At 39.9% G+C, this 72,089-nt stretch overlaps 5 protein-coding genes across 7 annotated transcripts in view; 2 read left to right on the forward strand and 3 right to left on the reverse strand.

The window, feature by feature from the left end:
• Window positions 1-3,074, forward strand: part of dock5 (dedicator of cytokinesis 5) — a 29,824-nt gene extending 26,750 nt beyond the window's left edge. The window contains exons 47-51 of one of the 3 annotated variants that reach the window (XM_035640410.2): window positions 209-381; window positions 574-712; window positions 914-1,073; window positions 1,251-1,369; window positions 1,497-3,074. In XM_035640410.2, coding sequence (XP_035496303.1) covers window positions 209-381; window positions 574-712; window positions 914-1,073; window positions 1,251-1,369; window positions 1,497-1,598 — 693 coding nt within the window. In that variant the 3' untranslated portion in view covers window positions 1,599-3,074. The remainder of the gene's footprint in view (window positions 1-208; window positions 382-573; window positions 713-913; window positions 1,074-1,250; window positions 1,370-1,496) is intronic. The other 2 variants (XM_035640411.2, XM_035640412.2) reach the window with 2 other exon arrangements.
• A 2,128-nt stretch (window positions 3,075-5,202) lies between these two features.
• On the reverse strand, window positions 5,203-7,011 carry LOC118314020 (taste receptor type 2 member 136). Its single transcript, XM_035640091.2, has 2 exons — window positions 6,868-7,011; window positions 5,203-6,740 (listed from the first exon to the last, which is right to left on the reverse strand). The coding sequence occupies exon 2, from the start codon at window positions 6,538-6,540 to the stop codon at window positions 5,563-5,565; it is 978 nt and encodes a 325-aa protein (XP_035495984.2). The 5' UTR covers window positions 6,541-6,740; window positions 6,868-7,011; the 3' UTR covers window positions 5,203-5,562.
• A 2,714-nt stretch (window positions 7,012-9,725) lies between these two features.
• Window positions 9,726-15,231, reverse strand: vsig8b (V-set and immunoglobulin domain containing 8b). Its single transcript, XM_035640997.2, has 8 exons — window positions 15,112-15,231; window positions 14,665-14,744; window positions 12,842-13,011; window positions 12,467-12,668; window positions 12,048-12,200; window positions 11,814-11,936; window positions 11,527-11,665; window positions 9,726-11,437 (listed from the first exon to the last, which is right to left on the reverse strand). The coding sequence occupies exons 2-8, from the start codon at window positions 14,735-14,737 to the stop codon at window positions 11,194-11,196; spliced, it is 1,104 nt and encodes a 367-aa protein (XP_035496890.2). The 5' UTR covers window positions 14,738-14,744; window positions 15,112-15,231; the 3' UTR covers window positions 9,726-11,193.
• Window positions 15,232-29,615: 14,384 nt separating this feature from the next.
• lrrtm4l2 (leucine rich repeat transmembrane neuronal 4 like 2) lies at window positions 29,616-33,346 on the reverse strand. Its single transcript, XM_035641120.2, has 2 exons — window positions 33,032-33,346; window positions 29,616-32,578 (listed from the first exon to the last, which is right to left on the reverse strand). The coding sequence occupies exons 1-2, from the start codon at window positions 33,084-33,086 to the stop codon at window positions 30,957-30,959; spliced, it is 1,677 nt and encodes a 558-aa protein (XP_035497013.1). The 5' UTR covers window positions 33,087-33,346; the 3' UTR covers window positions 29,616-30,956.
• A 7,538-nt stretch (window positions 33,347-40,884) lies between these two features.
• Window positions 40,885-43,570, forward strand: LOC118314563 (leucine-rich repeat transmembrane neuronal protein 4). The gene is made up of 2 exons (XM_035641101.2): window positions 40,885-41,419; window positions 41,862-43,570. The coding sequence occupies exons 1-2, from the start codon at window positions 41,368-41,370 to the stop codon at window positions 43,406-43,408; spliced, it is 1,599 nt and encodes a 532-aa protein (XP_035496994.1). The 5' UTR covers window positions 40,885-41,367; the 3' UTR covers window positions 43,409-43,570.
• Window positions 43,571-72,089: the final 28,519 nt, after the last annotated feature.

The following is a 72,089-nucleotide window of genomic DNA, read 5'->3' on the forward strand; positions in this document are numbered from 1 at the left end:
ATTTAATGTAAAAGGGTGCCAACTTAAGATATTGGCCCTCTTGCCTTCCGATCAAATGCTTCTCATTCAAAGCAGAGTGTACATTATATTAGCCCATGACTATAAATCTTCCTCAAGCCTTCCCAATGCAACCTGTGTTTGGCCTGTCATTGTTCTCCTCCTCTGCCAAGATTCTCAGATGATGCTTAATCCCATTTGTGTGTCCCAGCCCTGCTCTCTCACTGAGAAGAAGAAGAGCCGCGTGGGCTCAGTGGTGATGCCCTACATCCTCTCCTCCACCCTGCGCCGCATGTCCACTGTCTCAACCCATTCCACTGCTTCCTCAGGCCTCTCCAGCGGCTCCGCATCCTCAGATGGACCATCCTGCATTTCCTCCCAAGAGTCAGTGCCTGCATCCTCTTCTTCCTTCTTTTGTCTACCTTTCCCCCTGTCTGGTTTTTCAACTTGTGTTCCTGTGTTGCTTTCACTATGAGACAGCTTACTTCAAACGCTTATTTTTGTCTGCTCAAATCAGAAGCGCCGTCTGTCTTTCTGACCATGCATCTCTTATGTCCACCTCTCGTTATTCACAAGCAGTTCCTTGTTGTCCCGTCCCAGCGATCGCAGGGCGTCTGTTATGGAGGAGGACAACAGGATTGCTAGGAAGAACAGGAAAGAGTGGAGTGTGAGCAAATCCCAGGTTTTATTGGAGAGACAGACAGACACTGAAGAGGTATAAACTTATGTGCACAAGCTATTTTTATATAAATGTTACGCTATTTTCATCACTATCTAAAATATACTATGCTTTCACTAAGGTGAATGTATAAGCTGTCTGCAAATCTAGATTTCATCCTTATATCACGTTTCTGTTATTCAGTTGTGAATCGGGATCAGCATGGATGTATATATTTGCTTTCCACTTTAATTCCAGACGCCTCCAGAGAAGCAGCAGAGGCCCAAGAGTTTACAATTAGGAGACAGACGTCTTACACTCTCGCTGTTCCAGGGTGGCTTGTCCCAGCTCAGCCTCTCCAACCCTCTGAGCCCACTACCAGCCTCTCCACACACACCGCACACACTACGCAGCTCCAGTACGTAACAATAAACAACACTCTGCATGTCATCATTTCATTTTCTTCAAAAATATGCCTCACACACAGAAAAAAATGACATCTAAATACACACACACACGCACACACACACACACACTCACAAATTCACAGGTGCATGCAGTCTGAAAAGCTTTTGTTTCCTCTCTGCTGTGGTAGGTTATTCATCGCTTCTCAGTGACAATGATGCCAATATCATTGACACCCCAGGGACCCCCCCACCCATGCCTCCGAAGAAACACCCACATGAGATTGACAACCCTAGGTTCTCTTCAGAGGTACATCTGCTTGCCGAAAATAGCACCCCCACACTAATGCATATTTAATGGCGGATGAACGTGAAAATATTCAGTTTTTTATTTTCACTTGAAGTCCTAACTTGAACTCTCTTCTCTCCTTTCCCAGTTCACTCCTCCCCTGCCAGTGAAGATCGAGAGCAAGCCTCCTCCGCCACCTCCGAAAACGCGGAAGTCAATGTTCCCGTCGTATGAGCACACCCCCCAGTAAAAGCAACACCGACGCCTTAAAGCGTAAAAGTTTCCACAATCCTGTGATTTGGCTATGGTGAAGGTGGAGTTTCACTTGTGGCACTGTGGAAATGCCACAGTAGTGCACAGAGGCAGGACCATCTACATGGCATGCAGGATTTTCATCAGAATAAAAGTTATTTCTGATGCAAGTCGGTAATTCAGAGCGGCCATTTGTCCTCGTGGTTTAGCATTTTAGTTTTTAAGCTGAACGAAGGATATGTATGGACTCCAGCCTGGGATCCAGTCTGCTTTTTAAGAGATAATGAATCAGAGATTATATGCTTTTATTCTTGAAGAAAAGTTGCCATGGTGTTTTCATCACTCGTAGGGAAAAGGAGAAACCAAGCAATGTAATACTTAGTTTTTATGTGTTGGAGTGACACTGGATGACTTTATGAGCCCCCCCCCCTTGCTGTTCATTGGCATTCCATATTTGAACAGGATAATGCTGCATTAGACACGTCAAACTTGATCAAGAGCAGGGAAATACAATGCACAGAACATAACTAATATTTGCAAATGTAGTTGTTTTGTGTTTAATGATGGTGTTGAGTCATATTATGATCAAAACACAAGGTTTCAGAAACACTGGATGGAATTATTGAATGTGGTACAGATTATGTTTTGATGTTTATGTTGACCTGAATACTGTAACTGGTGCTTCCCAACTGCATCACATTGATGTTGATGTTCAGTGGAAGTGCATTTCTCCTTAAAGGTATTGTTCGCCATTTTGGGAAATACCTTTATTTGCTTTCTTGCCCGTAGTTAGCAGCAGGCTAGCTTAGCACAGCATAGGAAATGAGGGGAAACAGATAACCTGGTTAGCTAGTTTGTTAGGTGATAGACAAATTTTCCTACCTGTGGACAGAGAGGGGCTACTTCCCTGTTTCCATTTTTTTTGCTAAGCTACGTTTACAGGCTATCACCTTTAGCTGCGTAGTCTCTTCACAAACATTAAACGGATCGATCTACACACAAAACTCTGGACAAGGAACTAGAGAAGTTCATTTCTCAAAATTTTGAATGGGTCCTCTAAGCGCGAACATTAAACGCTGTAAGAATAAGTGTCCTTGAAGTTCACTGTAGTTCTATATTTCAGGAGTTGGTAAAAAAATTTTCAGCAGTTAATTTTTTTAATTATTGTTATTCATTGAAATTTAATGATTCCATTGTTTCGCACACTTGGTGTGTACAGAGATGTTTTTTTTGTATGCTGAGTGATTTGGGTCTAATTTCAGCAAACTGCTCTCATGTGCACTGTTAAAACTTTTTCAAAAGCTTATGTGCCAAATCTATGCATGTTTTGAAAATGATCGCATTGAATTCATAATAAAGTTGTCAATATTATAGCTTTATTTTTAGATTTTTAATTGTCATACAAGTGATTAACAGTTTTTGTACCTGAACAAACTGTTGTTGACTGAACAAAAATAAAGACGTGTTGAAAGACCTGTGTCTCCTGTGTTTTCTTTAATTTTTTGGTGTCATGGATTATTTTAGAAGTATGATCCTGTCAACATAGTGTAAACAGGGAGACTCTACTCTGTGTGCCCTTACTGGAAACTCGCCGCTCAGATAGCCAGTTGTTTGGATGCTGCTGATGACACGAAAAATGACACTTTCAAACTCAAAACATCTAACAACCTGCCATGAAACTGCTGATTTATGTTTTTCACATACAATTAGATGGATGAAAAGAGGCCTCTCCAGCTGACGCTGATGCACAAGCTAAAGCCTCATTATCTGTGTTGGCTGTCTGCTGGGAGGAGTTTATGAGATGTTTATAGGAGTTGTTTGATGGGTGCTGGTCCTGCTAATCTGGATTGTTAATGGCCTGTTCCTTCCTGTCAGATGGGATATCGCTCTCCCTGCACGTCTCAGGAGCAATGACTATTTGAATGTGATGCTCAACCGTGCATTGAGAGCAGCATTGCAACTGCCAGTTTCAGCTGGATGCTTTAGGAACATCTCCATGGAAACAATCTCCATACTGTAGACATGTTTACAACTTCATGTTTTACACAATCTGAGGCCCTCAATCACAACAGCTTCCTTCCTTTCATTCACATTTCCAGCCTCCTCTTAACCAACATTAAGCCAATGACACATCTACTTTATGTGTAAATTGTCACCTCACACAGTTTGCATCACCACTCAATGGAAAGCAGTTTTTTTCCCCAACAGATGGATGCTAACTTTCATATAATTAAGTGCAGTTTTTATATACCTATGCTACCCCACTAAAATTCTGTTGGAAATACTATACTTTTTCCTCCACTACATTTATCTGACAGCTACTTTTCAGATAAAGCTTCGACATAAAACATGAATTATGATACGACGGCACACTGTTTAAGATTAAACCAGTGGTTCAAAAGCTTTTAGGCTTGTCAATCCTTATGAAAACGTACCGTTGACTTGGTGCTCGTTATTACATCACAGATGTCTTTGAATTATTTCATCAAGATATTTTCTCCGAGCTTTGCAGATGGTTTCATTTAAACCGCTTTTTAAAAAAACCAAAGGGGTCAAATTAACCAATATTTTACTGAGAAAAATGAAAATGAGCAAATAAATAAAATAGACAAAAATTGAAAACAACACAAATTTGTTTTAATAAAATATTGTTCTTTATCCTTTCTCACTTTCTCAGCCTGACCCCTATGTTGCAAACCTCTAGACTGAACTCCCTAACTCATCTCAACCAGCTCTAACTACAGGTAAAAGGCTGCTCATACTTGAATGCAGCAGCATTAACAATGTAAAAACATAGATCTGCAAATAATTATTTGCAGCAGTGATTTGAATGCAGGATTTTACTTGAATTTTTACATTGTAAATAATATGAATTCTTATCCAGCCACTCTCATCTGTGAAACAAAAAGTGTAAAGAAAGAAAATAATATTCCATCATGAGTGTCACATCCATATTAGCCAGTATTTTGTCATATTGACCTGTCCCCCTCTCACAGAAGGAAATGAAGCCAAGGCCTTGGCATAACTCAACTCCCCTGCATCAAAGGAAAATATGCCATTTCTTACTCTGTCCATTTAGCTGTTGTAGGGATCCTGAGCCTCGGAGTGGAGTCGGATTAGCGGCGCTATTGTGTCTCTGCTTTGAACCTCACTAGGTGGTGCCAGAGGGTGTGAACTAATGGAGCATTGCAAAGAGGTCTGCTGCACTTTTTTAAACCTCTATTTACTCTGGGTAGGGTTGCTGGGCATGGTTGCACTTTCTAGGAACACCCAGCTTCACACACCCACACACACAAACAAAGTTACAGTTAACACACAGTAACACCTGGGAGCTGTCAAGTGCAGGTGCAGACACTTCTGTGGAGGACCAAGGAACAAATACACAAGACAGGGGGTTATATATCCGCCCGCCCCCCCCAATTAAGTTTATTTAGTTCCCTGCCGACTGTTGCAGTGGTTTGGTCCGGCAGCCCACCAATTACGAACACACCCCCACTGTCCACGTTGTGCATCTTAAACCATCTGCAACCTGACTGAAGAAAAATTCTTAAAGCCTCCTTGATGCAAAAAATGTATTCATGTATTCAAATGTTCTTGTTTTATTAATATCCTCTGTACTCGCACCACAGTCACATTTTTTTTTTACATTTTTGGATGGGTATGGAGTTACATCATCAACCATGCTTGGGGAGCTATTCTAAAGGTCTGACTGATATTTGTTCTAGTAAAAAATAGATATTAAAAAGGCACAGTCTAATGAGCATGTGATTTGGATTCTAAGGTAGTTACCCAGCTAAAATACCTTGTTGGTCTAAGAACATTTTAATAAATGGTGATAAGGCAGAGCATGGCAGTGTGAAAGTACTAGCACAAAAGATTGAAGAAGATGCTTCTTTAAAGTTTTTCAGTTCAGACCAGTTGATTTGAGCACAAAGATGTCCTGTGCAAAGCTAATTGGCTTTTCACTTTTGTGCTTTTGCAGGAGTGCTGGGTTTAGCTCTTTGTTCAGGCACCTTCAGACAAGACAAACATGGGAATTCATCCAGGCAGACATTGATGTCATGTATCAGGGTTTTCCAGAGAGTATTTTTCCCATAGATCAGCACCATTGCGGTGACAGTCGTGTAGATGGACGTGAAAAAGAAAGTGAGCACAATGGCGTTCTCGTGATTCACAGTTATCTGGTAGTTCACATACAGGTCAACCACCAAGAAGAGAGTGAAGACGGCCACCAGAGACAAAGCCATCTGGATCACCCTCATCTGAGAGCCCAGCTTCGGGCGGTGGGCTCCATTGGTGCTGGCTTTCATGTTGCGGAGATGGATGGCCAGGTGGAGGGAGATGGAGATGCAGCATTTCGCCATGAGCACCCCTGGGAGTACATCGGCAAGGAACAGAGAAATTACTTCGTAAATCAAGCCAGAGCGGGTGTTGGGCACCAACACCCCACAATCTTTGTTCGTCATGGTGTAGTTGTCAGCGTGAAACAGCACCAGCATCGGCATGGAGGTGCCCAGGCCGCACAGCGGGATGAGAAAAACCGCCACGGTCACGTGCTTGAGGATGGCGGTCTTGATGTGTGTGTAGCAGAGATTGGGTGTGTTCACCAGCTTGCTACTGTAATAGAACGTGAGGAAGCTAGTGTCCCACATGATGGTGAACTTGAGGCTTAAGATAATGAAGAGAAGGACAGTGTAGGGCATCTCGGCTATGCGACACTTACTATCGATCTCATCCATGGTCATCCAGTAGTAACAGACCAGCTGGTGAACCACGTTGGCCACCGACAGAGCCAGGATAATGGTTTCACTGGGACTCCACTGCTTTTTCTGCCTATATTTCAATAGACTCATCAAGAAGATATAAGCATTAAAGAAGACAGTTGAGACAGCAAATAGAACCGTCATTACCCAGAGGAGCAATTTGTTTGTCCCCAACATAATGATAATCTTCACTCTATACCCACCTGAAGCCTAACTTTTATGACAACAATTTGATCTCAAGTGTACAGCTCAGTGGTCTGTGTTTTAGTTTTTGCCGTATTCCGAGGGACGACAGGAATTATGCATACACACTCCAAACCAGACGATTCTTCATTTCTACCACAGAACAGAATCAGTCCAACTTTGTCACATGAGGCCTGGGGGAAAAGATTCACACATTTAGCTTTTACAATGAATACAACAAAACTAAATAGGCTAAATACTCTAATTGCCCCAAAGTTAGGGCAATTAAAGTAAGAAACATATCTTACTTTTTTTTTTTACCTCAACAAAGCTCCCTTGGGTCGGATGTGTAGATTTATCTCGTTGAATCCTCCTGGAGGTTTCTCCTTATGTTCTCTTTGCCTGCTGGTCGTCACAATATGTAATCCGACTCAATATCTTTGGCTTCAGCTGAAGAATCCTTTTTTTCTCTTCGTTTATCCAAGCATTAAGTCTAGCCTGCTAGTCTATAGGATGCATACAGAACGAAGAAGTCCTTGGATTTCAGCGTTCCTTGACTGGGATTTATACATAAGAATCAGGCATGATTTGCATCAGTTAAAACAGCAGGTAGTGGTTGAGGTGTATTTGCATTGACATGAGTTGGGTAGGATATGCATACATTATGGATATCCGGTGACTTTACTGTATGTTGATCTGTGCAGCATAACGCATGCAAATGGTTATTCCTGCAGCTTGGTCACATATTTACAAACACCAAACCACGCACACACACACACACACACACACACACCTGATAAGAAAAGCAAATCACCTTTGAATCACCTTCAGGAGCTTCACTAATGCAACACCTTATCACTGCAGTTTGTGCCGTGGAGGACTCAGCTAGACGTTTAACATGGTGGCAACTTATATTTCAGAGTTATTTATATTTCTTCATGATTTACATTCACAAATATCTTTTGCGGGATTTTTATGGATCCCGCCTTCTGTTCGGATCTGGCCACAAGACCTCGTCAACATCACAGGCGATGTCCTCGCGGGCTAGGCATCAGGGAAAATATCGCCTTGTGTGCCGAACCCACCCTTGGATTGATCCCACCTCAATGTCTCCGCATGCCTCTTCCATTGCTTGCAGAAGAGGCATGCGGCCGTGTGGTTGCCGATCCTATACTTTCCACCGCCATGCTGAAAAGAATCCCTCGATTGCATATAGAAAGGGGCTGTAAGGGGGCAGGTATAAAACGCTGCCCAGGGACATTTACAACGGCCCTTTGTCCAACTACGTTACGGCCCCGACGCCTGGTTTTGGCCAGATTGAAGCCTGCCTCATCCAAGTAAATTAACTCATGTGGCAGTTCGGCGGTATCAAAATCCAGAACTCTCTATAACAGAAAATATTGAATAGGGTTACTGAAAACACATAGAGTAACTACAATGTCTATATTTTCACACAAGTAGGGGCTGGGTAGGTCAGTATAGACAAAAACTACAAGCTACAGGCAGGGCAGGTGGCAGCATAAACCCTCATTCCCACATCACAATATATAGTATGTAAAGTAAAGTGATACATACCTGCACATAATCATGGCGCAGATCCTTGACCCTGACACTGTTCCTCTCAAATGGCACCCTGTACAGCTGCTTCATTCTGAAGTTATGTTTCTGTAAGATGCGACTTAGTGTAGAAATGCTGACCTTGTTGATATTGTTGAATACATTTCTATTTGCAATTATGCGTTGTTGCAACTCACGAAGTTGGATTGGATTATTTTCTCGCACCATTTCAATGATGGCAAGCTCTTGTTGTTGAGTGAAAAGCCGTTCCCCTCCACCTCCAAGAGGTCGTCCAACCAGTCTGTAGAAAATTCCACCACAAGATGTCTTTGGTTAGGTTATTTTTCACATACTGTACTTTCAAACTGTACACAGTACTGTAACATCACAATGGTATTCCTTTACAAATACTTCACAGCACTACCCATTTTTGTATAGTACAGTTAGTACAGTAATACTGTAATATGATACAGAATCATGTGACACATACAGTAGGTACAGTCTGGAGTAGAAACTTGAAGATATACCTTTTCTCCAGTCGGAATGTCCTTATTATCGATGCTACTGTGTAGTTACTGAGGTTAGGGTGGACTCTTTGCCCAGCCTCCCTCATGGACAGGCCATGATTTATCACATGGTCCACCAGAGTAGCCCTGATGTCATCTGATACACGTACTCCTCTCTCTCTTTGTCCTCCTCTTACTCTGACTGTCATTGCCTCCATGCTTGCAAAGTTCTCAAAATGGTTTACCTGAGGCCTATTTGCAGTGCTAAGGCTCAGACCGATTGGTTTTCTGTTTTCTGTGCAAGTGTTTTCAGGTGTGTATGTAAGTGCCTACAATTGCCAGATGAGTTTTGCATTTTGAACAGAGTGTTTTCCCAATTATAACAGGAGATTTCGTTTTTGAACAAAGTGTATAATGTAAGAAAACGTGTGTAGTGTTTCGCAATAAGTGTGTTACAGAATTGCAAACAAAGTGCAAAGATGACAATGTGTTTAAGCTATGGTTACACTGTGTTTAATTTATGCTACAAGAAGCTTAGGTATTGAGGCTTTGGTCTAAGCATTCCTTTTTAGTGTGTAAGCAATGGGCAAAAACTGTATACAACATTTCTTTCCAAGGTCCTTGTCCGACTCTTCTTCAAAGCACCTTAACTTAGTTACATGTGTTATTGTAATGTGCACAGCCAAATTTCAAGGCCACTGTAAGCCTTTTTCGCACAATAGCATTAAAAAGCATTTTTTTTATGTAGGGCTTTCTGAATCTAGATGTGAAAGCTCCCTCTATCTTCAGTGTGAGCCTTTGGTCACTCTGCGGTGTATATGTTTCTAGACCCAGTTCTTTGGGAACAAAAGCCTTCTTCATGCGCAAGTCAGTCCTTTACTCCAGCTATGAACTGTGGAATAGATAATACAATAATTAATTACAAATACATGTCTGGCAACCGTGTTGTAATAATACTTTTCTTAGAAGACAGAACTTTCAGCAGACTGAAAAAGTATCCTCACAATTCAACAAACTATAATTTGGGCTGTTTTTCCAACGCCAAGAGTGTTTTTGGTTAAAATATATTAAAATTGTAAAAGTAATGTGTTTGTTTTACAATGATAAGTGTTTGTCCCAGATATACAATGTTCTGTTTATTACACTGTTACAAAACACTTTACATTCCAAAGAAAAACACCTGCTGTAAAAGAAAGAAAAGATAAAATTCAAAATATTTTTTCACATTCTAATTGAGAATAAAAACACAGGCGAAAAACATGACTTGGGCTTTCATAATTCATGCATGAAAATGTTAAAAAAAATTGAATTGAGCAAACAGAATGATACAGTTGCAGATACAGTATGTGCATGCAAAAGGTGACAGACAAGTCAAACAGACAAACACAGAAGAGAATCCCTGGGGGGGGGGGGGGGGGATTCTAAACAAATGCCGAGCCAGAGTCCTGCCCTTAGGGGCCCAGGGCAGAAATTTATTAGAGGGGGCCCCACCAACCTTAACCACTTGTAGCAGCTCTTATTAATTCAACATTCAGTTTGAAGATGTGCTCAGGCCAAGGCAGGCTCTTTTGAAGAGATATGGCCGCAGGCAGAATGCTGACTGCTGATGGGGGCAGCTGCAGGTTAGTGACTCAACTGAACACTATTACTCCAATAACTAGTTTACTGGCTACTTTGCAAAAACTGGACAAACACACAACACATTCATAGGAATTTTGCAGTGTTTTGTTCTGTAAAAGAGAATTCCAGAAGGCAAATTTACACAAGAATGAAAACTGACTTCACTGTCTGACTCATGAGCAACTCTGTGTGAATTTATATTGATCCAGTTACATCCCTGACAATATCAAGTTATGAAAACACAGATAGTCTGAATATGTGACCATAAGAACATAATTCATCACCTAGTTTTGCACCTCGTTCGTTTTTAATGATCCCTCAAAACTCTTCAACACCTCTGATTGAGTTGTATTTGAACCCCTGATCATATAGATCAATTGATCACTTTCTCATATGTAATTTTGCGTGTCGAAACAAAGTGTGTGACTTTTTTATGATGACAAAAAATACAACTTACTCAATTAAGCTTGACATTTTTTCCCCAGAAAAACAAAATTCTTCACATCCTCCATCTTGTGCTTCAAATGTTTTTCTACTATGTTTTGTCATTTAACTTAAATTTCTTTTTTTCAAAGTAATAAACTCATTGAGTTACAAATGCATTATATATAAAAGTAAAAAAAAAAATGTATGTACATTAACAGTTTTAGCTAAAGCAGTGTAATAATGACTTTGATTAAGAAAAAAAAAACTTGCTTACAACAGCTGTGATGTATTACAGATCAGCATGAAAGACAGTCATTTGCAAATTTGTGTTTGTCCAAAGGGCTGAGGTAAAAAAAAATTATGAGTCACCAGTAGTTGTATACCAGCACTCCCATTGTTCTCCGGTTAAATATATTATACTGCACAAACATACTGTACATTCTTCACAAGAGTTGTAAAGAATCTTTACAAGTCATTTCTTCAGAGGGTGTAGTTTAATACCAAAAGCAGAACGTCTTTTTTTGCATTTGGATTGCAGCTACACAGGGTATCCAAATTCATGGTCGTATTGGAGGGGAGCAGGTTTTTCCCCTGCAGTGGTTTGCGGTGACATCCTGTTATTCCCGCCTGTGAAGATGACACTGCGGCCAGATTCTCTGATATTAGGCAGGTGGCTCCTCACCGAGCTGTACAGCACTCCCGGGTGCGTGCGGTACCCCAACACTGAGCGGAGGCTGGAGTTTCTGCTCGTGGGTCGGCTGTCAGGGGCTGGGACATCTTCCCTGCGGAGACAAGACAATTACATCGATGATCCTCTGATTGTGTATTATTTCATGAATGTTAGGCTTTGTTTCCAGCCCTGATACAGCACCTTATTTCATTCGCGACCTCCTTCTCATAGCGACGCTTATGGCAGCAGCAGATCAGGAGCCAGATGAGAAGCAGCAGGAGAAGCAGCAGAAGGAGAGCACCTATCACTGCCCCAACTATCACACCCGCCTTATTGGTTGCTGCAAGAGAGGACATGGTGCAACAAGAGTCTTACATGTGATTTTGGGACATGCAGCAGACACTCTGTAGCATGTAGTAGACAAATAACACATGTTCCTTCAGGATATAAACTTGAGAGTAAAATTAGATATTTTTTTTTAGACTTACGGTTGTATGCATGCAGTTCATATTTGCACTGTGCTTTGCCAACGGCATTTTTCGCCTCACACACATAACTTCCAGCATTGTTTTCTGTATGGTTACTTATCAAAAGCTCCCCAGGCTGGTGGCCTAAATGAAAGCAGAAAGTATTCAGTATGAATTTATTATACTAATACAGCATCATGAATGTGTAAGTCTTCTTATAGAAATGCCTTTCTGTCTGGTAAGTTCTTTCCTTACTTTGGGTTGCAGTTGATGGCATTGCAGCACCCTGTTCTCTCTTCCATGTGTAACTGAGAGGAGTGGATCCCTGAGAGGATTCACAGCGGAGGGAGACTGGGCCACCTTTCTCCTCGCCACCTTCAACCCAACACTTTGGCACTGACGGGGGAACTAGTAGAGAAAAAAGATAAACACGGCACAAAAGCTTTATTTAGGAGTAACGTGTGAGTGCTTTGGCTCATCAGCGGAGAATTAAAGGTGTGGAAGAGTAGAACCAGTCTGGTATGGCACCAGAGCCAAAGGTGTGATCACCGACTGAGAAGGGGAGTGAAACTAGAAAGAGCAGTAACATTCCATGCAGATTAGAACAACATCCAAAAGAAGAAAGAGAGCACTGAGAAAAATAACAGGTCAAACCGGAAAAATATCCTCCTCACCCATCACCACCAGAGTGACTTTTCGCGTGTCAACACCCGGTGCCTTCTTTACTTTACACTGGTAGGTGGCCGTGTCTGAGAGCCTCACATCTGAGATGGAGATGGAAGCGTCCCCCTGCTTGGGGTCCCCTATGAAGCGGAGCTTTTTGGAGAGGCTGGTGTCACCGTAGTAGTGCGTCTGGCTCCCTGTATATGATAAGATCTGAGATGCAAAGACTGCATTGATTAGTTTTCAGAGCAGGTTTCCACTACATAGAGCCCAAAGGTTAAAAAATAATCCCCACTTTTGCTTGTTTATAGGAAGCTTAAGTCAACTGTCCAACCTCCCAGATAGGTCTTTTTACAACATCCCTCTGTCTTTAAACCTACACCTACCAGTTGGTCTTTCAGTGTCATGTCTGGGCTGAGGTTGGACCACTCAATGTCCAGCTCGCCTGTGTCTTGGGGGCCAGGGGTGTAGGTGCATCCCAGGTTGACTGTCACCCCCAGGGGCTTTTGAATGGTTTGTGGCCCAGACGATGTTATTTCCATCGCCTCTGTCACATCTGATGGAATGAAAAAAATCTTAGTCAGATTTATTTCATAACATACAGTTCTTCCTCCCGGTGGTTTTCATAATCATCTACCCAGGCCAAAACACAAACAACAAGCTAATTTCTCTCTCAAATGCATTAATATTTTTCCCACTTAATTGCCATTCACGCTCTAGGCCTGTGCTCCTAAACAGTCGTGGAGTAGAGTAGAAGTTCTGATCTGAGTCTAATCGGCCTCCTGACTGAGGATTTAAAGTTTAGAGTTGGAATAAGAGAAGTAATATTTTTTGTGAAAATTAGTTACATATTAATTTAAAACTCTGGAGGCTCATTCATCTTCAGAAATATATGATGATATATGATGATGAAAACTGAATCGATGAGCAAAGAATAAAAAAATATACTTGACAAGTGGCATTTAAAAGCTGCCTAGGACTTGACACACCCTGCAGACTCACTCTGTATGGCCATGGATTTTAATTATTCCTGATAGCTTGACAATTGTAGAAAGAAATGTGCTGATCATTACAATGCGGCAACACATTTTAATAGATCCGTGTTATTTATCTTGGTAATATTTCCATTTAATGTCTCAGAAAATGTCTTCTCTTTCCCATTTAGCTGATGTAAGTTCATTAAATATGACAAAGCAGATGGGCCTTTCTTTGACACTGTTCATCGTTAAATCCACTGTGACTCTGAAAGCACTTTCAGAGTCACACGCTGCCACAAAACAAAGTATGTGAGAGGTATTTATGAAATCCTGTAAGTGGCAGATGTGAGGAAGGTAGCCCCGAAAAAAGCTGAAATTAGTCAGTCAAATGTTCACACCATGAAAGCCCCCTTGGGCAAAAAACTGGGATCTAAGGAAAAAGGTGTTTCATTTGTGGAGAAGCAGCTAAGCTAACTAGGCAGTGAGTGCAGTCACTAAGCTTTATTTAAAGGGCTGAAAATATTCAAATCCCATGCAACTACATCCTCATTGGCCCAGACGACAGGCTTGGATAACACTGCAACTGATGGAATATATCAAAACTCGTAACAGGGAACAGTAAACTGCTGATCTAATGAGGTGGTGCAAAATGAAGATTGAGAAACTTTTTGTTGAACATGATAAGAGTTTTGCATTTATTCTCTACGTACAGTGTTTATTTTCTCTCTGCGGTATGCATTTGATTTAATTTGACTTCTGTTTTTATGTTGTACGTATCGTATATTAAACTCAGCAGCTTGGATGGAGGCCCAAGAATAATTTCCCCACTGGGAAGTGTAAAGTCTCCTAAGGTCCTGCTTAACAAATGCACACAGCAGCTTGACCCTGAGCAGCAGCAAAAAAAGAGGTATGAATGCTAAGAAGGGTAACTTCCAGCCACACACATTATTCATGGTTCATGGAGTGCTGCGATGCAATTCACTCGGTAACATTACTGTCAGATAAGAGCATATCAGACTCTCCCTTCCGCCATGTAAATCACTGATCATGTCAGAAAAAAAACTTGTTTTGTCAGTGATCAAACATTCTCCACTCTCCATGTTCAGAATAGTCAAGTCTTTCTGGTAAAGGAGCAGTCGGCAGGCAGAACAGGGCAAATCAGAGACATGTCGGATATGATGTTTGCTTTGGCCTCACTGATCAGCACAGCCGAGAAATTATATCAGACTCACCTGTCCTTAGCTGAATCGTTACCACGAACAGCACAGCTACCTTTAGCCTCACGCTTCTGAATACAGGCTCCATTATGACCCTGAGAGCATAATACAACACAAAGTAAAGAAATTATTCAGAGAACGTCCTTTCAGTGACTGTCTGCTGTCTTGGAATGCTCGTATGTTATCTGTAATTTGATTTCACACAAAGGAAAAGATTGATAGTTTTCATCCACTTCTGCAATTAAGTTGTTTACCTTAAATCTAACATGCACATTGGGACAGAAAAATAACTGCTCTTACTTTTTTAATTTCACACAAAGTGAAAGACTAGCATGAATATAAATGGAAAAACAAGTAGCAGCAACATTCTTTCTCAAGTACAGTACAAGCTACCAAGAAAATCAAATGAACTTCCGAGGAGTTATGCAGGCATAAAGGGAAAATATAACAGCTCTGACATACCTTAAAATGAAGAAACAGTCCAAAATAAAAGTAGATCCTTCGAGGCCTGCAAGTGTTTCTCTACTGGTGAAGCTTGCTGATATAGTTCTCAGGTGAAACTTAGCAGCAGTTACTATGGCCACACCCTCTCTGTCCATAGTGCGTGTGTTGGCCGCTCCTCAAGTTGGAAACATGTCAAACCTCCAACAAATTCCAGATAAAAGTTGTTTTTTTTTAAAGATAAAATGGTTTTTATATATTATTATTATAAAAGAGTTTTGAGTTAGTCTTACTGTGGGTATATGTTTTCCAGTCACACACGTGTGTACAGTAGCTGACAGCGATTAATGATTACCTTCCTGTGCTGAGTAGTTCAGCAACAGCAAAAAAATTCTGGTCAACATATTTAATTGTTAACATAATAGTTTTCCATCATAATGGATATCATAACTTATTGTGTGCAGTTGTGCCTCAACACGACAGTGATTCTGTTTGCTGTAATGTAGTTTGGATGTAATGGAATTGATTTTTTTATAATATTTTATATTTATTTTGCCTAATCAAATAATTTTCATGTTAGTTCTGTGTTTGGGACAATGAACTGTAGTGCAACCTTTGTGTGAATGGGCCTACAAATTGTTGCTTCTTTCCTCCCCAGCCCTTCCCCCCTCCACACCCTCCTCACACACCCTTGAAAACATACACAGGCCTGCTGCCATTTCTCGCAGACAGAGAGTGGGCAGTGTGTGCCGATTTATATTTTAAGTGCCATCGGTGCTGCAAAGCGCAGTGCAACTTCTGCAACTGTTGCAGTGTTGAGGATGTAAATAAAGTATTATATTGGACGATTAGGCTTATCACACGAATCACAAATTATAATGTGAACAAGCTCACAGTTACCAATGATTTACGAACATGAACAGAGTTTTGATTTGCAGATACAGCTCCAGATGAGCAATCATTGTGGTTTATATCATCCATACTAATGTATTAAAATCCTACTGTGGCTGCTGATCCAAAGATGAAAAGAAAGACAGAAGTTAGAGGGGCTGGTGAAATTATTCAGTATTGACTGTGTGAGAGAGTACAGTATGTGATGTGAGCATGGGGCATGACGTTAGCCATTAGGAAACTTAAGTGCTGGGTTAATGCGATCCTGCTAATAATGTTCATTAAGGATATGAACAAATTAGTAACGCTGAGGGTGAAACATGATCAGCAAGCAAATCTGAAATCCCCCCCAACACCCCTCTTTTGTTTCACTTTTTGTGTTTGCAACTTGTATGTACATGTATACATGGGCTTCATGCAGTATGCATGAGTAACAACATGTCTGTGTATGAGGTTGTACGTGAGGGATCCTGCAAATGTTCGGGTGTGTGTTGGGCTATGTGGAAGGGCTGCTATAGCAGCAGGTGATTAACTGCCCCACTCTATCCCTCTGGTGTAAAAGGAGGTTCTGGCACGAGAGTCTTGTGCTGAACAGACTGTGTGACAGGACAAGGCAGGACCAAACAGACAGTGCTGGGACACTGACCAGCATTACAACTGGGACAGAGAGAGTGCGTATGAACATGACGACTATGTTTGTGATCACTGACCTGAATCTGCTGAACTTGTTGCATCCCTGTCACAGCATCCTTTTTGTTACCCAGCACTTTCTTAATTATCATCCTAAAGTTTGGGATGATGAGAAGAAGCCAATCTGCGGCTTTGACTTGCGGCCAAGACTTATTGCGATAACCCCATCTACCTTCAGACTTGGCAAAGGAAGCCTAATCACGCCATGGGGTAACAAACAGGCCACCTTGACAGATGCCCAAATTACAAGTAAACAACCTGGCACAGGAGACAAACTGACCAAAGCAAGGGAGGAGAGACGCTACGGCAAGGCTGGGCTTGTCAACATCCATACTGAAATAGCACGGCAGCGTGAGTCATCGTGTGTCAATGTCAGGGAGCCAGTTAGGCCCATATATTCGTCTTTTTAAGGTGGAACGCCACTGGGACTAGGATGGCGCTTCTGGCAGAGGGAGGCAGTCACTCAGCCCTTCAAAAAGCTACGTGAGTGGAATACAGCCAGCACGCTGTGGGCCACACACTGTATTCACGACCCCCTGAATCTCAGCAATTAAATGTCCAGTCTGCCAGTGAAATTGATTTTTTGTCTCCTTCACAACAATCAGTTGTTATTCACAGATGTCCTGCCCATCATAAACATATACTCTGCAGTCTGGTTGGTGTTATTTAAACCAATGCAATAATGAGCACAGAAGTAGTGTCTTTTTAAGTTTTGCCAGACATCATGCAATTCTCACTGTTGTCATCTTATACTGTGAAACTGGTAGGATTTCTTCCTCTTTCCAAGCAAAGTGCGTTTTTAGTTGCTGCAGAATAAATAGTAAAGTGGCAAATGCAGGGATTCCTCGCAGCCTCTGTGATTCTTCATCTCAGTAAGTAACCCACTAAGAAAAGGGCACATCTAGCATCAAAGCATGCATGAATGATGCTGGACACAGCAGGACAAAAATTCCATCGGTTGCTTACTATGCTGCAATTCTTCAGTATTAAATATATTGAAACGAGTGCAGCTCGAGACAGTAAATTATCATGATTGTATTTCTACATTCACAGCATTGAAAGAGGATATAAGAAAAAAATGAGGGGAAAAGAAAAGGAGAGAGAGATTAACAGTTCAGTTTAAAAATACAGCATCCTAGACTACCTGGGCTGAAATCTGTAAAGAGGTGAACTGGGTTGATTCACCAAATAGCCACCAAGGACACAAATATAGTGTTTTTTGTGCCAGTTAATCACTTCCACTGTGAATCTCTGACTGCAAGTGGACAATTATGGAGAGTTATATCATCAGCAGAGAGTCCATCTCACCAAGAGAGTGTGCCAAAACCTTATCCTGTCCGTGCAGACTAAACACGTCCTGGGGATTGAAATTAAACAGGTGCAGTTAATTCCACGTGAAACAAGGAAAGGCTTGGCGCTCCTCCTTCGTTAACTATACGCTGCTCCTCAGGCCTGCTTAAACTTTTAACCTCTGAACATAAAAAAGCCTGGGAAAACGTACCCACACAAGCACACGCCCCCACACAAACACACACACCCACACACACGCACACACACACACACACACACACACACACACACACACACACACACACACACACACACGTAGTCTGCAGCAACATGAGCATAGATGCTGGACCCCCTAATCCAATAAATTGTGCTTCTTGAGCTAAACCCAGTGAAGTCTGGCACATGGAGAGAGTCCGTGGAGAGTACTGTCCCCCAAGCCTCGCTTGCAGGAGGTGGTTACTGTACTATCTCATAAAGAACTTCAGATCTCTATCCCCCTCTCTGCTCCTACGATACCTCGTATTCCCCACACACATTGGGGAATTCTGATAAAATGTAATTTAATGCTGACTTCTCATCAAAATAAATATTTCTGAATAAAACTGCCAGACCCACCAATGGGGCAGATGTAGCTCAGGAGGTAGAGCAGGTCATCCACTTATCGAAGGGTTAGTGGTCTGATATGCGGCTCCTCCACTCTGCATGGCCAATTGTCCTTGGGCTGAACCCCAAATTGCCCCTGATGATTAACAATCAGTGTGTGAGAGTGTGTGTGTAGAACAAGTGCTTTGTTAATGTGTGTGTGTGTGTGTGAACGTGACCTGTGGTGTAAAGCAATGTGAGCAGTCGTTAGCTATGTAAATGCAGTCCATTTACCATTTATGGCAAAAGACTCATGAAGAAAATGAGCATTATGCTATGCTTTATTATTTCTGTCAATAAGAAAAAAAGCAAGTCATTCATTTGGAAAGGAAATGATTTTGGCAGAGCTGAAACTCAGTTGAATGGCTTCTCACACATGCTAAACCATGCTTGAAAACAACATAATAATTTATAGAATAATGGCAATTTTCATCAAAACACCAACGATAGTTAGCAGAGTATTTGTTCTCCTTTAATGCTTTGTCCTTGTTATCTGATTAATGACTTAGACTTTGTTATAGTCAGGCACCTTTTTTTTTGTAATTCAAGTTTTTTATTGCTTTTTCCTTTGGTGCATGACAGTTCAGCGTATCACATACATAGATATTTCTTGTTAGAGTACGAATAAAGTCTTAACCATGAACAAAAATCTATAAAATCAGTAACGTCAGTGAGATCAGCAGCTTTAGGGGCATATCAATATTGAAATAACTAGGAGGGTTATCTATGCAGCAGATTGTAACATCTATACAAATCAGCCTTGCTCATGTTACAGGTTTATCACTTAGTGTGATATATGCCCAAAAACTATCCCATGCTGGTGCTTTATCATTGTTAACAGTATTCATCCTGTTGAGCATAGGCTCATTTGAAGCTGTTTTTATCATGGCGTTAGCCCACTCTATTAATCCTGGCGTTTTAGTTAGTTTAAGTATCGTCCTGGCAGCCACTGTAATGCCAACCATGATTACAGAAAACTCTTTACGTGATATGTTGTGTAATTGTCTTCTGTCACCTAATAGACAAAATCTTGGGGATTTGTTAAAATTCTTCTAGCCCAATTCCCCAAATATTCCAAAATGATTCTCCAGAAGGGCTGGATAGTCGGGCATTCCCAAATACAGTTTTAAAAAGTCCCCGCTTCTTTCTGACATTTCCAACACAAATTCTTATTCATTACTCCAATTTTATAGAATCTTAGTGGTGTATTATTTTATATTGGGTGAATTTCCCTTTTGCTTCCCTTATGTATCCATATTTCCATTTTCAGATATCATTTTCAACCATTCCCTGTCCTCTATTATACATCCTAAGTCTTTCTCCCATATTGCTTTCAGGTTTATTTGTTCTGTAAAATACAGAGGCTCGATGGCACTCCTTGGGTAGTGTGAAGATGTCCATGATGTAGTTTCCATCTCTGTACTGAATCTTGGAGGTAATACAGCTCCTGATTTGTAGCTACTTCCAGAAATGGTCTTTTCCATTGAGCTTGTATTTTCTTAATAAGTCAGAGCATGACACAAACACACGCCCTTCAAATAAGTCAGCAATGTTACATATACCATGTATGCCATTTCTTTCAAAATACTGATGTCTTTCTGATTTTACGTAATAATATAGTTATGCCATAAGGAGGAATATGATTGTTTACAATGTGACAATTTAAACATCTTGTGTATTTTAGTCAAAATTTCTTTGGTGTGTGACATGATAGGATTGTGTAAGTAAGATGAACACTCTGATAGTCTATCTATTGGCGAAAAAGGAAATGCCAAATTATTTTCAATAGCAACCCAGTCTAATTTAATATCTTCAGTCCAGTGTTTGGCTATTTTGGCCATTTCAAAGGAAATGCATTATAATCTTGGGTCTGGCAGTCCCAGTCCTCCTTTATTTCTCGGTGAACTCATTTTTCTAAGCTTAATTCAGTTTTTTCCCCCCTCCCATAGAAAGTCTTTAATTATTGTATCATATTGTTTAGAAATCTGAGATGTATTAACTGGTACCATCATAAGTATATAATTACATTTTTATAACATTGACCTTTCCCCCTAATTTTTCCCCATTTATCTACGATATTTTTAATTTTTTGTAGTACTGGTTTAAAGTTTAATGGCGACATTTCTTCCACATCCTGGCTTAGTTCTATTCCAAATTATTTTATCCCTTTTGGTACCCATTTAAACCCAGAGTTTTGTAGTCAGGCACTTATGGTCAGTGCTGGGTAGTAATGGAAGCATGATACTCTTGAAAACACAAGAAAAGTCAACAATGTCATTTACAAACAGCTGCTCTTATCTTAAATTCATTGTTAGAATGTATTCACTGAAAACAGCTGCCAGTTGTGGCTGATAACAGGTTGAAAAGTGTCAGCAAAGTAAAGTCGTGGGCCATAAAGTAAAAACAAAGAGCTGAAAGGTCCTAAAATGTTTCGCAATGCTGCTGAGAAGTGTAAAGTTGGATGTTAATTCTCTGTGTGGGTGGTAATTATTAACATTACAGTAACATCGAACGCAGTCATATGGTCTGTTGTTAATATAAAAAATATGGTTCAGAACAGTTTAACATATTATTAATCCCATAATGACATTCATTTTAAATCAAACTGCAAATTATAAATGATCCTGTTGGGAAGCGAGACAGGGCCAGAGGACATTACAGAATGACCTCACATAATACTCTGAAGGTTCTCTCTCTCTCTTAGTCACACACAGACGTGCACACCCACACCATCTATCATGATGAATGAGTGGTGTAGTTGGGCTGCCTGCTCTGAACTGAGCTGTTAAAAACTCTGAACTAGAGATATGACACTAGTCTGATGTTATAAAGAGAAATGAACAGTATGGAAATACTTGATTTGTGTTTTTACTGAACTGTAGCTCCAGCCAGTGCTGCCCAGGCCTAAATCCACTTTGGACAAACCGGTGTTTAATATCACACAGTCGCAGGGGATTAGGGATAAAGTGGGCCGTCCAATCTGTGTTTTTACTCCACTGTTCAAATGAACAGTTAGAAATCATAGTGCAGAGAAACAAACTTGTTCAACATGCAAGTTTGGTTTTTAGAAGAAAAAATCCCCATTTAAAATAAATCAACTGTTGTGTTCTTAACAACTAAATATATATCATATATTGATATATTCATTATATACATATTTAGACAGTCTACGCTCCATAGATGTTTGTTTTTTTAAACCTTTTTTCATGAGTCTAAACAGACCAGGATCTGAGAAGAACACAGGGTCTCATTTATTATGTTGCTGTTGAGTTCAATATCCAGAGTGTGCATGCTGTGTGCTTGGGCACTTCCACGGGTCAATCCTCATCAGGATGTTTAATGAGTGTTTTAATGACACACTGCAGAAATTAGCTGTGAGGCTTTTATAAGGTTATGGACCTAGAGAGAGGTACACTTAATTGAATCTGCAGCATTACTCTTCTTATATCTCTTTTAGTATATGAAGTTTTATAACTTGGTTCTGGAGCAACACATCTCATTTCCTCTCAGAAAGTACATAAGATCATCTGTTCCGTTGAACAGATGATCCCCCCCCCCCCCCTTTTCTATCTTTTCCACTTTCTCTCTCTCTTAGGTCACCACAGTAACCACTGGGGGCATATCCAGACACACATGGGTGATCGAAGAGACATCCCCCCCACTCAGAGTCTCACACTCGCCTGGTTCCCTTCAGTCTCCTCGCCAACCATCGTTATCATTCATTCACAACCTCGATCCTTCCATCCCTCATGCCCTACCCTTCTACCTTCGTCTGTCATGCAGTTTGACCTCTCATCACTTTATCCCTTACCCTTCATCCCTCAACCCTCAACCCTCATCCTTTACAACCCTTCATCCCACAACCCTCATTCCCCATCCTTCTACCCTCACCATTATCCTCATCATCGCAATTTGCATTATATGCAATGAACTTTAATATTCAGAACTTTGAAGGTGTAGCCCTTGTTAGTATTCCTGTATTTAATGTTTTTATCAATATAGATTTGACATTTTCATGTTGCATGAAATATTTATCCAGGTGAGAGCCTACATATTGTGCATCGACTGCAACTCTGGTGTTAGTCTGTCTTGTACCTCTCCATATTGAAATCAAATCTTTAGATGAATGAATTAATTTGATGGCTTTACTTGTAAATGTATTGGAGGGAGGCGTGCTTTTTAATTAGCCTAAATGTAAGGTTTAAAAATGAAGTCTGGTAAAATTCTATATTTGTCTTAATATAAACCTGTGAGAACCAAAACCAACACACATCCCTGTATATTGTCTGTGTAGCCAAAGCCTGATAAAGCTTTTTCTGCTGTTTTTGTCATATTAATGATGCACATTGTTGTGCTGGGTGACCATGTTTTTTTTGACATACATCTTCCTGGTGCTATAAATACTCAATAGATCTCAAAATCCGCTGCAAGAAATGGCTCCCAGTAAATGCACTCTTTACTCATGTAACATGTTTAATAAAAATTACAGAGCCCAGCTGTTATAGTTGATTATTTAGCCATTGTAGACATTACATTACATTAATTTAGCAGACACTTTTGTCCAAAGCGACTAACAATAAGTGCATTCAAACATGGGGATATTACTCAAAGTGCAAAAGACATGCTAGCAAAATGGCAGTAGAGTGGAAATTTCAGTTTGTTGGAAACTGGATGAATTGTAATGACTGACTTTTCCTCTTGCAGTACCATGACATTACTGTCATCATCTGGATGAATTGAAATACTGTAATTTTATTGAAATACAAACTTGTTTATCTAGCGCCATCATCGCATCAAGTAATACAGAAGGTAGCCACTAGTTTACATTCCCATCAGCCTCAGCTGGACTGTTTTTTTTGTAAATCAGCATGCTAACAGTAAACTAAGATGATGAACATGGTAAACAGACTGCACTGGCATTCCTATTTAGCTCAAAGCAATGCTTTGCCTAAGTACAGCCTCACAGAGCTGTTAGGTTGGCTGTAAACTTTTAGTCTTCTTAAAAATTCAATGTATATGTTTAGTAATGAATAAATCTTCTGTCGGGAAAAATGGGCCTGGGGCTGACAGCCACAGAAATGCTGGAGAAGTCAGAGATTTACTTGCAAATAAAAAAAATAATAGAATAGCATCATTTGTGTCTTTAAATTAATCATATTCTAGTTGTAGCTATGCAGATCGGTGCAGAGAGGAACTGGGAATTTGACATGAGCGCGTTTTATTTATTTGTATCCTGATTTTGCAATTGAAACCCACATTCTAGATACCGTGTGCAGACAACAACATGTAAGAAAAGTTTTGGTAATATTTCCTACAACTCCCAGCAACATCCAGGCTCCATAGTTGTCCTATACAGGTCAGTGACACAGACATGTCAAACACACATTTCAACAAAGACCAAATAAAACCCCCACTGCCTCTTGGTAATGTTTGCTTACACAATGTTCCTGTACCCATACATGCATTTTTCCATGAAAGCATGGATTCAGATAATCTGTTCAAAATGTTAAAATATCTTTCTAGAGTAACCAGGCAAAGCAATTTACTGCACTCGCTACACATCACTATACAAATTATGATAATATTATCAAGATGAATGGATGAATATTACAGCAATGTTTTAATAAAAATATTTACATATTGTATGAGACATTAAAATGGAAATCATGCTAATTATATCCAAATAAAATAATTAAACAGATTCCCAACAGGGAAAGTGCAATTAGGGCACCAAAGTCACCAAAAAGAAATTCTTATAAGCGAGCCGCAAATTAATTAATTCTCTTTTTGTCACCACATTAATTACTACACTCGTGATGAACTGCAGGAGCTATCTTCCGTCTTGCTATTTTATTATAAAAAAACATTCATAAATATCATGATTAATACCAAAGAAGGTGGAAATATAGAGCTAATATTATGTAGATCATTATCAATCAGTGATGATTTCTCACTTTAGGTTTTAAAACATACAGAAAGTATTATCATATCAGCTCTCTCTAGAAAAATCTTATTGCAGATCAATATTTGATGCAGGTTCCGCTTTTACAACCAAAAACCTGAAAAAACAATGACTGGCAATTTTAATCAGCAGCCAAGAGACGTGTTTGTGATGCCATGTCACACCTTGGACCTGAATCATAAATAAGATTGCACTGTTTGTCAACTGAAACCCATTTGTCAACAAGTGAGAGTTTTAATGTCCCGTTGGACAAAATAAGCAAAACATGCAAAGGATTCATGGAGGATGTGAAGCTGAAACTAAAGAGATTTGATTCTCAAGCCAAAAAGATGTCAAATGACAAAACAGAATTATTATGACACTACTTTCCATTATAATATTCATGCACTTCTGCTGATGGATCTTTGCTCTAATAATAAAAACGAGCTCTGCTGAAAATGTGGTTTTATTATTTATGCCGTGGTGTCAACTGTGCCAGACCAACGCTGATGTTGTCACAGCTCTTTGGTTGCCAAAAGAGGTCAGCGGATGGCACGGATTACTCAACGCCACTTTCTAAACAACCGAAGATGAATCTGCAGCAGAGGGATCAGAGAGGGCCCTGTGGGGGGGATCCCAGCTGCCATCAGGTGCAAGTTGTTAAAGGCACTCAAATCTCACTGATCGGACAGCAACCCACCACCCATTCATTCCTGTGTAAGTGGTTTCTTTTTTGCTCTTTAACAATCTTCAATGTGGGGTCTCTGTGGTAATAAAGAAGGCCATGGTACTTTTTATCTTTATTAGGGTGTTTCAGAGTGCCATGGCACCGTATGCCTCGGCTGCACTAATGCTGCCATCATTCAGGCAGTAGCAGAGAGGCCCACAGCATTGAGCATGAGGGACTTCTGACAAAACAAGGCTCTAAGCTGGAAAAACGTAATAAGAGCAATATTTTACAGCCGTTTATAATCGTTTGGGGCTGTGCTTTTACATGCAGTATGTCGGAATCACAACACTTTGAGGTAAAACCATTAGAGGACTACATATTGCCACAATTTGAATGCGTTGTTGCAGGAATCAAGGCTAATATCTGATCTGTTTCAAAATGGTCGGTCATGCTGTTTTTTTATTTCAGCTCCACTTGTATAAATAATAACAACATTAATAGAAAGAATCTGAACAGGATGTGTACATTTCACTTTTTTTCTCCATTTATTATTGTTATTCATTTGTTTTGGTTTTGTCTTTTCATGTCAGCTGTCTGTCAAATCACAAAACTTCCTTTGAAAGGGGTTTGTGTGTGTGTGTGTGTGTGTGTGTGTGTGTGTGTGTGTGTGTGTGTGTGTGTGTGTGTGTGTGTGATAAGAATTAGTGTATGAAGCTGCCAGAGACTTCTTTCCCAGTAAGTGAAGGACTTTCTACTTTTTTCCTCCACAGTGGAATCTCCATGGACACTGTCACAGGGTCTTTATTGTAGGTATGATAGTGTGGCTTTATTACTCAGGAAACCACAACATGGCTTGGTGTGCTCCTTATAAATCTTATACATTTAATTGTTGTTGGCTTTTGGTTGATTTCCCTGGTGTAAGAGGCAGAGTTGTTGAAGCATCTGAGGAAGTAAATCAAAAAAACAATGAAACAATGAGGTAACGTGTCAAAAAATGTCATCATTGATCATCATCAATCATACACTGTGCATGTACAGGGTGTGTTACAAGATAATTTAACCTAAGCTCTAAATCTGTGGCTCCAAGTAATATGAACATTAGTTTAGACTCTAACTGTAGCAGACATTTTGTCAAAAGTGCAGCTGTAAAGGTCTAACTGTTAACTGGGTTTATGCTTCAAATGATTTCCTGATGCTATGTAGACCTAAACCAAAGCTGCACCGTGAACACTTATCATGGAGGAGAAAGAAACTTTAATAAAATGCAATATATCATACCATATTTTTGGAACAACCTATCCACTTGATACAATATTGCTGAAAAGATTTTACTGTAATAGAACGTTACTTGAAAAAACCCTGTGATTAAGGGAATTATTACATGATCACAAATCACAAATAAGAGACACATGCTGATCAGACAAGATGACACAATTAATATATTTGCTGACAAATGTGAGTTTTTACCTCCTGCTGCTGTAAGACAAAATGCAGATCAATCTAAATATCTTTCTTTCTCATTAAATTCCCTCTTAATGTCTAAGTGTCAAGTGAGTAATGAATTTGAAAGATGAAAAGAGAGAGAATATATTATGTGACAAAATCATTTTCATGGAAATAATTTCAAAATTCTTTGCGGCGACAATCTTACGGCTACTGTCATCTTATTGGAACAATGAAGTCACTCAGAAAACAGTTGCAATAGCTTTTTACATGAAAAAAAGGCTAATTCTTGTACTCCTCTGAGAGCATTAACAAAAGATTAGTATTCAAATGAATTTCACAGGTGACATACAGCACACAAAAGGAAGCAGTGAAATACTGTTTTGAAGTAAAGGAGACAGGACAACTTTTTACCCACCAAACTGTGACAGTCGTCGTTGAATGCCTTCATACTTCACTGACTCTATTTTGAGCTGACGTTAGTCATCTGAGTTTAACAGCGTGGAACTCATTATTTTGACTAGCTAGCTTTAAGGTACTGTTGAATCCTAAATTCACATGAGAGTAGATGTGGTGCCATTGGGTGTAAAGAAAGAAAGACAAAGAATTTCTTCTGTGTGGTGAGCTCATTTTATCCAATTTAAGACCTCTCTGCATCTGTCATCCTTGAAGAAATCCCTTCCAGTGTATAGCACTGTACAAAAGCTATGAGGAGTGCAGAAATTAAAAAAATGTTAAAAGCATTTAGGGAACTTTGCAAACATGAGCATAACTGATTTGCTAGTAGTTATTGAAAAATACATTTTTGCTTGAAGTAAATGTTCAACATTTAGGGGAAAAAATTTGCTTCTTTTGCAGAGAGTTAGAAACCACTCCCATCTGCTCAACATGGCGCGAAAGACATCAGCTAGCTAAACTTAGCATAAAGACAGGGAAGAAGGAGAAAAGCCTTGCTCTGTCCGTTGCTGACAAAATCGACTCACAAGCCCCTCTTTCCCTCACTGATTGTCAGAGATGTACACACCAGGTATAATGAATCTGTAGAAAACTATTTGTGAAAGAAAGACTTGGTTACTGTTCAGATGTATCTGGTGTGAACATCTGTCACAGGTGATCCAACCAAGTGGACAACTCTAATTTTGTGGTGTGAACGCACCCAAGATGCTTTGAGGACGCATTTGAGATCTGATGATGCAGACCACTCACACCACTGACCCGCAACAGTTTCATAATGAACCAAATCATTTTTTTCAGTTCTCATGTTGTTGTCTCAGTTTCCCATACATTCATTATTTGTACCCACATCCTATATCTATAATCGCCAAATATTGATTCCCCCATTTTTCTTTTTTACTATTTTAAGAGTAAGATCTAATTTCATCGTACAGCTGCACACAGTGCATTGGTTTGTTGACAATGTCCTTGCCGTGCTCTCTCTTAAGAGTGGTTTGCTGTTTCCTGCTCGCCAGAGAGACAGTGGAGTGGTTTCAATTTTCTTATATCTAACTCTAGGCAAATGTTACAATATTGCTTCAAATTACTTACCTAATAAATGCAAATCTGGCCAGCAGATAAAAAGAGACTATGTATTTGAGGTATTGATGATAAACTTAAAGCTGCCTACCTTTGCCCAACAGTATAAACTTAGGCAAAGATTAACACAACATTGTACACATTTTTACCTGAGAAAAGATCCACAGTGAGAGGGTAAATGTAAATCAAAATGTCAACGCCTGCCAGTGAGGGCTGGGCAAGTTAACCCCACACCGTGTTTACAGGAAATACAGAAAAAACATTCTGGATGTTTCCAGGCATGATTTTACTGATTCTGTGTTTTTATCTGCTCGGTGCCTCATGGATAGGATAGCATGAGGCAACGTAAGCGCATAAGCTGCCTTGATTAGATCAAAAAACCTCTTTTCACCTCCTGGAGGACATAGGCTGTGTTTTGGGGTGGAGTTTGTTTTCTATTTGTGCATTGTTGTTCTAAGTCAATACCGTGCACTCCCACAATTTCTCATCCAAACAAATACCCTCAATAATGATCTGCGAGATGCAGACCACAGCATTTTTTTCCTTCTTAACTACACAACACCAAAAGATTTCAAAACATGGGAAATTGTTTTTCATCAGTCACAATATGACAAATCAAATACTAATTACAATATCTTACAAAATTTGATCAATAAATCATTTGTCGTGTTCATATTACTATTATTTCATGCAGTTTTTGCCATTGGCCTTGAAAACAAATTCATCATGTATGGGAGACCTGGAAACTAAATATATGGATATAGATTCTGTTGGCAGTGTGCCTGCGTGCCTGCTTGGAGGATAAAGAAAGCCTGAGTCATGTTGAGAAAGGGAGTTGTGGGAGATCATAAATACTTATCTGAACAACCTTTGACTAGTCAGAAACTTCTTACTACACGGGAGATGTGTGATCATGTAAATGGCAGATAACGAAGAGAAGGAAACAAGTGTCAGTTTACCTCACAACAAGCCAAAATAAACTGCTAACAGCTGTGGGATAAATGTGTGGTGGGAAAAAGACTAGTAATCGGTGGATTATTGTTTCCAACAAGTCTCACACAGGGGAAAAACAGGTTTTTGACAGCTGTTACATGGTAGCACCAACACTGACTAAACCTACCTGGCTTAACAAATATCTCCACTGGTGATTTCCCCTGCTCACAGCAGGCAAACTGAACAAAAGAAAGAAAAAGAGGCAGAGAGAAAAAGGGAGGAAGGGACAGGGGGGGCATACCAAGGTGGGTGATATGTTCTTAATAGATGATATGCCATGTCCCTCAGCCTGCCTCTATTCTCTCTTCCCTTTTCACCCACAAGAGCAATATTTCAAAACGGACGCAGACAACACAGCGATATAAAAGCATCTTTTTGGTTTCAGGAAGTGGAATGTCTTTTTTGTCTCATGGAGACAAGAAGATTGGCATTGCTTACTTTGACTTTACTTGCACTCAACTCAAAACAGCAAATTCCTTCACCTGCTCAAGTATGTCCTATAGGGACTGACATTGGGCCCCTTGCCCTGAGTTTGAGGTGTGTAACAAAGATACAATCGATATGGTTGTTAATGCTGGTGTGTCAGGAGACAACAGAAGTGAAGAGAGCCAGAAAACAGGAGACATAATGGAAAATGTGTCAGCTTCCCTCACATGCAGCAGCAAATCCAATGAAGTGTATAATATCAGGAGCACAATGCATAGATATAGAGCAGGTTCTCCTTCTCCAAGTGATGCATCTTATCACACATACCATTTTTCATCAATTGTCAGTGATTCATTTAATTATACAATTGTCATCACATAGAATGCCTAGTATCCATATTATGTTTTTACACAAACACTGCATAATCATAATGATAGAAATAATCAATACAAAATTTGATGAAAAATCTACATTTTTGACAGATGCTGGACCTGACAGATTTGTACAACGTGGCAAATATTACTCCTGAGATTAAACTCATGAGTTTTACATATGGTTAGTTTGTGTGGCGTGTGTGACCACAGTGAAACAAAATACATGTTTCTCTGTCAATTACAACTGATCATTTATTATGGAGAGAAGCATTAACCATTAAGGAAGGTGAATGAATTCATGCAAAAGATCTCAGGACGAGATCCTCTCTTGCTGATTTCTACCCCATTTTTTGTGGTACTGCTTCTTCTAATTGCTGCACTACAGTGGTTTATCAAATAGACAAACGGTATCTGTAACTCTTCTAACCAGAAGTAAATCAGGAGATTATCACATCATCCACATAACACACTCAAACACACACATACATCCCTAACCCAAAACTGCACACAAACAATAAATCCTAAATGCTTTACAAGCTACCCCCCCCAAAAAAAATACAAAACGAAAAAGAACGAGTAACTTAAAGTTGATTCGTTGCTTCATATTTCATATGTAATACAGGTTGACTAGGAATATGAAATATGATCAGTCTCTCTACAGGGCTGACTTCTACTGTAGCAGAGGTCCGGTTGCTATGTAATATTGCACACAGCTAACCTGGCTCACCCGGCTACTGTTCCCAAGTCAGTCAGGGTGATAATTAGCTCTCTCCAAATACTGTATATCTCTCATTCCCAGTCTTCTTCTCTGTGCACATGATTATATTGTACTATGCACCCAAGTATTTCCTTCAGCGCAGCAGAATCTGTCATCTCACATTAGAGATAAAACCACTTAATCCCGCAGAAAAAAAACCCCAGTTACCTCTGCTTTGCAATTGCACTTCTAGGCTCCTAAAATGGAGTGGGGAGCTCAGACCTCACATTCTATGGATCCAGATATGGTGCATGTGCAAGGCCTTGTCTCAGTCACCAAAGAGTCTATAGTCTCTGAGTTTGAATGGTAGCTCAGATAGTACTCTTGCAACTGAGAGTTAAGATCCTGCTCCTGCTTGCAGGCCTTTTTTCTGCGCTTATGGTTGACTGAGTGCTGCTGCAGCTGCCTCATGGTGCTGGGGTAGCGCCTCCACGAGACATAAATAACCAGAAGGATCAATGACACTGACAGGAACAGGGCTACGCTGCCTGCAATGATTTTGTGGAAAGCCATATGTTCAAAATGTAGCTCTGGGATAAACGATGTTGGGGGCTCAGGGGGGATGTGTGATGTGGAGCTTGTGGTTGTGGCCTCGATTGTCTTTCTGGGTGTCCCACTGGGACGGACAGGTGAAGGGATTAATCTCTGTGCAGGTGACTCACCACGAGACTGGTCTGTATAACCAGAGAGAGAGGGGTGAGTTGAGGCATTCACAACTTGGGCTGAAGTCAGAATGATGAGAGCTGTGGTTGTGAACACATCTGACACGTCCACACATGTCGAGTGGTTTCTTACTACATCCACAACTCTTTCTCCCTGCACAGATTTGGGACTGCTGCATATCATGCTAAAGTCTTTGGAGTCTCTGAAGGTTTTGAGCCATGCCATGAGAGGGCAGATGCTGGGGCTGCAGTCCCAGGCGTTACCGGCCAGGCTGATGGTGGTCAGAGAGGTCCATGCTGCCACAGCTTCCTCAGGCACACTACTCAGTTTGTTTGATTCAAGATTGAGTATTTGTAATTTTGGCATACACTGGAAAATAGCTGGGTCCAAGATTTGAATTTCATTCCCTGACAGGTCCAATTTCTGTAGTTTGTGCCAGGTCCAAGGGATGCCTTGATTGATGGATCTAATGCGGTTCCATTGCAAATAGAGAGCTTGGAGGTTGGTCAGGCGTGGAAAGATAAAGATATTCATCCTGGAAAATTGGTTGTGCTCTAAATGAAGCTCTTTCAACTTGAACAGGCCTAAGAACGTTGTACGGGTGAGGCTGCGCAAGCGATTATAACCCAAGTCTAGAAACTCCAGGCTGCGGCATTCCAGAAACGTTCGAATGAGAATCTGTTTCAGTCCATTAGATCGAAGGTGGAGATTTTGTAGTTTACGCAGACCATAAAAATGTCCTGGTTGCAGAGACTGTAGTTGATTGTAGGATAAGTCCAGGTTTCGCAGATTTGGTGTGGCTCTGAATGTTTTGTTAAACAGGTTGCTTATTTTGTTGGAGCTAAGGATCAGTTCCTTGAGCCTGCGCACACCATGGAAGGCTAAAGCGTCTATTGCATTGATGGAGTTGTGGTCCAAGTAAAGCCAAATAAGCTGGTTGAGATGTGCGAACTGGTATGGCAACAGAACCAGCATGTTGTTATAACGCAGAGACAGACCTTGGCATCCTGTGGTGATGTTTTCTGGGATGTCTTGGAAGATGCCAGACTCGCAATACACAATCTTTCCTTCACAGCGACAACTAGCGGGGCACATTTTCTCCCCCTTGCTGAGCAGCAGCAAAACAGCTGCCTGCAGAAGAAGACATGATAACCTCCAGCCCAACATCACTGAACCTGTTGGTGTAGAGCAGGACACAGGCAATCAAAGGGATGGCATGGCTTTAGAAAATGTGTGTGTGTGTGTGTGTGTAGACGTTTTAATAAGTAAAGGTGAGAAATTAATTCTCAAACAGGAGACAGTGTAGTGAGGAGCACCTCAGGGTCTGAAGTCTGAGACACCAGATCTGCTGAATGAAGAATTCACGGCAGAGTCTGGCATTTGTTACTTTTTATGGTATCGATACATTAACATATCTAGACGCAGGGAAACATATGGAGGAAACATTCATCTGATTTAAACAAGAGAAGTGCTTAAATAAAGCAGACCTCGTCATCCTTAAGATGTTCGATATTTCTGTTTAGGAACAAAGAAATCTACCATTAGGAATCTGACCATAGCTGTCGTCTACAAGGAGCCCCAAGAGAGAGAAATAGAGTCTCTACATTCGGAAGACCGTAATGACTTACCCATCGTTAGTGGGGGAAGGAGTAATCCTCTACAAGAAATGGATAAAGAGCACATTAAACTGCTCTCAAATTTGAAAATCGCAGTTCATGCAGCCTATGAGTCGATCCGCATCCTCAGCACTTGCATCTTCAATTGGAGGAGACATTAAAAAACGAGTAGCAAGTTTTCCGCAGCGGTCCGAAGCGCACTGGTCTGTCTCTGACGCTCAGAAATAGGACGCCTTCACACGTTGGACCCGCCGCTATAGTTCAGCCTGCTGTGTGCGCAATAACCCATTTGAGCGCCAACAGACTGAAGCAGTCTTCCACTCCACAGTCTCCCTCCTTCTCTCTCGCTCGCTCACTCTGCTCTGTTTCTCTATGGATGCCCCCCCATGCACCCCCCATCCTCTCATTCGTTTCTTGAGGCGTCATTAACACGTATCTATATGACATTATAAAAAAATGTGAATTCAGCTGTTGTTTCATTTATTAATTCAGTATCGATTTTATGTATTAATTGTTTATGTTTTATGTCGTGTTTTAGTGGTGTCTAATGAGAATTAAATCAACATGGAACATGTACAAAAACTTTATTTACCTTGCCCAATAAGAAAAGAGTTGTTATGAAATTTGGTGTGTGTATATGGATATATATTCACGGTGGCCCTGAAAGTCCTTTTTTTTTCAGATTTTCTTTCCTCATGTTCCTTAAATTGCTGAAATATGGGCTGACTGCAGGGGGCACAGTGAATTATTGTATTGAACACACTGTCATTACAGCCTAATGAAAATTTCCTTAATCATTATCAGGTGGTGGCATGGTGAAAATCAACCATTTATTCATTAATACTTTCAATCATTCATTGAGAAACAACAGGAAGGACTAATCAGGATTTTTGTCTCAGCAGCTACTTTAAATAATACTTATGGTAACAGCTCAAGTGTGAGGCTGTGAGGCATCCATCCACACTCTCTGGCAGCAGAGGGAGTTCATGTAGATAAACAGTTAACACCTCTTCGTGTCTAGAGATGCTGCTGGAGAGGTGGCAACAGAAGGATTATTGGTATTCAGATAAACGGCCTTTATGAAGTGGGCAGTTGACAGACAGCCAAGGAAGGAGGGGGGCAGAGGCGGAGGAGATGGGAAAGCCTTTAATTCACTTTGGAAACAGTAGTGTGGAACACGCCACATTTCACTGTAGAGTACATCATTGAAAGGACTGAGTTATGTGTGCTAACAGCAACCCCTTGTGCACTCACAGAGTAATAACATGCATTAAGAGCTGCTGACAGATAATGACTTCTGCAAAGATAACATGTCACATGTGGTTGTAAAGAAATGGACAGATGAAGTCATGGAAATATTTGGTTAGGAAGGTGGTAATATTTTGTATTTATATATTTTTTTTTATTGAATCCAAACTAAATCTGCTCTTCAAAGGCTATATGCTGACTCACACGGGTCTTGGGAGATCACATATTCCAGAAATGTGGGAGAACGTGCTGCTCAACAGCAGAGCTGCCAGGAGAGGCTGCTTTGCAACATTCAGGCAAAACAACAGTGTGGCACTTGCTACACAGAAAATAATACCTGTACTCAGTGACGGAGGATGTGCTGTACCGACTGCCATTGATCACAATCACTTAATCAGCTGGATTAATTTAGTCAACAGAAATGTGCGTGTGTGTGTGTGTATGTTTGTGTGTGTTTGTGTGCACCAGCCAAATCTTGACTGACAATTAGGAATGGCAGTGTAATCAACCTCAGAAAGGCGACAAGCTCTATCTTCTCACTGCCAACGAAATATAAATGGGTGAAAGTGGATAACAGATAACACTTTGATAGGTAGCACAATAACCTGCTCCATTAAGAGTAATCAATTCCACGAGTCCACCTTTACTAAATGATGTTAGAATAGGAGATTATTAACAGTTGAGTTTTGAATGCATGCATTGCCTGCAATGCACTGTAGTGTATCTTCTGTAATATACACACAAATTGGTGGAAAGATGGACCATTAGATTTAGTCATCCACTCAGTCATCATTTCCTGACCTTTACTTTTCCAAATTTCATCTGTCAGATCATACAAGGTACAGGCATGTCACCCAAGTAAAACCATTGTACTATGAAAACAGCAGATTATAATTGATTATATTTTTAAAACAACTTTTTAATATATTTGACATATCTAAACTGGAAATGAATCTCTCAATAAAAGTTAGTGGCCTTTGTCTTGCGATGGATGGATGGCATTACAGTAATCCAACAAAACCTTTTCCATGTTATATGTATTTTATGTTTTTTCTTTAACCTTTTAAATGTTTTTTAAAAATATATAATTTATATTGTGCTACTATAAGACACGGTACATTGAATTGGCCAGAGTACTCATAGTCCCCACTGTAAGACTGTCAGTGTGTGAGTGGCTTTATAACATCATGTCATGCCACTCATGCAAATACATGACTCATACTTAATCTAGGGGGCATAATTAAAAAAACATTAATCACATAATGAAGAAATAGCACTGAAACTAAAAGATCTTCAATTTAAGGTGACAGTCAACACTGGACGTTCTGCTGAACTTAATATTTTTGAACAATCAATTCTGGTCTTTCAAGGTCACCAACAACCCTGGATTTGATAATCCCACAAATATAATTATCACATTTTGTATTTATTAATTTTATTCCATGACAGGGAACCTAAACCTAAACAACCAAATATTTTGGTAAATATATTTTAATTAATCATCATGGAGGGTTCTTAGAAGTATCAAGTAATGACTGAAGCTGAATCAATTATGATGTGAACTTGATAATTTATAAGAAATACACTGAAGCTTAAATTGTTTGCTGAAACTGTACTAGTGTAAAGTTGCATTTGGTGTAACTGTGGTGTGTTATTTTTCTAGATGTGCTGTGTTTCATTTATTGTCTTTATTTAGTGTTCATATTAAATATTACAGGTTGGTATCAGAATCTGTCTTTGGATTCTGCCTGTTGCATCGACTGTATGCACAAGGTTGAGAAACCTCTTTGCCCAGTAGACTCATGTGTACCATCCCGATACATGAGGAATATACAAATGAAAAAGATTAAATAAAAAGTTGCAAAAAAGAACATTTACATTCATGACGCATGCTATATGAATACAATTGAAACTGCTGATTTTGTAGGAAACATCAAGTATTGTCCGGTTGCTTGACTCGGAATTAAATGTTGAAGCCCATTATCATAATTTTTCTATAATTCATTACCAACTGATCCTCATCGACTTCCTTGCATGAGTGTTCTGTTCTATGCATGAGACCAACATTTGTGACAGCTTTGTGTATTCATCTTTGGTAGATTGTTGCTGCTGAAAAAACTCTGAAGAGTTCTGGTTTAACCTATTTGACACAATGGTCTTTTCAACCAGCCATCTCTCATTAACATCCTGTATGTTAATTGCAGTATCTCTGCTGCTGATGTTTCGGATGGTAAATTGGTCGAAAGAGAAAATATGTATACAACACATCCAAAGAAAACAGTCGTCTAAAATAGACCAGAATATAAATCACCACTTCAAACATCAGATTTCAAGAATCTCCTGAGTGCTCTGACTTTAGTTCAGCTTAGTTTGTAAGCAGAGGCAATACTTTGAGATAATATAATCAAAGCAAAACCAACATACAGCCCGTTGGTATGTCAAAAGACAAATAAAAGAGTATGCAGCCATTTCATTTCTCTTTTGAGTCATATAGCAATAGGGGATGAAGTGCCAGCTGTTTTGGGACCTGTCCTCTGTCTCAAGATTATTTACCTGCTGCTGGGATATTATGTGTGTAATTTGCAGGCTAATTAAAGTTGAGAAGCCAGGATCAGTACAACTGTACAATACAGTTTAAATTCTCTTCAACCTAATTATTTCACTATTTATATGTTCCAACACCCTGTTTCAGTAGGATTCATTATGCTGTAAAAAAGCCGCTCCTTCGCTTCCTCTATTATTCAGGGCTCAGTCAGTCACAGACAGTCATTAAAGTTTCATAGGAAGCAATTTGGTGACTGAGTTATTTGCAAAGTGAGGTGAGTGCATATGGTTGCACTATACCTTTGTTGTGGTCTGGGTTTTTATGCTTTTTGTGACAACAGTGTCACACTGCTCTCTTGTGGGGTTAATTCTTACTTGACAATCGTCAATTAGTTAGCACGTCGTGAAATCAAAAACACGAGTCATTTTACTGTTTGTCTACAGCTGTATGTACAATACTGTACATTCAAGTTGGTGGAGTTAAAATAAGTTTCTTTCAAGAGTTTGAGTTGACTATAAATATACTGTGAGACAGTATTTTTGTTGATCCATTTCAGCTCTGCATTGCTCGCCTAAGCCAGTTATACCAAATTCCCCAAAAAGCTCAATGGAATGTGAAAGTTGGTCTTGTTCAAAAACACAATTAAAAACTGATGCACAGACCGCATGTGGTGATAGCTCAACAGTGACATGCTGTGATCATTAATGTAGGATTACAACAGGAGATAACCCCTTTTTTTCCCCCAGCATGAATTTGTGGCTATTCATTTCAATATATCATTTGACAATATACAAAACAAAATGACCAATTGCTTGGTTTGTGGTTCATTAGAAAAGAGATTGAGGGGATGAAACTCATGATAGACTAAAGAATTGTGCAGCATATTCTTACAAATTATAATCATTTTCCACCATAAATATACAACAGATACTGCATGTGCATTTTAAAAATGTTATAATAGTTTGTTTGTTCAAATAGTAACTAGTCAAACAGTAAAATTGCACAATGTATTTTAGTCAGTTTACTATCAGCAACAGATTAGACTTTTTGTGATATGCTATTTCTTGGTCAACCTGCATGTAAATTTTTTAATCATCAAAGAAATTTAATGTAGAGAAAGAGAGTGAGTGGTAATATTATCATTTGTCATTTTATGTATACATACAATTTATAATAATCTGACAAAAAATATTGTGGGGGATAAATAGAAGACAGGCATACAGTATCATAACCATATACAAATTTTGTCATGTCTCCACCTGCTACCTTGGTCCTGTGTTCTGCAATTTTGACTTTTTAAAATTTATTTCCCACTTTATTTTGTGTTACTTAATTCTCCTCTCGTTTCAGATCCCCACTTCCTGCCATTGTGTGTTTTCCGCTTCTGTGATTTTCTGCTGTTCTTGTCACATTTATGCAGTTTAGGAGTTCAGTAAATGCAGCTAATCTCATTTTAGTTGAATTGATATCCCAGAAGTGTGAAATTATTCACCAGCTTAATCAAAAATATATCAAATCAATTTTGATCCCTCTCAAACTTTTTCCACCATTATTGGGACACAAATCTCACAGATGAGAGCAGGTTCACACTGAGCACTATGACAGGCATGACAGAGTCTGGAGAGGCCTTGGTGAAAGTTATGCTGCCTGTTACATCATCCAGCATGACCAGTTAGGCGGTGGGTCAGTAATGGTCTGTGGAGGCATATCCTTGGAGGGTCGCACAGATAGCCAACGGTACATGACTGCTGTTAGGTACCAGGATGAAATATTCAGAGTGATTGTCAAACCGTATACGCTGGTGCAGTGGGCCCTGGGTTCCTTCTGGTCCATTGACTGGCCCTCTCATTCCTCTGACCTAAATCCAATTAAGCACCTATGGAACATTATGTATCAGTGTATCTGATGCTGCAAAGTACCGCCAGAGACTGTCCAGGAGCTCCCTGATGCCCTGATCCAGGTCTGGGTTCTGGTCTGATCCCCCAGGAAAACATCCACCGATTAATCAGTAGCACAGACATTGTCAGGAGTGCACACAGGCACGCAGGGACCATAGTCACATAATGAGTTGCAGAGATAAAATTCAAGCAAGTTGGATCAGATTTAAATTCTACACTTTGATTTTCTGTGTGATTTTGAATCCAGCCCTCAATGGCCCTGACCCTTGTTATGTCATTAAAAAAAAATCTCAACAAATTATACAATGTACATCAATAGAGATTTTCAACTTGGATAATTTGTTCATCAATATCTAAATGTGTGTTTAAGGGTTCCCTTAATTTTATGTGAGCAGTTATATAAGGTATAATTACTATCTAAAGCCTTATAAATGCTATCAATAGACAGCAGAAATCAGTTTTACCAAACATGCCTCTGTGCTCTGTGAAGACAGTTTTTATTTCAGTCTTATGAATGTGCTCCTTCTTTTTTTTATTGTATCTCTTTTATTTTACTCCTGTATGCTGACTGTGTATATGAAGTCATACTTAACCCTAACAAGAGATTAGTGCATCACATAGACTTGGTTCATGTTTTACCATGATGGCATGAAATGTATTATTATTATTATTATATGCGTGTGTATTACATGTACATGGATGTGCTATATTCAAAGCGTATACTGGGTAAAAGTATTTGTCATTCTTCCAGTCACCTTGTTGTGTGTGTGTGTGTGTGTGTGTGTGTGTGCGTCCGTGTTTGATAGAGTTAGATTTGGAGAGAGAGTAGGTTCCTGCCCTGTCCTTCAACTCCTGTTAGCTGATTGATCTAACAATGGGAATTAAATCTGTTACTGCCACTGAAGTGCTGGATGCATCAGTTTTATTTTTGTTTCCATCGATACCTTGCTCACAAACTATCTGCAATTTGAGCTCAAATGTTCATTAACATCCATTACCGGTAATTACACTACTCATTAAGTACAGAGGCAGAGGGACCCATTAGAGTGATGATTTTGACCCTGACTCAAAGTCCCATTATGATGCCTTGAGAGCAGCCTTTTTATACGCATGATGCATATTAGTGTCAACTGATATGTCAATATATGTGTGTGTGAGAGAGAGAGAGAGAGAGAGAGAGAGAGAGAGAGAGATAGGCTTTTTTGGGCAAAGCCAAGTACATTGTTTTCTTGCTCATTCCTGTGCTTTACACAAACTTGGGTTTAACAAGCTGACCTTTTCCACGGAGGCCCACCTCCAGATCCACTGGGTAAAACCACCGGGGACCTTCTGACGTCAGTGGGGGGCACAAGTAGTTAGCAGACATGAGATGGCAACTGTTGATGCTGCTGATACAGTATCATATGTCGTGAAATGACAATTCATGCCTTAAATTATGACAAATGTCAGTAAAACAAACATAATAATACAGTATATAAAAAACGTGATTCACAGGGTAGAAAATAGTAGAGTACTTTCACTTCAATACCTAATAAATGTAATCTTTTTTGTGTATTTTATTATTCAATTTTATGCTGTAATGCAGCAAGATGGTATTTTTCATATACATCTGTGTGTATTTAACATAGTTATCTGTTCTTATTGATGAAACTGCACAATAAAGGTAGATATCCAGCTGCAGCATTGCAAATGTTCCTTAAATGTTAATCTATCTGTGATAACTCTGAATATTCCAACAATATATATCGACCATTCGGTGTGAGTACTTCTTATTTTGACACTCATGCTGCTGATAAAAAAAGGTAATACAAGTCCCAAACACAACTAAGATCCAAATTAAATTTTAATTTGGTGGTTTTAATCCTGCAATGAGCGTTTTCTTGCGAGTAATCTGAAAATGTCCATACATACTGCTCGTGAGCGTTTGACTCGCAGTGTAGCTTCACAAATATGTAATTGCAGAGCAAACAGTCGTCCCATTCCTGTGCTTTAATTGATATGCCGGCTCTGTACCTGAGGACAATGAAGTCTACTTTAGTGTGCGCTGCGGTGAGTCGCTCATTGACCAGGAGAGGGCATCTCAAGTCCTGAAACGAGCACCAGTGAGCGCAATATAATCCTTCACCAACATCATTCCTGTTGCTATACAACTGATTTATTCTTGGTGCCACGGTCAACGGGTCTAATCCACAGAAGACTGTGCTTTTTCCTGGCACTGCCCACATCTGAATTAGGATAAATCCAATTTGTCGGCTTTGGACCACGGTTTAATCCCCTTGAATATTCTTTACTTGGTCGGTTTCGTATCTGTTTTCTACCACTAAACCTGGATTCAACAATTTGCGTCGCGCTGTTTAAAATGTAGGTTATTTTACATCCTTACAAAACACGCGCTCAACATTGTCGCGTTCACGCGGATTGAGTGCATCCGTACAAAGGCTGTGTGGGGTGGCAGTCTGGAATATGCATAATCAAGCTCCTGTTGTGCGGTAACGTGGGAAACTACAGGCAGAGGTTGGTGCACACCATCTGGAGCTCTTCTCATCTCCGACAGGTGTGAGGCTGTGCGCAAAGCCGACCTGGCTGGTATATTTTCCGCGCAGACAGGCGTCCTGGGAGAGATCGCCGAGTGCGTCTAACATGTGGACGCGGAACGCATGCAACAGAGCGCCTTAAACATGTGGAGGAGCCGACAGCGCACACATATGGGTATGTAGACTGTTCCCGCAAAGTCTTAGGTCGTTTCCAAATTGCAATTCACTTAAAGCTAATTTTTTTGACCTCCTGCGGTTTATGAATGATGACTGCAGGCTGTGGGATCTGAGGGAGGCTTTCCGCTCAATAACTGTTTGACAGATTTTGTCTGACGCTTGCGTTCTCAATCACCTTTTCCGTGTCTCTGACTTTGACTGTGACGATGGTGTGTGTGTGTGTGTGTGTGTGTGTGTGTATAGATGAACACAGGGATGCAAATGAAGTAGGCTGCAAATAGACACCTCTGTTATCAAGTGCTTCAGACCACATTATGGGTGATAATGTTTGGTTCCTTAATTCCTTTAAAAGGTATCCTGTTCTAGTCTGTGCACATTTGTTCTGTTTGGTCAATGTTTTAAGCTCTTAAATCTATCTAAACTTTTCTGTGTGCCTGCAGGACTTCCAGTGCTTTTCAGATGCCTTGTATTTACAGTGTTGGTACCCACCTGGCTGCTTGCTGCTCCAAGTGGGATCCGTGATCGTCCTTGCCCCCAGAGCTGTAGATGTGATGGTAAAATAATATACTGCGAATCCAACGCCTTCCGTGACATTCCAAACAATGTGTCTGTAGGCACACAGGGTCTGTCCCTGCGTTACAACAGTCTAGTGAACCTCAGAGCCCACCAGTTCGCAGGGCTGAGTCAACTAGTCTGGCTCTACCTTGACCATAATTACATCAATGCTGTGGATGGCCAGACTTTCCATGGGATACGGCGGCTCAAAGAACTGATTCTGAGCTCAAATAAGATCACAAAACTTGAAAACAACACTTTCCATGACGCTCCTAATTTACGTAATCTTGACCTCTCCTACAACAAACTGCAGGTTCTCAAGCCTAAACAGTTCTTCGGTCTACGGAAACTGCTTAGTTTGCACTTGAGGTCCAATTCCTTAAAAACTGTCCCAATGCGAGTTTTCCTTGACTGTCGCAACCTGGAATTTCTTGATATTGGTTACAACAGGCTACGGAGCCTCACACGTAATGCCTTTGCAGGACTTCTTAAACTCATTGAGCTTCATTTGGAGCACAACCAGTTCTCAAAGATAAATTTTGCTCATTTCCCCCGCCTGACTAATCTGAGGGCACTTTATTTACAATGGAACCGTATCAAACTGCTAACCCAAGGCCTGCCATGGATATGGACTGCCTTGCAAAAGCTGGATCTTTCGGGAAATGAACTCCAAGTGCTGGACCCAAGTACATTTCAATGCCTCCCTAATCTCCAGACACTCAATCTGGACTCCAACAAACTCACTAATGTGTCTCAGCAGACGGCAGAGACTTGGATCTCCCTCACGACCATCAGTCTGGCTGGTAATTTGTGGTACTGTAACCCCAACATATGTCCCCTGGTGGCCTGGCTCAAGACCTTTAAGGGTAACAAGGAGTCCACTATGATTTGTGCTGGCCCTAAGGAGGCACAAGGAGAGAAAGTGACTGATGTGGTGGAGACCTATAACATCTGTACAGCAACATCAACTACTATCACCTCAACAGCATCTCCCCTCACTTATACATTTCCAGCAGAGCTGCTGCCTCTTCCCACGCAGTCTACGGTGGATAAGAAGCTGATCTCGAACAAGACAGCCTCCCCGGCTCCTTCAGAGGTCTCCCCCACCATCCCCTTTCCCGATACTGAGTATGTGTTCTTCCACAAGATCATAGCTGGTAGCGTAGCCCTCCTCTTATCTGTGGCTATTATTCTACTGGTAATCTTTGTCTCATGGAAGCGCTATCCCAGCAGCATCAAACAGCTTCAGCAGCGCTCAACGGTTAAAAAGCGTCAGAAAAAGGCACGGGAGACTGAGCGCTCCCTTAATTCACCACTGCAAGAGTACTATGTGGACTACAAGCCTTCACACTCAGAGACTATGGATGTGCTGGTTAATGGGACAGGACCTTACACATACACCATCTCAGGCTCCAGGGAATGCGAGGTATGACCGTTGCCCTCCAAAAATCCATTTCCACTGCGAGGCATGAGAGGTAAATTTTCCAACAATCTATGGAGAAAAGTCCTTTTTTCCCCCCCTTGGTCTTGTCTGTTTTTTGGGATTAGGAAATAAAGGTCAGTGCATGGTGACTTGTTTTCCAATATGATGGATTTTGTTCAGTTCCATGTGATTACCCAGCTGTTGTCCTGAATCATGCAGTTTTATTGCTAAAATATGAATCCCATTAGCTGAAACTGCAGTGGCAGCTCCTCTACCTGCATAACTTATATATCTTGTAATATCACTATCTTAGTAAGATGCATTATACACAAAGTAGGTTCATTTTTCATTCCTGACACGCTCATTGATGAATCTATGTATTATCAGCCAGCCTGATATTTATTCACAAATGGCTTGCTGTCCTGAATGGAATGATAAAAATGTATTCGATCAAGTCACCCTGCAGGTGGTCTTCTCCTACCCTGTGTGTTTGCTACACCAGCTGTGATAACAAACACACAAGCCACTGTATTAAATATGTAAATATTTACAATGACACAAGATAATCATATATCCCATTCTCTTTTTCTGCCTCCAGCAGTCAGATACTTACGATTTTAATGATTATTTTAATTTTCCAAGTTCAAACAGTGGAGTGGAGAACACTCGAAAGACCTAAATCCAAATATAAGATAAATTATGCATTTGGGACGGATTTCTGTCTGGATTTTGTGTACTACTGCCCTAACAAACTACATTATTTTACTTTTGTTTAATATCAGAATTCCACACGACTGACTTTGAGCCACTTTACGTGAGGAGGGATTGAAACACAAAGCCTTGACAGAAAGACTAATCAATTTGCTCACGCCTAATTAGGCTTTTTTTGGGCCTGTACTCTCTCTTTTCTTTTTTAATCTTATGCCATGCATCTGTCTTCAATTGTCCAGCTGCATACTTTCATTTGGCAGTATGGTTAAGTGTGATTAACGGGACATTTTGTGTTGGGAAAGATGTAGTGTCACTGGAATCTTAGCTGCACATTTCTGTCAGGCTAACCAGACATGCTGTGGAGTGCAGGAGACATCTTTCTTCTCCATTGTAACTGGCAGGGCACTGCCACACAGCTCATTTCCTATATTGGGACATGGACCCTATAAATCATTTTAGAATGTGTTTCACGTCAGGTGGTTGTATTGTGGTACCACTTACATTCTTGTTGTGTCCTACCCTGAAGTCACTGGAGAGTCCTGCACAAATATGTTCCATTGTTTTCAGTAATGTCACATACGATACACAGGTAGCTAAATCAGCTCTTTGTCAGATTATCTGTGGCAGAGCGCTTCTCAACTCGAGGTGATATGGCCGGTTTATCAATCTTGTAACTTTCATGAGAGAATGTGGCGTGGGTGCATTAAATAGCAGACCTAATTGGGCTTCCACTGGCTAGAATAACCAGTAGCCCATCAGAGGTAAGGAGCTGAAACTTCCTCTGCTTTGTTATTTTTTGCCCTCTACAGCTCAAGGGAGCAGCTTGAGTTGTTAAAAAAGTAATTGAATTTTTTTTTCCTGTGCTTGTTACATTTTTTGCCAAACACTGCAATGCAAAGTAAGAAAACGCATTAAAAGCACTATCAGGTTTTTATGCATGTTTAAGTTGGAGTGATGCATTTTCACTTCTAACTGTTGCATATAACTGCATTATTTGATCCACTACTCTACAGTATCATGTCTGCTGACCATGTGCCTTGCACCTGAATTCAGTATGGGTTACATACAAGAACTCCATGAAGTGCAGTGATACTGTTGGAAGTTATTTTCATCACAATAAAAGGCCAATGCAGCCCAATCTCGTCTAATATATAAGGAGGGTTTCAAGTTTTATTGAATGCCACACAGTGGACAGAGTCAAGATGAAATTGAGAGAGATGGAGTATACGAAAAAAGGCTGCTACATGGTTCAAACCCCACACTTAGAGGCATATTGTTACACCTAAACTCGGGGAGCCCCCTGCACATTATTTTAGCTATCCCAGATAGCAAGCACTTAAACTATTAGCTGCATTTTCAATTAGGAGAAAGAGCTTTGTAATTGAGGCCTGTTATCTTCTGCAAATGCCCAGACCTACAGACTTTGAGTTAATTTGTTTCTATAGATTTCCCCCAGAACAGCTCAGCAGGTAGACTTTGATGCAGCAAACTGAGCTCACCGAGTGTGAATTTTGATGAACTCTTTGAACTGTGTACTTTCCACTGTCTTCCTGTGGCACATCATTTTTTTTAAAGAGCCCTGTTTCTACCTTGTTTGCCATCAACTAGTGTGCCCACAGAGCAGCTGCAGTAGTTCGCACCCACCCATCCCCTGTGAAATTAGTTTAGGGCCTAAATCATGTTGTTTGAATTTTTTCATTTTTTTCTGAAATGTGGCACCCAGTGTACCCCTGCTGGTAATATTAAAAAATAATGGCCTCTATGGGCGTATGGAAGTGTTTGCCCAGTCAAATCCTGCAGCTGTGGGTACATTTTATTTGACAAATACTTAATAATTTGAAGGTGGTAGAATATCAGCCGTGTCTTTAAAATGTCAGAGATAAGAATGATGAGTAATCAAAATACACTGCTTCTACTTGCCAAGATGGCAGCATGGCAGATGGCTTCATCTGTGCGTAAATGCACAGAAGGCTGGCTTCCATCATGTGACGGGAGTTTGACAGCTTTCAGTATTTGTCATTCACTTGCGAAGTGAAGGGTAGCCACATGAGTGTCTAATAATGTCGGAAATGGGGCCGTCATTTTAGAAAACATACATTTATATCACTGTGCGCTATGAGACAGCACATAGTGGTGAAACTTAAACACACCTTTAATGACAGTACTGCTCCACATACTACTATGAAAAGTATAGTAACACACGTACTGTAGGAGATACGACACACCATCTTTGTTTTTCGCTATTCCATAGAAAAGCTATATTTTTCTCATTAATTCTCATTTTTCTTGCCTGTCTTTTTCTTTGGTGGAATTGAAAATTACTGTAACTGCAAGACTGGATGGCAATGATCCATTGGTCCACAGAAGTAGACTACTTAGCTTTTATCATGCCTGACGAGTTTGAAAAATGGGTTTGGTCAACTCAATTCAAACTCATGTGCAACAAAATGCAGGAAGAAACCAACTTTTAAGTGAAATGGCTGTTACACAACATTTTGTTGTTTAACTTCTCGAGTGATGATACTTACATACTTAATCCCTGTAATGGATCTACGTGTATTATCCAGCACATCAGATTGATTAGAGGAACTTGCGCTGAGGGATATGCATATAATTATGGATATATATATATATTTAGGGGTCCAAGCCAGTGGGGGCTGGGAACCGCGTTTTGCAATTCCAGTGGCGCTGGAAACCCTATTTTTTTGTAAAGATTATTCTTCCGTCTTCTCATTTTTTTTCCAACGATAAAAGTCCCGCCACAGCCTAAACTGTGCATGGTGGAGCGGTGCCATTTTCAGGACTGGTCCAGTACCCTGCCCACAGCTCAGGCCCAAACAGTGACACACTTGCCAAAAGGGGGCGCAATGATTTTTAAAAAAAAGTGTTTTGGCCTATAACTCCCATACCGTACATCGCACATTTGTAAACCTTATATCCATGCATCTCCTGAATGGAGCTGAAAGTACTTGGTATTGACCACGCCCACTTCCGCCTAGACTTTTTACCCTGCAAAATCACGATTTATCAGAAACCTCCTTTTTGAAACTCCTAGGCTGTGCGTCCGATCTGCATGAAACTTGGCACGTAGCATCTCCAGAGGGAGCTGACAAAAAGTTAAGAAAGAAGAATTTTGCTCCATTCAAAATTGCGGAAGTTATGTACAAACAAATTTGTGTAGCTAGCTGCCAAAACACTAAATTTGCATCTCTCAGCCAAATTAAATGCTATCACTAAACCTTTAGATTTTTATTTGGCAGGACACTCTGAAGTTCGCCAACAAATTTGACGAAGATTGGCCAATCAAATATGATCGATAAATATCTCATTAATTCTCAATCGCCAGAGCTTGGACACTGTTATACACTGCTTGCAGTTCTAGTTATACTTATATTGTTGACAAGTCAAATAAATTGCTCTTGAAAGCAACAGGCTACATTTAAGCTGTTTAAAGGAACAGTTGGACATTTTGCAAATACACATTGAGCAGCAGTTTATCTTCTCACAACAAAGTCTGGAAACAAAGGGGAAACAGATAACATGGCACTGTCCAACAGTAAAATCAGCCTTCCAATAACTTCAAAGTGTTTTTGTCATAGGGTTACGATAGGATACAATACGTTACGATATTTAATTGTCTCTGTAGGTGACAATTTTTCTTGTTCTTATGTCATTTTATTTTACAAATGTCAATGTTTTGTACAGTAAATAGACATGAAGTCAACCATATACTTGTATGCATATGTCCCAACATTTAAGTGCTGTTGGTAAAACAATATGGCAAAACTTTATGAAGGTATTGTGCAATCTCTCCATCCTATGCCTTTGGGGACTATGGCCTCTAAGGTTTAAACTATGATTTTACTACTCTCTAAGATGTCAATAGAAGAAGGCAAAAATGACTTTTTTTAAATGACCGAGTCTCCACTCGAGGTACTCTATATGGTCTGCCAGAGGTTAGAATATCATACTCAGAGTAGAGGACACATGGTGGATTTTTCAGTATTCTCTTTGCTCCTTTGAGTATGTCGGTCTGAGTAAGACTGGCAAGCCAATATTTTAACCATACTAAGTATTACCATACCTGTACCCTATACCTGATTAGGCTCTACAACTCTGCCTAATACCTATTTGAACATACCTGATTATTGGAAGTGCTGTGGATAATCAATAGGGGTGGGAATCACCAGAGGCCCCACGATCCGATATTGTCACGATTCCTAAAGCCACGATCCGATATTATTGCGATTTTGTGATACTGAGTATTGCAATAATATACAGTATATTGCAATTTATTACCTTTTTTCAAGCAAATTATGTGCCCAAATGAAAACTTTGTCAACATCTGTTTTATCTAATAAGATAAAGTTTCCAGTCTACTCATCTCATTCCAGTCATTTTTATTGCAGCAAAATAGGATTGACAGACTGATCAACACTGTCATAAAATGAATGAATGTTGTGTCATGAATGTTGCATGCACCTGAGAAACTAAACAGTTTGTATTACAGTCTACATAGTGCAACTTAACTGAATGCAAACGTGTGTGGACTACTGTACTATTACAGGTATTTTTGAACAATGCAACTTGTCTTGTACATAAAAGTTATGCAGCCCCTTCAGCAACTGGGTAATTTTAAAGTAAATTACATTTAAATTAAAATGAAACAAAATAAAGCATGTTCTCTTAAATTAAAATATTAAATTGAAATAAAATAAAATAAAATAAAACATGTACTCTTAAATTAAATTAAATTAAAAAAGGGCTACTGTTGATTTTTGGCCGCTGGCCTTGGGACTAAAAAGTTCAAAGACATTTGGACAGTGAAGGAATGTCAGCGTTCTTGCTCAGTAAGAGGAACTGATCAACATAGTCCGAGGTCAGAGTGCTCCCTTGTGCCGTGACAATGTCTCTGGCTGTCGAGAAGACTCTTTCTGTTGAGAAGCTGGTACCTGGGATATAACGGTATCTTTTTGCCAGCTTGGCCTGGAAAGGATATACTTGCTCATGTGTTTTCCACCATCTTAGTGGGTCTCCTATGAGTGCCAGCGGTGTGACCTCCTGGTATCTTTTCACCTCTTCCTCAGCTATGGCAGATAATGATTTTGGTGAGGCTCCAACATCAACATAAGTCTGACTAAGCAAGTCTGCTCGCCCACATAACTTCATCTTGGCTGGTATGACAGGGGGATGGGGTTCCACTTCAGTGTAGCCAGGTTCCTCCTGATGTCCCTGGGCTTCTGGCTCAGGGATTGTCTGCTGCCTCAATCCCCCCTGTACAATACACACACAGACACACACACACACACAATCAAAAGAGAGATAATTAATATATTTTGCCGCAAATATGTTGTTTCACTTGGTTAAGAAAGACAGTGGTAGATAATATTATAGTTAATTTGTATTTAAGTTTTAAATACATTTTTACCACAGATATCTGTGCTACTCCTTCTCACATCAGGAGACAACAGCGCTTCGCAAATGGCAGGCTGCTGTTCCAGGAACCGCCGGAGCATTTGATAAGCACTGTTCCATCTTGTGTTGACGTCTGTCTTGAGCTTCTGATTTAGGAGCTGTAACATTTTCTGCTTAGTCTTCAAAGCGTGGTTTGCCACCGTGCTTCTGTTAATAAAGCCAGTTATGTGCCGCACTCTCCCCATAAGCCTGGCTACTGTTGGCAGATTTAAAGCGTGCTGCGAGGCAAGATTTAGCATGTGAGCGAAACAGTTAACATGCAGGTGTCATGGTAAATGAATGGCAACGTCCATGTTAGAAGTGTGTCGGTTAGAACCACAAGGTTTTTGGTGGAAATCTCCCATTCCTGTGCTGCATTTTGCAGCAGGTCTGCAATGTTTGCTCCGGTGTGACTTTCGTGAACTGCTCTAGTTTGGAGAACGTGGGACAGCAGTTGCCAGTCCTCTGTGAGATAATGTGCTGTTATCGTCACATAAGAATCCACTGCCCTTGACGTCCATGCATAGCAAGTTAACGCGACCCTATCTGCCGTACTCAAAGATTCTTCTACTTTAAGTTTCACTTCTCTGTAGATCTTGGGTACGGCTGTGTCGGGGAAAAAGTGCTGCATACCTGGGCCCCAGAGTCTTAAGCATGTAGCAAAATCCCTCATTTTCCAGCACGTTATAAGGATGTAGGTCTTTGCAAAAGAAGTAGGTGATGGATTGTGTTATTTTCTTAGCTCGCTCAGAAATGTGATGTAGCTTTGTCAAGCTAAGCATGTCCAGTGTTGGTTGGTTTTTCGTTGGCGCTATTTTGACGCTAGCTTGGCCGTCAATGGTTAGCGCTATCTCTGGGTGGTGGCGTGTCAGGTGAGCCCTCAGGTGAGCAGTATTTCCAGAGTATTTCATTTTCATACGACACTCCTTGCAAATCTCATATGTCATATCCATGTCCTTGTTCCCTTCCTTGTTAAAAAATCCAAAATAAGTCCAGATGTTTGATTTAAACATGGGCGGTACATTTCTGATCTCTTTCTCTGGTGCCTCCGTCATTTTTTGATCAACAAGCTGAGGGTTGCCCAAATATTTTCAAATATAACCCTCGTCATTCTAGTCAAGGCTCTTGTTTCATGCTGTGTTAAAATGTTGCAGTGACAGTTTTTAGCACAAATGCACAGAATAAGACCTTGGACCTACCTTTGGTGTAAAGCACCTCTTAGGCTGTTTTTTGTGTGGGTTGAGATCTCCCCCAGATAAACATACTCTACAATATGTATGATTCTGACTTTTGACAGATGTTCCTTTTGGAGGTGTGATGTGTGCTCTAGTGAGGAGGTGGAATACATTCAACAAACCTAGCAGTGAGAAGAGGCAAAGCAAGATCTGTGAAATAACAGTCTGTAATCTAAAATAGCTTGTTAAAATAAATATGACAGTTCTGTTGTTTCATAATAAATAATCTTTTGTATCTCCTCTTTCATCCAATTGATAACTTCATACAATTTTATTGTACATATTAAGATGTACTAATAGCACATGTTTAGCGTGCTAATAGCTTAATCTGGAACAGGTAGAAAATGTCTTCAACACAGACAATATTGTCTTTCACTTTGGGTTAGATGTACTTATTTACAGAACATTTACAATGAACCGTTGTCTGTGTCTCTGACTGATCATTACAGACTCTTGCAGTAGCCTTAAGCCAGAAGACAGATAATCAAGTTAGATGACAAACATTCTGCTACTGTGGAAAAAAGAGATGAAAGTCATGACCCACATTTTAAATTGAGGTCAGCATTGTTTGACAACATCATTAACTCTGATTTGCACTTGATATTAAAGATCATATTAACTTCTGTCAGCCTATAGACAATTCAGTTGGGTCTGTACATGTTAGAACTACAATTTAATATAGGCTACAATTTAATGTACAAACAGAACTCTTTAAATTATTAAATTTGATATGTATAGCACCAAATCACAACATACATTGTCTCAAGGCACTTTACATATAAGGTCAATATTACAATATTACAGGGAAAAACACAACAAATGATGAAATGGAATTTATCCATGTTCTATTTTTACCCAAACTCATTTGGACATAAATGAATATGATCATGATATAAATAAAACCAATTCATCCTTTCCATCAAACAATCTCCAGAGGCCATCCCCTTCTGCAGCCTCACATAAACCGTGATGAATATTTAATATTATATTAAACATGTCTCGCTCCGTTGTGTTCTTATCAATTTTGTTCAGGAAACAATGAATCAGCTGGAAACTAATTTTGTGTTAATCACAGGAATATTTTGTTGGAAATTCTTTCGGTTGGTGAAAATCTCAAATTTCGGACAGTGGGAACAGCTGATGCACATAATCAGTTAGATGCGTTGCTGAAAAGAAGTTTTGAGGGGAAAAAAGTAGGAAAGTAAAAAAGAAAGTCTACATCCCTGCTGTTTACTAAATGCTAACTATGAAAATTCTTATGTCAAGCAGGTACAATATATTCCATGTTCATATAGTTTAATTTGTTAGCATGCGGACAATTGCACATAATAGCATTACACGCAAGTACAGCTGATCCTGATGGGAATGACATTTGTTTCGCAAGTATTTCGTCATAAACTAAAGAACAAGACAAATTGAAATAATGAGTGGTGCTAAATGAGAGTTTAGGGGATTTAAATGAAACCCCAGGGCTATATTGCTGTTCCCAATCTAATGGCAATCTACCCAATAATTATTAGATAGATATATTAAATTAGATATATTTTCCTGAAAACCCCAAATATCAAGTGGTGCAAGAGACAGAAATCATAGTAACACTAGAGTCCTAAGGATTAGTCTATTGATTTTGTGCCAATCAATAGTTGTTGAGATATGTCACTAGATAAGTGAAAATGTGAAAAGTCTGTGAATCCTTGTATTATTGGGATTTATCCACTGGAAACCATGAATGTCTGTGCTGTTTATCTATCAAGAGATATTTAAGTCTAGATAAAGTGCTTAACTGACTGACCAACAATGCCATCCATAGTTTCATGTCCATAGCATAGCTGAAGAAGTCATCCGAATAAAATTGCCAAATATGTTGACTGCAACTGGCTCTACATGTTTTTTGATCTGATGCTCATATTGGCAGGACAAATAATGTATCAGTGTCTTCCAAACCATTGCAAATTACTGTAAAATGTAAAAAAAAATAAACTGATGTCTGATTACTAGAGGTATGGTTATAGTTTGGTTAATGGCGTACGGTGGCTGTAACAGATAAGCGAGCAGAGCCGAACTCCATTCATCCCGGTGGAACAACGAGAACGAAGAGAAGAAAGTAGACATGTAGAATGTAGACATGGTCATTTTGGCTCGGGAAAAGGGTTTTTGTTCATGCTTTATATTATTTCATGCCGCATTCCTATTGGTTGGTTAATGCAGGGCATAGCTTTGGTTACGAGGGAGTGACAGTGTCCATTGGTGAACTTTACAGACTCTCAGAGTGTGGCGTCAGACCACTGTTCTAGAGCCACAATGAAAGATTTTGCCAAGTTTCTTTCATGTTGGTCATCTGTCATCTGGGACAGTCGAAGATCATACACTGTATACCTGCATTTACAGGAACCATTTCATCAAGCAGTTCTAATGTTCTGCTGATGCTTTTATGAACGGATTTTGCTATTTGAAAAGGTAATGTCTCATCCACTGCAATATTTCCGGTTAACTCTAACTGCAGAGGAGAACATCTACTTTTCGTGTCAGACACTCAGAACACACTGAAAGATTGGCTCACAATTTTACACTGACATTCAACAATCCATCATAAAAGTGAAATGCATTGTAGACGAGGCACAGAAACCAATTTCTCCACTGACTGCCACCTCAGTAGACCACAATGCAATATAGCCTCATTGTATGCTGTGGTCTGAGTGAGGGGTGTGACTGCATATGCTATGTGCTATCACTGTTGCTATAATCTGTCAGCCAAATCATACAGCTGAGTGCATCACGCTTACCCTCATTCTCTGGTGGTTGTCAAAAGGCATTTAGGAAAAGTCAGGAAATCTCTTACTGAAGTTGAAGCAGATTTATGTCAACTCATTGCCAAATTACTCCTGGCATGCACTGAGCATCACAGCTTGATGGTATAGCAGTCATAGTGTATCAAAGGATTTTTCCATTAAGTCTTTAGTCTGAGTTAGTTCTTTTCATCCTCAGATCTAGTTCACTTTTTTCCGGAGTCAGGAAAAATCTTTCCCTTGAAAAAGCATTCGCAGAAATCTGTACATTTCTAATTAATCCTCAGAAAGTGTCCTATTACAATGGCATATCGATCAATCAGTAATCACATGCCCTGGATTCCCTCAGTTTAAGCTTCTGTTCACTCAATCAGTGGCATTTTAGCTGTAATGGGATTTGACAGTTTATCTAGCACTCTATGAAAAGTCAGGCACTCCAGACAGAATGAATAATATAACATGAAAATATTAAACATTACATTTTATGCTGTTTCATCGTCACAGCGGCCATGTCAATTCTTCAAGTCGCCTTGAAGCATTTACTGCCTATTTAGCTCTTCATTTTATTATGAATCATTTAATAAGGGTAATTAAGTTAATTTGACTGATATGCTGTAGTTCTGTCTACTGTGTCTCTTCCTTTCTCTGCAAAATAATTTGAAAGTGATACTTCCAAGAGAATAAAGTGTGGACGTGGCACATTATGCTCGAGTTGGTAGACTGCAATTTGTAACTCCCCCCTCCTCTATATAAAAACAGTAGACTTTCTTTTATCCTTTTTTCCATTGGGAAGGATTTTGATGTAATACTGAGTCCACAAGGATAGTATTGTGATTTACCCTCAAAGTAAAGTAAATAGCCCAGGCTGATGGTCTTACTAAATGTCATGCCCATCCATCTAGAACATGAAATGGCAAGAACCAGCTTCATTGCCCAAAATTTTTATGAAATTCCACAGCCTTCCCAGCAATTGGAGCATGTTGCCTCAAGAAATGAAATGCTGCCAGTTTCACACATTATTTCTGCGTGCAAATGACAACGGGTGCTGTAGAATATTTCCTGCCTTATAATTTGTTGGGACATGTATTGTGCACAGGTGGAGGGAGAGGAGGGATTCATCTCTCCTTTTTCACTCTGAGGGCCAATGCATGCTTTTCAAATCAAACAAATGGGTCAGCCCTTTGTTCCAGCAGAATATTTTTACTTGCCCTATCTAAAAAGGCATGTAATACACTCTGACCAAATTGAAAAATGAAAAATATTTTGGGGATTTTAGATAGCAGGATCTGTCAAATATTAACCTAAAATGTCAGTCCATGCAGGGTAAATGATGGTTCATTTGGTCATTCACAGAAAAGAAAAGCAACATCATCAACACATTATAGTAGCAGCATTAAACTGAGCAGAATTTAAACAGACCTCAGCTAATGTCAGGCTCTCAGGCACTCTTTCCCCTCAATTCCTCATTCCCTAGGTACCCTGCCCCATGCTTAAGTGCAATGTTGTTGTTGTTTTTTTCACCAGCATCCCCTTCCAATCATGTTTCCCTGTTTTTTACTATCTACATGTATAATGTACAGTACGTTGATTTTGTCAGAAAGAAGAAATATTTAAGAATTTAAATGCAGGAAAGTTTGCAAAAAGTCATAGCAAGGGACGCATTATTTAAACACACCAAATGGGCAGGAGAATTGGAGTTTTTTTTGCAGATGAGCTAATTTCTCTACCATTATTCTCTGCAATCAAGGCAGGGCAAGTTTAATAATATAGAACCATTCAGACACAAGGCAATTCAAAATAATCTACATGTCAAGTCGGAGAGCAGGAAGCAGGACCCAAATGCAGGATGTGGCAAAAAAAAAGGATATTTAATAATAAAAGAAAACAGACTTACGTCTCAAACCAAAACAAAGTCCAACTAAGGGTGACCACAAGATGTAGCAAGGTAAACTGAAAAAAACTAGAGCCAGGGGCAAAAGGACAAACAACAGACGCCGACCAGGGAACATATCAGGAGCAGACATCACAGGACAGACTGGGGGAAAATTGAACATAGGTGAGACAATCACAGGGGCACGAGACACAGGAAAAAAAAAGTGAACAGACACAAGCCTGGGGAACAGGAAGTACAAAAACTAATTCAAAATAAAACAGAAATTACAAAACATGGAATCATGACTGCACAGGAATAGTAATACACTAAAAATAAGACATTACAGTAAGATCACATCAAAGAAAATTGAAACAAACATTAAGAAACATTAAGAACATATTGAAATTGCATTTGAAAAGAAAAACTGAAATAAAAGTGAAGGTAGGCAAATAGATAGTTAAAAATATGTATCTAATGCATAGGAAGACCTAAGCAAACATCTGTGTTTTTATGCATGAGCTGAGAGTTTTAGAAGGCCGTATGTGCTCAGAAAGCATATATACTAAAAGCTACTTCACTTTGCTTGGTTTTGATTCTGAGAACACTGAGTAAACCTGTCCCAGATTACGTGAGGAAGCTTAATAGGATACAAGAAAATCAGAGATGAATTTTTCTAAAGACCATTTTTGTGCACCTTTGCTCGAGAGGTCATATTTCGCACACTAAATGCCAATTTCCCGGGTTCTTGTACGTCTGAGGTCATGGCTCCCAGAGGCTTTTTTGCAGGTCCTCCCATGCTACAGGTGCTCACCAAATTTGGTTCAGGTAAATCAAAGTAAAAGGTGGGGGCTTTAAGTTTTAAGAGTTTTGGGGGGTGCTATGGCGCCCTATGGAGCCCTTTTGAAACAATCACACATAAAAACCATTTCAGATACCAGAATTGGGCACTGTCAAAGTGTGTATGAATTTTTATGACGCTCCAAGCATTTTGAGTCCTTCAACCATCTATTCGTATTTTAGTGGCGATTACAGCGTCGCCACGGGAACGGCGTTTGAGATATGCTGCTAAGGGCCTAAACGTGACATGACCAATATGTCATAAGCACGCTGACCGAATTTGAGGTCGGTGTAGTGAACCTGGCATGCACAGGACCCAAAAGTGTAGAGCATACTACTTCCTGTTGCCAGCGTGTGGTCAATATTGACATTAGGATGTGTTGAGGGCCGCACTAGTATCATGCTTGAGAATATTGGGGCTGATCGAACCAATTCATGTGAAATGAAGAGCCACTTCCTGTTTACTTCCTGGTTGACGGCGAGGGTTCGGCAGAGGTTAAAACCTTATCAAGCAATAACATCCAGGCCCTCTGGTGAAAAGTCAGGATTTTCTTTTATGTTGATCTCACAGATGTGGAGATGACACGCATGGAGTTTGAAGTCGCTGGTGTGAAATGTTTCCGAGCAGTTGGGCAAAGTATGATGATGAAAAAGGTCCTGAAATGGCAAGATTTTGCTGATGGAATCCAAAATGGTGGAGTTCCAGTTGGTCAGAGGTCATGGCTGCAAGAGTTTTCTTTGTGGTCCTGCCATGATACACGTGCTCCCTTATTTTCGTATATTTTAGCGAAACTAATTGATTTATGAGGCTTGTTTGCAATTTGTAGGTGGCGCTAGTGAGTCATTTTGCGCTGCTATTGCCCGGGACCCCTAAAATATCAAATTTTTCACCAGTTCTGATGTGTGTGCAAATTTTTACAACTTTTTGAGTATGTTTAGGGGCTCTAATTAGTGATTCATTTGCCTGAAAAATAATAATAATCCTTACAGATACAATAGGGCTCTCGCCAGCAGTGCTGGCTCGGGCAAGTTCATCTATACAGCTGTTTGTTTGTAAAAAGCCAATGTGAACATGAACTGTGCCAGGAATAAAATGTGTCAATATATATATTTTTCACTTCAGTTATGAAAGTGAACTGCAGAACTGGACACTATCCTTTTCTGAAAAACAAAAATGCTATTACTAACCTGACCACATACTGAGAATTTTACAAAACAAAAATCGTATTTGACACCATACATTGTCATACATAAAATAATTACTACTTGCTGACTTGACAGGTCCATTTCAGCAAAACATAAATATTAGTTCATTTAAAACAATTGGTCCAACACGATTTTCGTGTTTAATTTCATCTCATTCAAATGTGTGACATAGATTTCAAGACAGGAGAACAAAGTGCTGGGATACTGCATGTTCTGCAGGGCATTCCTACCTCAGATAAATCAGTGGGTGAGATTATCCCTGGAGCCAGGAGGAGAGGCATTTCATCAATTGGAGATCAGGACTTTTATTGATCTTGCAGCCTATGCATGTTTGACATTACTGAAACCTCTCATTTTTGGTGACTCTTGGATCTCAGTCAATCCCCATTTCCACAGAGCACAGAGTTTTGAGCTTGCTGCAGTGGCAGAACTGCAAGGTCATGTGCTTATTTAGCTCCAGAGGTAGTTTGTTTTCCTTTGTTCTGCCCACCTGTCGAGCTGTTTCAGGCCTTTGTTTGCTGTGACTTGACATTTCGGTTTCACAACACACTTGAAGCAGACGATAAAGGGGCCCCATGCATTTAGATGTCTCAAGTGAGCCGAAAACATGGCTGCTGATATGACTTGTTTTACGAGGGGCAGAATTTCAATCTGTATCACGTCAAACCACAAGTCAGAGATTCACATGCTGCTGGAGTCATGCATGCTTTGACTCCTCTATACAGCTCAGTCATAGACACCCCCCCACACACATCACATTGTTACATTCATCACGAAAGATTTGTGTGAAGTGGACATGGTCGCAGATACGCGGGATTGCAAAGTGAGAATAACATGTTTTTTTCCCCTTATTGTGGAAATTATGAATAAATCCTTCACCATTTTCTGTTTGTCTGCAGTTTACGAGTCAGGTGGTTTTCCCGTTCCAGTGACAGTTACCACAACCCATGACAGGGCCCCAAACACCTCATCATGTTCCTGTTAATGTACTTGAAAGATGCTGAATGGAGAGAATTTTCTGTCTTAATTATATAACCAACGGTTACACTTGCAGAAACGATTTTTCCACACAGCTATGAAGGCTCCAGTAAGATTACAGTCCGGCCATTGTACACTTTTTTTTCCAAAACTAAAAAAATATAGTATTTTTCCCCTATCAATTATCTTTCAGCCTGTCAAGTAGGAGAGCAGGAAGCAGGACCCAAATGCAGGATGTGGCAAAAAATGATATTTAATAATAAAACAAACGCCTCAAAAATCCAAACAAGGGTTTCCACACTACGTAGTAAAAAGTAAAACTGAAACACTGGAGCCAGGGGAAAAATCACAGTGAACAGACTCGGGGTAAACAGCAGAAACAGACCGGGGAAGACCACAGGGAAAACCACAGGAACAGACTCAGGACTCAGGACACAACAGACTATCTGACACAGACAAAGGGAAGCACAGAGACTAAATACACACACGGTGGGCGGGGCAAATTGAACATAGGTGAGACACATTAGGAACAGGTGCAGACAATCACAGGGGCAGGAGACACAGGAAAAAAAGTGAACAGACACGAGCCAGGGAAACAGGAAGTACAAAAACTAATTCAAAATAAAACAGGAAATACAAAACACTGAATCATGACAGCCATCTTGTTGTTGTTTTTTGTTGGCAATAATTCTAATTTTGTGTTATTTACATGTCTTAATTAAATCTTAAATTCATGAGCAACCAGAGAAATAAGAAATTCACTGACTACACAAGATTGAGAAACTGGAGAAAAGAAAATCCTAAAATAAAGATTCCTGACATCTAAAAAGTGCTTACATTAATCATTGCTTATATGGAGGCCAACAACCATGGGTTATATTTACAGGAATCAGTGGTACAGGTTATCAAGCTCCTGAAAAAACTGAGCCGGTCCTCTCAACATGGCGGAGTAGCAGTGGCAGGACACTGATAACCACTCACATCATTGAACTTCTCACCCTAGTATGCAAAGTAAGTCCAGCCTCTCTGGGAAGGAATCTCATTTGGCTGTTTGTGTCAGTAATGACGACGTTTTATGACCTAATAGCTGCTGGCTTGAAATGATCAACCAGTGTCTTTTTTAATTTTAAGTCCCTCACACTTTTAGTTTGGTATTGTTTTGTTTTTTTGCCAAACTGTGTTTTGTTTTTTTGTACTTCAAAACTGGAATTTCTGAACAATAGTAAATTGGAAACTTACAAGCCCTCATTGTTGACTAATCTTTTATATATTATTATGCTGCACTGCTCCTTTTCAGGAATATTTTTTGTATTACAAATGAACAAAATTTTCATAATTAACTTTGTTCAGGATATATTTTTGGGACAGCACTGATAGTATATTCTACCTTGATTACAAATCAAGTCCCATAATGAATTGTACATACTGTATGGTGACATGAGCATGAGGTTATCAATTTGGCGACCATTTAAACCTTGCCCTCTGTCATGTTGGCTGTTTTAGGGTTATAACAAAGTGACAACCCACTGTGGCTTCGCCCCATTGGTTTGTGAACTGCAATCTTGTTTTTTTTAAACCAGAAATAACCATATTTAGAGAAGCCAGGGGCTGGGTCTGACGGAGAGATTGTCCACTGCATGTCCACCAATCTGCACCCATTGGACAATACTAGCTCTCAGTCACACAGTATCTGTGCATCTGTACCTGTGTTTGCCTCAGCATCTGACCATAGCAGTAGAACAAACAAGGGAGATACATGTACGTCCACATCGCTGGTTCTTTGTTTTATCCTTTCTCACTAACCTCTGATATGCAGCTGTTTTAACAGCAGTACAGTACAAGGGGGTTTCCACATTATTAAAAAAGATGACATAATTATTATTTACAATTAGAGCTCCTTGTTTTCGGAGATGAACTTGTCAGGACACATGTAAATGCTGAGCAGATATGACACATTACCTGCACAGAGGACATGACTCTCATCATAGATTCACAAAACACCCACACAAGCACAGCGACTGAGCCATGTGTGTGTGTGTGTGTGTGTGTGTGTTTGCGGATTGGACTAGAGGCCTGACCACAGTGTTTTCCTCCTTTCCTCTCAGTGCACACTGGGACTGGCTCCAGCCATTGGACATGGATAGGACTTACAATGCAGTACAATGAAAACAGATGTTTACTGTCATTGTCGAAAGGTAGTGTGTTCAAGCCAAGCACATTTGCATCTTGAGAAGTAAAGCGCATGAAGGTAGAGTGGCTGCTGATTATGCATTTTTGACAACAATGTTGTATTCAAGTCAATGGGTACAGATTAAATTAATTAGTTTATGATTATTGATAAGATATAAAACATGAAGCAAATTATTTTAATGTACACAACTCTTTGTTTTTGCAACCCTTTAGCTCAGAAATTGGTTTTATATTGATGATGGTGGTCAGTTGTGAAAATAAACAGAAGTGGAACCAAACTACTTACTAACAAGGCTAAGATGACAGCAGTGGTCAACTAACTGTGTCCATCTCCTTCTGTTGTGCCCACATAGTTAGGACATGTAAATGAAGTAACACCCATGTGGGGGCCAGTGTTTTTCCTCTTAAAAAAAAATAAACCACAGTTTGTCTTCCCGAGATGAGTTACCTGTCCAACACAGCTGCTGATGTTTTCTTGTTAAAAGCAAGTGAGAGGTCATGTCCGGGTTGGTCTGTACAGAATAGGGGATGTGAGGAAACAGACCAAGCCCCCACAGATTCCTGCTAACAGTAAGCAAAGTAATGACAGTCATTGGCTACCTTATACATACTAAGCTGGTCTTTTACATGATGAAGGCATTTTAAGGAAATGATGACTTCTGAATCTGACCAGCGAGGTGAAGAAATATCAAATAAGTGTCTTCACGACTTTTATGTCTCTAAGATAACAAGCCCCACCTCCTGTGCTAGTGACAGACTACACTGCTGTCGGAAAATGTACTGCTGTCACCAGAATGTTTCATTATCAACCCGAGCACAGATAATTAGCTTAGTTTGACAAATGCAGCAACAAAACGTATTTGCTGCATCTCACACACCCCACGCACGCACACACACACACACACACACACACACACACACATCTTTGGATTTGGTCCTATAACGAAAACTGATTTTACGTGGACATGGGAGACATCTTAAAGTTGGATCTTGTGTCTTGAGGAAAGATAAGTCAGTTCACCTCAGTTGTACCTTTCACCACTTCTGATTATACTGTAGCTCGGTGAGAGCCAAGAACATGGGGGTAATTAGTCTTTCTGAAGTGATTTATATCAGTGTTGCAGAGAAATGCCAAATAAAGTAAAGCCTGTGAGGTGATGACTCATGCCTGTGCCAGGATTGAGCCTAGAAGTTTTTAGGAGTGTGTTTTAGAGTCTCAGGTGACAGATGGGGCTCATACTTCATTATGATGGCACATGGTGAGAATAATAACTTGTATGAATTTGTATCATTATCATCAAAGATCTGAAGGTGTTTGAGGTTTATGAGGTATTTGATCTTTTTCAATTTTTTTTAAATGACCCACATTTATCACAATTTAATACAGTCCCCCATTGTTATTTATTTACTCATCATGTTCAGAATTTGAGTGAATCTAACACTATGGTGTTGCTGGTATTTTCAGACTCACATTGACTGGCTTTTGCAGCTGTGGTTTTCAAAAATTACACTGACTCCTTAATTTTTCCCAATATTGCCTCCAAAACCCCACACAAACACACAGGACTTCTTATTCATGGCTGCATATACTCCCAATAGGAGGATACCAATCGATTTTGGTAACCCCATGACTTTTCCCCTAGTGCCACCATCAACCTAAGGTCTGAAAAAGTCAAGCTCAAGGGGAAGTTTTCCGCACATGGATTATGAAGGTAATGACTGGGGAAATTACTGGACCTTGCAAGAAACTGCTCTCTGAGCACTTGATGGATACCTGATTACTTGTTAGCTTAAAGGGAGAATGCATCTCATCGCTGATGATGCATCCTAGAGCGATGGACATGATTTGTTCTCTCATATACTGTATGTGCTAATAGCTCTACTGATCCAAACCGTGGGGAAATTACACTTTCCACCATTGCATTTCAGCATTTAAAACAAGGCTGACTGGCCCAAGGGGCAGTACAAGTTACAACCCAAAACAAGAAAAATATAACACAGCTTTGGAGAAAGAAATTCTGAGGCCTAGTTTTATGTTTCCCCGTTAGAAATGAGCTCAACTCCTCTCATGTAACAATCTAAACGAGGAAAAAAATCTATCTTCACTTCATCGTTTCATGGTTATATTTAGTTTCTCCAGCACTGGCTCTCAATGAAGCCCATTACAGAGTTACATCCTTTTTTCCACCTCTACTTGAATAGTTTCATTAGTTTAACACAACATTCTACTTTATCCATTTTCCATTTTCCATTTCCTGACATTCTGATGAGGTATGAATAGTGCTTCACATCATCAAATGATTATTCATGAGTCTTTCTAAACTTTTATTACATTTCTCTCCCCTCACCCCAACCAGTCGCTGCAGATGGCTGCCCACAACTGAGTCCTGTTCTGCTAGATATTTCTTCGTCTGTAATACCGTGAGGTCTCAACCATACTATGTAAAGTGCCTTGAGATAATGTATGTTGTTAAGGTGTCGCTTGTAGTGACAAACCGACACATACCTGTTCCCAAACTCAGCAGTTTTCCTTTGCTTTATATTTGAGCAACTTTCAGCTCATTGTTTTGGTTTTTATGGCCTGCAACTCAAATATTTAGATTCACGGTAATATCAAACTCATTTCCAGTTGCAGTTTGCAAAAATAATCGACTTGCTTGATTAGACTCTAATTGCTTCATGTCTTGGCTGGAGTTTGGATTATCATGTGTGGCTTTAAGATATGAACTTGAACTTGTAGAGAATAACATTTGTCTAGAATGCGCCTCAGATCACCTCTTGCAGTAATTTAGTCAATAAGATTTCAATCCATTCCTAATGCATCTTGAGTGTTTCTCCATCTGCTTTCTTCAGTGTTAATCCCTATCCAGGTATAATTTGATTGCTCAAGGTGCATTGCAACGGTAAACTGTGTAGATGGAGGAACAGGTCTACACAGAGTAGTTATTACTTTCACAGTCAGCAGTGTGAAGAGAAGATGATAAAATAATTAAGTGGATATCGGCAGTTTTCCTCTGTGATAGTGCTGCAACAAAGGTCGGGGTTCACCAAAATAAATAGGCTTCTTTATGTTTCCCTATGTGAATATTCTCAACATTTCTTGCTTGCAAGTCCTTTTTTTTTTTTTTTTAAACTGTGTCGGTCAAGACCAAAGTGATCAATTCTTTGCAGAATGAAAATTTTAATCTGCAGATTAAGGATTAATTTTAAATTTTTGTATCTTAATCTGATACACATCTCTTTCATTTCCTGGTGGAAAATGTTTGAGATTATCACTCCAGTCTGTAGCTACATAATTAGTTTGTGCCCTAAATGTCTCTTACATGATGTCCTGAATTGATTTATTTTTACAAAACATTTTTTTTTTTAAAAGACGAGGTCCCTTTATATCTCGTGTTATTGCTCCTTCATTTTCATAGCTGCTTACATTCTCCAATTTCCTCTTTTTATCTGAAGTTCAGTTAGCCTTTGCTGGGATTCTAAAGGTATGTAATAAACATCTCCGAGGCCCCTGTATCCTGGGTACATACTAACTATCTCATTGCCCCATAAAAATGAGATCTGTGCCCTTATTTGCACCAAGGTCTTGTAGCTCCATCTCCCTGAGAATGAGAGAAAATGGCCACAAGGCTGGCAGATCTCATCCATGCGCAAAAGGTTCAATTACTTCAGTTGTCATGGACCAATAAATGACAAATTAAGTGGCTGGCACAGAACACTGCCTGAAGGAGGCTTTACCAGAATACTAATGTCAGCTGTGTGTGACAGTCGGTAAAGAGAGTGAGCAAGGAAGCGCCAAGTTTGACAAAGGAAAAACACACAACTTACTTTTTAAGCAGAATATATTGTCCACTCATTGATCTCCCTGATGGCCTGTTGGCCTTTGTTGTTTGAAAGATAGTAATGTTTTAATTGCTTTTTAAAGTGTGTTTTATTGTTATTTATATATATAATACAAACAGCTGCTTGTATTAGTATTAGTATATAGACGTGTCTCATGAAAATTGCGGGCTCTGTACATCACTTGGCACGCCAGGGAGCTGATGGAGGAAAATTTAATTTAATTGCAAACAGCATAATTAGGGAAATCATAAGCTCAATTCACATGCTGCTCTCCTCCAATATTCCATTAGTATTGATGGAACACAGGACATTGAAGGAACTGGACAGGAAGCCATATGTGTTTTATGAATTCTCAAGCACAATTGGGGAAAACCTAGCAAAAGTTGCCACAGATGTGTTGCTGCGCTTGAATCTTCCGCTGTCTGGTCTGCGTGGACAAACATATGATGGAGCAGCGAACATGTCAGATGACAGAAAGGGCGCACAGGCCAGGATAAGGGAGATGCAGCCACTAACTTTGTATGTAGACTGTGGCGCCCACTGTGTAAATCTGGCCACCCAGGCTGCTTGTACAGCTTCATTACTGACATCTGATGCCCTGGAGTGGGTCAACAAGTTTGGCTGTCTGTTCAAATTGTCAGGCAAATACAAAACAAAATTTGTGAACATTGCAACTGCCGCATCAGGGGCAGCAACCTGTAGCCCTTGTGTCAAATAAGATGGACAACCAGGACTCCAGCAAACTGGTCTGTGCTACATTAGTAAAAGTCTGTGCTACTCAGCTTAGAAGACATGGCCCAAACAGATGCCTCAAACACTGGTGTGACAGCAAGAGGGCTGCTGGAGAGATTTGGAAGAGGTACTACGGTGTTAGGACTCATAATGGCCACTGAAGTAATCCAGGAGTTGGACTGCTTTAATTGCACACTGCAGAAGTGGACAGAAACCGTGTATGGTATGTTCTGCAGCAGATTGTGTGAGGACCACCTTGAGGGCAAAGAGAACTGAGGAGAAGTTCTGGGAGATATACAGCCACGCAACAGACACGATTACTAAGCTAAATATTGAGCCTATAACCATGCCCCACATCCGCCGTCCACCAAAATACTTCATGGGCAATGTCACTACTGCACACACACCTCCAACCCCAGAAGAACATTACAGAGCCGACTTCTTCGCAGTCACATTCACAAAGAAAAACTGGATAAAGTCAGCAAGGAAAACATTTGCCAGGAGTTTATCCTGGTGAATGAGTACAGAAAGCATGTATTTGGTTCTTTCATGTTAGAAGAGGAGACAGGACAGTATAGAAGGGTGGATCAAGGGAGTTAGGATACATTGGGATTGAATGGATAGATCGAGGACAATGAAAAATGTTCTTTATATTAAAAGTTTGTTTAACAGTGGAAATTGAATCTCACATAATTAAAAATTTATTCACACATTAATGGTGAACATTTTTGACTTTATAAAATGATTCTCTCAAGTCTTGGCGATCAGCCACATATTAAACAAACAAGAGAGCTTTTTGTTATACATATTAGATACTTATTTATTACCTTAATTATTTCCTGGATTTTGTATAACCATAGTTTTGTGTCCCCCACACTCCTCAGACCAAAGTTTCACCCTTGTCTGTATGAACACCTGCAAGTTTAATGTAGTAAGTTCGCTGGTCACTAACTTTTGTTTGTTCACCATTCAAGTTGGTTCCATTTGCAAGGTGGGTTTAACCCAAACCAATAAGTTTGGAGACTGTAAAACCACAACAATGTGCTGAACTGTTTTGCAGAGTCGAGGAGAGTTACAATATTAGATTATGTTTCTCTATGGATTCATCACCACGAGGGTATCCCTATAACTTGGACATACTCTTTTGATCAAACTTTAAACAAAAATCTTGATCAAAGCAGCTTTAACTCAGCTTCAGGTTTAAGATTGGACTGACAAATAAGCCAACCAAATTCTGCCACCCTCCTGTCACGGCACAAGCATGACTAAAAATAAGGATTTCAAACCACAGCAGTGGTGGAAGTTTCTCAATTAATGTGATTGCTCAGCCTAGCGGATTAATAGTCAAACCGTAATCTGCTTGTTGTTTTTTCCCCATTGTGAGCACCACTGAACAATCAAATTGAAACCAAACTGAACCATTTAATCTTGTAATCATTTACTGTCTGCAATCCTGCAAGGATTAACGCACAGACTTGTCTACTGTTATAACACTGCAGAGTGCAGACTGACCCCACTGATATCCTTTATGCCTTACTATCCTTCACCATAACAGTGAATTTAAATATATGTTGTTCAGAAAACATTGAGGTTGCTTACCTCCACTCCCCTGTTCCCTTCATTCTCTACACCTTCTTTATGTGATTTATTACTGATACATTCTGATGGGCACATTGCACCATGCTCAGCAGACAGACAGTGTAACTGAGTCATGCTGCAGCTGTTTTGTCAGGGCAACAGAATGTTTGCACTGGGACTGTGAACTAACTTCCCCAAGGTGACCTCCAGGTAGATGCCATCAGGCTACCCAAAGTGACAGCTGAGCATCTAACGTCCTACAAAATTAAGGAGGGCGACACACGGATGAGATTCATTCATCTAAATAAAGTGGACCATCAAACTGATGTGGCTGCAAAGGTGCTGGTTAGACAGAGGAAGAAATGCAGAGAGACAGAGAGAGGAGAGGAGTGAGGCAGACGCTGCTATGGGAAAGGCTTCTCAGCTGTAAACACAATGTTAACCTCCCTTCAGCTCTCAGCATGGAGCAGTAGCCGTCTACCTGTTGGTAACATCCTGGCAGAGAAGCTAATTTTGTACAAGGACATTTTAATATAACTCTAATTGCGTGACAGCACAATTATTCTTTTAAGTAAAAATCTGTCACTCTTTCATACAAAAAAACTGTGTCTTGCTACTGCACATTATTGGCTGACATATTGTATCACAGCAGTGATTCAAAGTGTTGTCACTGCAGGAGGACAGTTATGTTCCTGTTTTAAACACCCACTGTCTGTGAGGTCTTTCCCATAAGACATCTTCTGGCATACAGGGAATGATGCATTTTATGTTGCCAGCAGTTTGTTGGTAATAAATATTCTGCAGTTCACACAAGCAGTGAACAAACAAGCAAAGGTAGCACCACCCACAGACGCCACAATTTCATCAACTTTAACAGGAAATATGAAAAGTAGGAAAAATGGTGTAATTTGTTTGTTTTTACAGGCAATACAAAAGAGAAAGCATAAACATTAAGGGAAAAAAAGGTTCCAATTACAGAAATGCAACAAAAACTAAAACACATCGAAAAAACAACAGGTTTGCTACAGCAACATTGCTCCAAGACACGAATGTGGTGATATATCTGTACATATGAGTACAAACTGTTGATAAAACAAATACTGTATTTATTATGTACGCTCAGCTTCACCTTCAGATAAAATTGATTTTATTTCAATTGCTAGAATTACCAAAGGACTTGCTAGAGATAAGACTCTTCTGTCTGGGACCACAGCACATGGTGAGATGACCTCCGTCCAGACATTTCTGACAATTCTTTCAAATTTGGAGTACTTATGTTTGTGCTTTCTCTTTTGCTTTGTCCTATTGGAGCCACAGTAGTTTTTTTTCTTTTAAAAAAAAAACAAGAATGGGTTAAAAGGGGGAACCAGCTGTATCCTCCCCGTATTTTTTTAAGACTGATCCGCTGACCAAAAAAAGGACCACATACATGTATATCTCCATTTTGATGTAGATGGGTTTGAGTGGAATTCATAGTAAAGCAGTTTGACATAAGCCTTGGTGACTTGCTTTTTCCCAGTAAAAGCATTTTATGTGTTTGCCACTAGTGGAAATTGAAAAGTTTTAAGGCAGAGAGCAGCAGCACAAAGTGTTCAGGTGGCATTGCAATGCAGTGGTAGAAATGTAAGTTGTTACAACCATTTCAACTGCACAAGGGCTGACACCTTTAACCATTTTTACAGGGTGACCAAATTGGTGCTTTATATAACATGATAAATAAAATCACACTTTCTTTATTTGTGCTATTTGTGTTTAGTCAGTAGTTTGCCCGTGGATAATTATAATTGTGTGTGCCGTGCAATTTTTCTGAACCAATTAAGAATCTGATTATTTTGGTTAAAGGCCATCTTTATAATCTAATTTACCTCATTAAACTTTAGATTAAACTCTTGCCTGGTTCTTAAACACACAGTAGGATCAACATTCTTAAAACCATATAAAGATCACATGTGTCATATGTATCAGCTTTTAAACTGGCTTATTTACAGTGTAATAGTAGTTTTTTCACATTTTAAGACCTTTTTGCATAAGAAAAAGTATGTTGTCTTCTAAAATCCAAGTTGTCTGTAATACAGTGTATGTGTGTGTCTAGCCTATTTCACGTTGAGCAGAGGAAGACAGTTTACTGAGAATGTAAAAATGATGTGCTGGTCCTTCTCAGAGGACAATGGAAAAAAGTTATTCACTGCTATAGGGATGCAACTACACATGAAAACATGCTTAACATGTCCCATCTGTGCAGCATGATCGCCACCAGTGACACCAAATAAAAACAAAAACTATTAAGTTTTGCACATTAGTACCATGGAGATGACAGTTTGAGACTGTTAAAACTGGGGCAGATAATGTATGGTTCCATGCAGCAGACATTGTATAACAGGACCGGCCTCATGCCATTTCACTTTTCAGTTGTATATTAGCCTTCAGCAAAATTCACATCTCATCGCTGCAGATGAAGCTTTGGCCCTTAATATCTACTGAATCCTCCTAGTGCACGTCGTTCTTCTGTGGAAATATCACGGGAAGCCAACAGCTGGCTGCAGTTCATCTCTTCCCGCTTCACATTTTCAGCAACATCAATATTGGACAAGTCTGTTCAAGTTCAGAGGCTGTTTCAGACTGTGGCACTTTAAAGGATGGCTGTCCTCTAGGCCCCCTCTGAAGGAAATGGGCAAATCAAATCTGATATCTTTTCCCCCTGTAGTTCCTTGTCATGGTTACATTGTGCAAACACTTGCTTGCTAGTGGATGTCAAGGTGCTTCAACCAATTGTGAGGAGAGATCAAATATAGAGCAGGACAAAATATGTGTGTTTGTGTGTGTGTGTGTGTGTGTGTGTGTGTGTGTGTGTGTGTGTGTGTGTGTGTGTGTGTGTGTGTTTGTGTGTGAGAGAGAAATTTAATATCAGATTAGAAACTAAAGGGGATATTCACATATCATGACAGAGCATGTAAAATATCATGATGCACGTGTGTGTGTGTGTGTGTGTGTGTGTGTGTGTGTGTGTGTGTGTGTGTGTGTGTGTGTGTGTGTGTGTGTATGTCATGATATTTTACATGCTCTGGGGAAGCCAACAGCTGGCTGCATACATACACACACAAACACAAACACACACACACACACACACAAACACACAATCTTCCACAGTGTCAAGAGTTAGACATACAGCCCATTCTTTAGAGTTATCACCATGGAAACTGGACAAGAGTGAAAAGCCTGTACTGTGGATGGAGCAATGGCACGACAAAATCCTGGGTCCTACTCTGCGAAATGTATAAGCGATGGTTTAGCACCGTGTATAAACTATCTGTCAACTCCTCTGAAATACAAAGTGTATACATTATTTTCCCACTGAATTACTGCAGTTCGGCCTGATTTGTTAGAATGGGTCACACCATCAAAGAAAATGCGACATTGACAACAGTGATGAAAATTCCTCAATGCATTTCTGCAAACATGGGGCGGTGATGAGCGTGAGCTCAACCATCCATACGTGTACACAATTGCTCAACACACACTCACAGGGACAGTGGCTAATGTCTCCACTCTTTTGATTGGTCACTTGGAATACGAGGGGTGATTGATAAGGTCATGTCCTTAGAGGAAGTCAGTTTTAGAATATCTGGCATGTTTTTTGGTTGTGGAGCACATGAATCCCTTCTTTGTAGAGGTTTGTGGTAAAAAAGATATACCACAAAAGTTATTAACTGTCTGCAGAATCACTCAAAGAGTTAAAATGCATATGCATGGATAACTCATCACCTTCTATCTTAGGCTATAAACGTATCAATCACCCCTCGTACTGACTTTTGATTGGTTGTTTGGTTTGATAACTGACATGCTTTATCTCTACACACACCACTCCTATCTGTAATTATATTTTAGATATCCATAATAGCATTTCCCTTTGTCAAAATTGTATTTTCACTAGACAGAACAGTAATTAAAGATTAAATTAAATCTGAGATATTTTTATAGTATAAGAGTCTTATAAGTCTTATATAAGTATAAGACGTCTAATAGCTAGGAAGGGTGTACAATCTTCCAAGTCAAAAAGAACATTTCAGATAACCATTATACTATTTTTCCTGGGACAAATAACTTTTGCCATGTATATTGGGCGTTCAGTTTCATTCATCCACAATCCATATGTAATAGACTGTGATTTTGAATTTACATAATTTGTTGCGAGCTGTAAAAATGCCATTATGTATATCCACAATTCATATTATGACTAATAGATGTTACATGAAAGAAAGGAATTTGGTAATTTCAGTTATCAACAACAAATAGAAATTGATGAATTTGTGGAGGAGAAACTGATCAGCATAATCCAAGATAGGCCGCCTTTATACGACATTAAAGTGAAAACTAATTTCCGTCTTCCCTTTCTCAATGACGTATACAAACTATCGTCCCCTGCTGGTATGGAGAGTTATTTCCTCTCACACAGGAACATAACATACAAGCTAGTATGACATCTTGGCGGTGTGTTCCGGTTATTTTTTTTTTTGCCTGACGCTGTCAGACGTATATCGGTGAACAGCTGACAGTATTACTACCAACGTAAGCTTGACAACACTTTCAAATGCTTGACTCGTCTCTCTCTCTCATTGCTTCTGCCTCGGAATGTGATCAGCGATGTCATTTTACGGAGTTTCGAGGAGAAGTGGAAGTAGCCAAAGTCTGAGCCCCACTGTTGCAGAGAGGACCACCAAAAAACGTTTTTTCACCACATTTTTAAACGTTACCTAATATATATATATCTGTTCAATTGTACGCTAAAGGATGTATTTTTTTCACTGGTTCAGTTTGCCGCCAGACAGACGTTTTAAGTTTGCACTTTTTTTTTCAAGTGTACTTCGGCCATGTATTACTGCTCCAAGTCGCTCCAGCAGATTATCACTCCGCAAATCAGCTTATCGACTCAGAGGAATTTTTTGTCAAACTGCGAGCAGTGTCAAACGGGCCCTCGCTCATGTGTCGCGGATATCACTTCCTCTGTCCGCCAAGTTTCGTGCGTGTTTTACCCCGTAAAAAAAAAACTTCCTGTTTTGTGGCGAATCATGCTTCGCCACAGCCACGCCTTTGGATGTAGACTAAAACCTATATAGTCTGATCAGTAAGGTCTTTTCTACATGTCGCCCAGTGTAAGGTGGATCCGATTAACCACCTAGGAGGAGTTTGTTAAAGGACGACACCTTCAATTTGCCATTTTTGCCAAATTAAAACCAAAATGGCCGTCTTGCGGTTGGGCGTTGCTAATG

This window comes from Scophthalmus maximus, chromosome 19, assembly GCF_022379125.1.
Source record: "Scophthalmus maximus strain ysfricsl-2021 chromosome 19, ASM2237912v1, whole genome shotgun sequence".
In the NCBI taxonomy this organism is placed as follows: Eukaryota; Metazoa; Chordata; class Actinopteri; order Pleuronectiformes; family Scophthalmidae; genus Scophthalmus; species Scophthalmus maximus.

Excerpts from the sequence above, each read along its gene's own strand:
- LOC118314020 (XM_035640091.2), bottom strand. The coding sequence starts at position 6,540 with ATGTTGGGGACAAACAAATTGCTCCTCTGGGTAATGACGGTTCTATTT.
- vsig8b (XM_035640997.2), bottom strand. The coding sequence starts at position 14,737 with ATGGAGCCTGTATTCAGAAGCGTGAGGCTAAAGGTAGCTGTGCTGTTC. Across the intron at positions 12,669-12,841 it reads TGACACTGAAAGACCAACTG|ATCTTATCATATACAGGGAG; the intron begins GTAGGTGTAGGT and ends TTTGCATCTCAG. Across the intron at positions 11,438-11,526 it reads GAGGTCGCGAATGAAATAAG|GGAAGATGTCCCAGCCCCTG; the intron begins GTGCTGTATCAG and ends TTGTCTCCGCAG.
- lrrtm4l2 (XM_035641120.2), bottom strand. The coding sequence starts at position 33,086 with ATGTGCTCTTTATCCATTTCTTGTAGAGGATTACTCCTTCCCCCACTA. Across the intron at positions 32,579-33,031 it reads CCTTCCCCCACTAACGATGG|GTTCAGTGATGTTGGGCTGG; the intron begins GTAAGTCATTAC and ends CTACACCAACAG.
- LOC118314563 (XM_035641101.2), top strand. The coding sequence starts at position 41,368 with ATGCAACAGAGCGCCTTAAACATGTGGAGGAGCCGACAGCGCACACAT. Across the intron at positions 41,420-41,861 it reads CCGACAGCGCACACATATGG|GACTTCCAGTGCTTTTCAGA; the intron begins GTATGTAGACTG and ends GTGTGCCTGCAG.